The 72,089-nt window shown below is 28.3% G+C and overlaps 3 protein-coding genes across 5 annotated transcripts; 2 read left to right on the top strand and 1 right to left on the bottom strand.

The window, feature by feature from the left end:
• Positions 1–21,528: 21,528 nt before the first annotated feature.
• On the bottom strand, positions 21,529–43,414 carry LOC136091446 (uncharacterized). Of its 3 annotated transcripts, none has more exons than XM_065819041.1 (4): positions 43,342–43,414; positions 22,687–24,449; positions 22,315–22,533; positions 21,529–22,081 (listed from the first exon to the last, which is right to left on the bottom strand). In XM_065819041.1, the coding sequence occupies exons 1-4, from the start codon at positions 43,351–43,353 to the stop codon at positions 21,613–21,615; spliced, it is 2,463 nt and encodes an 820-aa protein (XP_065675113.1). In that variant the 5' UTR covers positions 43,354–43,414; the 3' UTR covers positions 21,529–21,612. The 3 variants fall into 3 exon arrangements, 2 of the variants coding, with proteins under 2 accessions (XP_065675113.1, XP_065675114.1); XM_065819042.1 differs by having other exon boundaries at positions 21,720–21,776; positions 43,342–43,379; XR_010643986.1 differs by lacking the exons at positions 21,529–22,081; positions 22,315–22,533; positions 22,687–24,449 and adding exons at positions 38,888–39,078; positions 39,166–39,263 and having other exon boundaries at positions 43,342–43,390.
• A 2,233-nt stretch (positions 43,415–45,647) lies between these two features.
• On the top strand, positions 45,648–46,079 carry LOC136092075 (uncharacterized). The gene has a single exon (XM_065819794.1). It carries the CDS (start codon positions 45,648–45,650, stop codon positions 46,077–46,079), a length of 432 nt encoding a protein of 143 aa, XP_065675866.1.
• A 20,480-nt stretch (positions 46,080–66,559) lies between these two features.
• On the top strand, positions 66,560–68,355 carry LOC136092076 (uncharacterized). Its single transcript, XM_065819795.1, has 3 exons — positions 66,560–66,674; positions 67,667–67,951; positions 67,997–68,355. The coding sequence occupies exons 1-3, from the start codon at positions 66,560–66,562 to the stop codon at positions 68,353–68,355; spliced, it is 759 nt and encodes a 252-aa protein (XP_065675867.1).
• The last annotated feature ends 3,734 nt before the right edge of the window (positions 68,356–72,089 follow it).

Genomic DNA, 72,089 nt, shown 5'->3' on the forward strand with positions numbered 1-72,089 from the left:
AGTGTTCGTTTTATAGGAAAAGAGAAATTTCCAAAAAAATTATTAATGTGGATAGCCATATCTGACCGTGGTATGTCCGAGCCATTGTTTCGTACTTCCAAGGCTGTAGCGATCAATTCATCAATCTATATTAATGAATGTTTAGAAAAACGACTTCTTCCATTTATTCACAAGTATCATGGAGACTTTAACTATTTATTTTGGCCAGATTTAGCAAGTTCTTATTATTCTAAAGGTTCTCTAAATTGGATGGACCAATATGTCTATTATATTGATAAAGAATCCAATCCCCCAAATGTGCCTCAAGCACAACCAATTGAAAATTTTTGGGGACATTTGGCACAGAAGGTTTACGAGGGAGATTTGCAAGCTTCAACATAGCAAGTTTTGATTGATCGCATCAAACTAAAACTACAAGAAATTGATTTAAACTTTTTACAGTCGCATATGAAAGGCGTCAGAGCAAAATTGAGATCAATTGCAGATGGTGGTGTTTTTTCATATAAAAAATAATATATTTTTATTAAAAGATAAATGCTTTATTTAAAAAAAAATATAATAGTAGTTTGTTTTTTTATTTATAAATAAGTTATCACCCGTTAGTCTTATTGCTAAGCCCCTAAACATCCGTACATAATTAAGTCATTAAAAACTTTAAAAATTAAAAAGTGATAATCCTGAGTTTTTCTGAAATTTGAGTTTAATAAGTTTATATTAGTTGACAATCATAGTTTTGTATTTTTTAGGAATATATCTAAAAAATTAATATATGTGTCGCTGAAAGTCTTTGTATGTTATTTTAGAAAACGAGAAATTATTTTCTAAAAAAACATACTAAAACAGAAGAAATATTGCATAAATAACAGAAGTTTTGAATAATTTTATTATTTTAACATATAAATAAAATAGTTTAAAAAATATTATCCATAAAAATATAAATTAAACAAAATACAAGATATTATTTTAAGTTGATTTAAATACAAGTATTGCGTGATATTATACCACGTGAAAAGTAAAGTAATAAGGTTTCATAATTTGAAAATGCAGCGAATCCTTTCATCACCAAACCAATTAGATTTACTTAATCAACAGCATCTTTAACTAATTGTATTATTAATAGTTGCAAATGAGGTCTTTTAATGTGTTGTTAAAAAAACCATATTAAACTCATTTAAAGACTTTATGGTAACCAATAATATAATGGTGTCTAATTGAGTAAATTTTGAGATGTAATATTATTATAATTAGAAAAACCAATGATTTTGGTAATAAATATACTTTATATAATCATGACCTTTGAGTTTTGAATTTTAAAACCTATTGACTTAATTTTAGCGTAAGAAAATAAAAAATAAAAGTTACTAATTTGTTGCCCTCACATTTGGGTAGGGAAATTAAATGTTAGAGTATTTTTTTTCCAGGCTCCATTCACTGGATGCGTAGATTAAGACTATTTATTAATCTACGTATAAATAATTGCTTAGCGACAGCTACAGCTAGGGTTACACATATATTACACAGTAATACAATATTTTTGGCCAGTAGACATACGTGGGCAAGCTGCCCAATTTCTGTTTCTCTGGAAGAACATTTTTTTTAAAAAAAAAAGTCTATAAATATATCATAGGGCTTCCAAACCTTTCGGCTCTTGCTTTAGTTGATTGTGGGACCGTAATTTTGCTTAAACTGGCTTCGCGGCTTATAGGCCACTAATACTACACGCAGATAAAGAAATTTGAAAAGTTCTAAATTTTTCTTGCCCATATAACAGTACCGTATTTGCTTAAACTAAGACTAATAGAGTCAAATGATATTCTTGAGCAGGTGGACTTTTTTTGTATCAAAGTGGCAAAAAATCTTAACAAAAATATTGCGTTCTCTTAAAAAGTTCGGGGCTTATTAATCTTCAAGGCATGGTGTTATAGTCCCCATAATTAAGGACAGGTTTAAACTTTCTCTCCTTAGTTTTTAAATAATCGATAAATTTACGCAAAAAAATTGTCAAAAACAATTAACAATTATGCCAATTATTTTCCTTTCAAATAAACGACCCTTTCTGAGTCTCCCATGGGTATATGCCTTTTGCTAACTGCCTTGTTTCAGCTTTGTCTAAATTCCTGACCTTTCGAATGGCGAGAGTGAATATTTTCGAGACGGTTTAATTCAGAGAAAGGTGATTATAGCTAAAACTATCATGAACCGGAACTAGAAAGGGTTTTAACCATAGTCAGAAACCTATTATTGATATTTTCAAACTCTACAGGGGAAGAAATACCTAAAACCACGCAAATTAAATATTACGGCAAACTAAACGTTAGTGACATAAAGTTTTACTTTTTTGCATTACTTTTGTACAAGATCCTGTCAATGTTATTGTAAAATATAAGTAAATTTATTTACTTACTTTATATAAATTACTTTTAATTTACTTTACAAATTACATAAAATTGTAAATCAAAATTTAAAATTAATGCTTACGTAATTTAAACTTTATTTTATATAATTTATTTTCAATATAAATTTGTTATTACTTTTAAAATAAAACATTCTGCTTATAAAACATCATTTTATTTATAAATTTAATTTACATTTGGTAGCTTATTACTCTTATGTAATTTACTTTCATATGCAAGTTACTTTTTAATATAATTTTTTTTAATTAGTTACTTTAATAGGTAAATGTAATTTTCAAAAGTAATTATCTTTTAAATGTAAAAGTAAACAGCTTTTTCATGTGACTTACTTTTACATATAAAAGTAAATTACTTTTTGATGTAATCTTCTTTTACATAACTTACTTCTGAAAGTAAAAAAAACTTCCATTATAAAGTAAAAGTCGTTTCAAAATAAGTAATTACTTATGAGGATATGTAAATTTACATAAAAACGTTTAAAATTACTTATGTAATTTACTTTTTGTAAGCAAAACAAAGTAGATAAAAGAGCCATCCCTAGTGGGCTAAGGAGTCGGCCGTGATGTAACGGAAAAATTAGTAGATTCTATTCATAGACGCTGCATAGCTGTCATTCAAGCAAAGGCAGGACCGGAAAAATACTAATTTAAATAATAATTAATTTTTATAATAAATTTTTCTCTTCTGGACGGATAATTTTTTTGCATTGATCTTTATTTGTTTCAATAAAATGTTGCATAATTAATATAATATCTATTTTTTGTTTTTTTATTTATTTTAGATTATTTATTTTTTTGTTTTTTCGTTTTATTTTGAATATTAAGTTTTTTATTAAATTTTTTCTTTTGATTTGATGTGTGGACGGATAATTTTTTTGCTCACTGAATATATATATATATATATATATATATATATATATATATATATATATATATATATATATATATATATATATATATATATATATATATATATATATATATATATATACATACATGATGATTTCGTCATTTGCATATGAATATTTTTTTTTAAACATTTTTGCTTTAAAAGTTCCCATTTAGTTTTGTAATAAATGATAAAAGTCGAACTTTTTTTAGCTTGGATGTGAACTATATTAAAAAATTAACAATATTAACTTTGTTATAGGCACGTGGTAAGGGGTGTTTTATAACAAGTACATGATAAAATCTCTAAGCTGCAGTCAAGGTAGCACTGTGGAAACTCACCTACCCCCTCTAATAATTATTTCGCAAAAAGATGATTTCAAAAAAAAGAAAAGTTTTTATTTAAATATATCAAGTCTACTTAAAAAAAGTGATTTTGATATTTTTTATTTGTTTTTGTATTCCTAATCTATGTTTTTGATTTACATAATCATACACTGTATGATTGTATCATATCACTGTATGATATGTGCACTGTCATGTATTACAGGACTGTTGCAATAAGGCATGGATTAGGTGGGCAATAAAGTTTTCTATGTGCTCTAAGACAAAGCTCTGTATAGATTAAATAAAATTCTCTCTGTTGAAACCATACCAAGTATAATTAGAAGAATTTGGGAACAATTTTTTACAAAAATATCCATGTTTTTTTGTTTGTAGCACTTTATATTAAATAGTTATTTTTAGACATTTTTGAATTATTGTTAATTATTTTTTGGTTTTTAGAGAATATTAAACCATAATTAAAAAGTTGAATAAAATTTTATTTATGTTTCCTACTAAAGATTTATGTTAGCCTACAAAAAGTTCGTTTTAAAAGTAAAATAATTTTTTATTAATTAGCTCTCAGTTTCTTAAACAGAAAGGACACAGTACAAGGTACCCAGTGACATAACTCATTTTGGAGTTAATACATAGTTTAAACACTAGGAGAATAAAATCTCCAATTTAGTGCGATAAAGAAGATTGTGATTTCTTGAAATGTGTCACAATCAAATTACACAGTTTTAATATTTAATATTTGCAAAAATCAAAGAAAATAGAGTTATGAGAAAATGTGTAATATTTATTATAGAAAATGTGTCCATATGAGTGAAGAGGCATAAGCATAGTAATTTAATAAAAAAATGAAATTAGTGTTTAGTAAAATGAAATTAAGTGTAATTAAGTGTTTAGTAGATACAAGCTTTTTAAATTTTATTCTAGCGTGTTTTAATTAAATTTAATAAATTACTCAGCAACCATCATTTAAAAAATCACCAGCTACAATTTACCAATTAAACAAAATCATTGTCTGTTGGCAACGTTTAGATGCAATGAGAAAAGCATCGCGAAAACTAGTTAACGGAGCTGACTAACGGAGGAATTTTAACTGAAAAAATTATCGGAGCGGTCAATACACGGAGTCAAAACGGAACTATCAGAACCCAATATACTTTCCTGCGTTTTAAAATCCGCCATTTAGAGTTTTTTTCTTAACGGACACTCAAACTCTCCATTAATTTAAACGAGAGATTTGAATACGGCTGCAGGATGAATCAAAACTGGATACGAAAATTTATACAACATCAGGATACAATGCCTAAAATACGTTTCAGAGCGTACGAAATAATAACGAATATTGAAAGAAAGAGAGAAATTGAATTATAAATTAATGCTGATAATGCATTAAATACAACCAACGTTACAGAATTGATGCCTGAAAAACATAAATGCTCGAGAACTATAATTAAAAGAGAACTAATTTAAATATGTTATACTTGTAAAAGTTTTAAATTGGTCGTTGTTGCGAGAAACTCATCTCAAGTAATAGCAACAAAGTTCACGTTTTGCACTCATTTTCTTTTCTGCAAAATTCTGATCTGGTTTATATCGATAAAACCGGTTTTAATTTGCACGATTCACGACATTACTGATGTACATTGTTGGGAAGCACCCACTTTATATTCCCACACAGAGAGGAAGAAAATTCAACTTAATAAAGTTACAGTATAGTATTAGTATAAGTATTAGTTTAAAAGTAATGGATGGGGCTCTTAATGCTGCTAGCATGAAAGAGTGGATCAATTCCATCATTCATCAATTGTAAAAATCGCATTATGAGACAGTAATAGTACTGTCCAGTTTTTACCACTTTATTGCGCTTAACTTAATCCTATCGAGGAGTTTATTGGTACTGTCAACAACTTATGCAAAAAGATTCAACCACAACCTAATAATCCACAAGAAATGATTAGTATTATTACTGAGATTTTACAGAATACTCTTTTAGTGCAACATCTGTCCGCTTTCTCTATGCTATCTTTCTAACTTGACTTCTTCTGACTTTTACTCTACTATCCTTCATTCTTCATAAACTCACATACTCTTGATCTGAAAAGCGGCTTATGATGCTCCTTATAGAGCTGAAGTTGTCTTCCCTGGCCCGGGTATCTGTCCTTCTATATGGCAATTAGCAGGAGGAGGTTAAACCACGCAACAAAACTATGGTGGACAAAACTGTATTAAATTTACATTTAAGTGTAAAAAATTTACATTATATATTATGACTATAAAGTTTATTACATTATACAAAATTTAAAACAAAAAAGTGCTACGAATGACGGATTATTATTAAAAAGTAATATTTGGTAACTTTTCGTAACCGCTTGATTGTTGTTTGCCTCTACTTGATGCTATAGATTTTCGTTTATACAACCGGTAAAACACCATTGATATATTTGTTCTGAATTGCTTACTCTGAAAACAGAATAGCAAAGGGTTTATAAATGAATTTGATAATCGCATTAAAACAAAGATTTGGGAGATCCAACTATTCCATTTCACTTTTTCTTCTTTTAAAGAACTCAGTACTAAAAGTATTCTGTTTGGTAAAATACAAATGCAAAAAGCAACTGCTAATATTTTGATTGTCTTAGTTGTTTTGACTTTACGAATATGTATAATATCATTTTTATTGACTTTCATAGAATTTCCTAAAAAAATTCCAATTTTTTTAAGAGACAAAGAGATTTTGTAAAAACAAAATGAAACAATAACAACTGGTACTGCTGTGTCTAAAATAAAAATAACGAGCGTAAGAATAATTTTATCGGATGTTTTGTCTAAAAAATATTTACAAAAGTTTCCAAATTGCTTATTGTTCGGATCATATACTAAAAACGCTGCACATAATGATTCTGTGATTAAAGCAAGGAAGTAAATTAAAACCATTGTAGCTATTTTAAACTTTGCAGATTTTTGTTGAAACAATAAACATTTTTTATACAATATTGCGTTCCACCTTTCAATTGAAATAAACACGAGTAAAAAAACTGAAGCATCAATAAACCAATAAGGTAAAGAATAACCGGTAATAAATTTACACATCAAATCACCACTAATGTTTTGAGGATGATATTTTTGAAAGGTATCAGTTGACATAATATAAGTTGGTAAGCTTAATAAAGATACCATAAAGTCAGCAAATGCTAATGAAAATATGGCAATATGAAACGATGACGTGCGATTAATATTTTTAGATAAAAGTATAACAATCATTACAACGCTATTTCCAATTATTCCTAAAACTGCAATCAATGAATACCAAGTTAGCTTCCAGTATTCTAATGAAAAGCTCTGTATATTCTAAAATAGAATGAAACATGTACTTTAAATCTTAAAAGAGAAAAATACAATTTAAATAATATCTACAGTATTTTAGTTTTATTTACATGTTAACAAAACTTTTTATATAATAAAATATGTAGCATATCGTCGCATGAGAATTATAGGGTTCTATCTGCATTTTTTTAGTTGTAAGAACTTAACTTTCGATATTTAATTTTAAAATGTTTTAATGCTATTATTCTTTGTAGTTATAAATTACAAGTCGTTTATGTTATTATGGTTTCATTATTGAAAATATATTATTATTCATAATATTTTTAAAGTTGTTTGTTTTTATTATTAATTATTAATTAAAACTTTAATTGTTAGATTCTTTTAACATAAAAAAATGCAGATAGAACCTATAGTTCTCATGCGACGATATGATTCTGTAAAATATACAATTGTAATCAATAAATATATTAGTTAAACAATAGATAAAAACTAAAAAAAAGTAAATTATAAATAAAAAATAATGTGCAAAGTATATTAACAACCAAAAGTGGTTTGGTTACGCCTTCATTGAGTGGACTGCTAAATTAGTTAACTTTTCCCAAACTTGAGGGTCCTGATTAATGAAGATTTATTGTCATACACGTTCATAAACACATCCCAGGGGCAAATCTAGGGTTCGGCACTTTAGGCGACCGCATAAGGAGAATTATTATTTTACTATTAAGATATAATTTACTTTACATTTTGAAACTCCATCTGGAATTTTTTATTATTTACAACTACGGCGTTGCTGACGAGAAGCTTAACTACGATATGCACGGGAGTGTTATAAACAATGATTTGGCATAGTGGTTTTTTCATGAATTAGGCGAAATAAGTCTTGTCTAATCTAATCTAGATGCGAGGTGAGTATTTTAATCACTTTACCTAACGAAAGTTAAATTATGCCTAAAAAGGTATGGAACTAAGAGGTCAATCCGCTTTTTCTGATCTGGATCTAAATAGAAAAAGTCTGTGCGTTAGTTGTGCAACTTGAAAAAAATTGATAAACAAGCCGATAAATTGTTTAAGGATTTTGCAATTAGCATTGTAAAGTTCTTTAAGTGCCTTATTCATGATGTCTGACATTTGTTATAATGCACGAACAGCTTTAGAGCAAAACGATTTAGTTCTATTGAATTAAATTTGCAATAAGTTAGCCCATGAAGTTTATATTTTCTGTATAAACTAAAGCTGCATTCATTTTAAGCAAAATTTCTGTTCAGAAACCTCAAAAGCTCGAAATTGGATAAACTTGTACCCATTCAGAAAGCTATCAACAGTTTTCAATGCATTATTTACTTTATACTATCATGCAATAAAGCAGCAAATTATCTTCAGCGAAGATAATTTGTTGCTTTATCTGCAATTTTATGAATTTGCAAAAAGTAAACAATTTTTTTTTTTTTCTCTTTTTGCTACATTATAAAAACATATACTTGGTATGTATATATTTTTATAATGTATATATATACATATATTTGTATGTTTATATATACATACAAATATGTATGTATATATATATATATATATATATATATATATATATATATATATATATATATATATATATATATATATATATATATATATATATATATATATATATATATATATATATATATATATAAGTATCATATATATCTTATATCATTTTCTGAAAAATATAATCTGCGTTCAAATACCAGGAACGATTATCAACTAGGAAAAATTAAATCACAGCAGTCAAGTTTTCTAATTACAAACCGAGGTCCATCAATTTGAAATCGTTTCCAAAATAAAAATTTTAAAGACCTAAAAAGCATTTCATCGTTTAAACAACAAACTAAAATGCATCTCCTTAATTCCTGACATATATATTATAGTTTACAGTATTTGTTTTCAGATTTTTTTGTATTTTTTCTTTTTATTTATTTTTTATTTTTTTCTTCTTATGTGTTTTAATTTTATTAAATTTTTTATTTTTCTTTAAAAATTAAATTGTTTTTTTATTTTTATTTCAATAGTGACTAAAGGGGCTCTATGAAAAGGTTGTGATGATAAACGCATCATCCTTACCTTCTTTGAGTCCCTGACTGATTATAACAGTATATATATATTATAAATTAAAAAGATTAAAAACGTTTTTTATAAAGGTTTTTTATGTTTACGATGTTATTTATTTTATATGAAAAATTGTAATATTGTTTAATCAGCGAAATAAAAGTTAAAAATAAATAAATATATATATATATATATATATATATATATATATATATATATATATATATATATATATATATATGTATGTATATATATATATATATATATGTATGTATGAATATATATGTTTACATATATATGTATATATATATATATGTATGTATATATATATATATATATGTATGTATGAATATATATGTATACATATATATGTATAAATATTATATATATATATATATATGTATGTATATATATATATATATATGTATGTATGAATATATATGTATACATATATATGTATACATATATATGTATATATATATATATATATATATATATATATATATATATATATATATATTTAATATAGATATAGATAAAGATATATAGATTCTATATAAAAAAGATATACATAAATTACGACAAAACTATGCTAGCAGTATGTAATTTAATAAGACAAGCATACGTTTTTATAGTATTATTATAAAAACATATGCCTGTCTTAGTAAAGTACAAACTGCTAGCTTAATTTTGTAATATTGCTGTCGTGATGTTCGTATATGTAAACATATATTTTTTTAAATATAGACTTTTCATGATGTCAGTTATAAAATAAGCAACACAATCAAAAAAAATACAACTGATTAATGTTGCCTAGAGCTTGATGCCAAGCAATAACTGTCAGTTAAATATTTTGTTTATTAATCAGTCTTATTTTATTTAAGTTATACAGTTGATGGTTATTGCCAAAATTTAAAAGTTTTAAGCGCCATCTAAGATCTGTTTCTTTATTGGTTTCTTTATTGTAATCTGTTTTTTTATTGGTTTAGTTATTCATAATGTGTTACCTGCAAGTTACCTTTATTTATGAAAAAAGAAAAAAAAATTCTAAAGGATTGTAAGGGTTGTTTGTAAAAGTTTTGTTTGAATTATTTGAATTTATTTTAGATCAAATCTTGTAACTGCCTCTGTAGTTTAGTATTGTTAGCTATTGTTTAAAACTATTTGTTAGTTCGTGTTTTACAGGGTCTCACCACAATAGAATTGTTTTTTTATTTGGCGTTTTTACAGTATTTTTTTAATTGATGTTTTTTTAATTGGTGTTTTACGGGTTCTTACCTCAATAGAATTGAATAGATTAAATGTTAATGCGACATTTTATTACAACATCCAAAATTTAATGGTACAATTAGCATTGGTAAGTAAAAAATAGCCCTGGGCCCCAAAAAATCTTGATTCACTACTGCACATTGCCATAATAAGTTCTATTTTATATGTTTTCCAGGAATAAAAATGACTAGGGAAAAGCTCTCGTGTGTAAAGTAAACATGGAGGGAGGTAATAATAAATAAGGTAAAGTTAGAATTTATTGAGAATATGAATTCGCGTGGTTGGGAAAAAATTCACAACTGATAAATTGGTAGGGGGCGTTTCTTTGGCATCTGACAGTACTTGTGCATGAAAGGGGATGAGTTTGTGAGATTGGTAGGGATGGGGGGGGGGGGGAGAAAAGGAGAGATAAATCCTAGATCTGCCCTTGTATACATACATACAGTAGTCTCTCGCTTAATTGCGCAAATTGAAACAGGCACTGTGGTGCGCAAGTAACTAGGAGTGCGCAAATAAGAAAAAGATAAGAAAAAATTTAGCAGACTAAATTATTAACTATATAAACAAATCTTTATTAAGAAACATATTATGCATGACGGAAAAAGTCATGAATTGTAGGCTGATAAGCATTCTGTAGCTTTTCTCGTTTAGTTTTCATAACTACTGACCGTATGTTTGATGATAGTTGTTTGTAGCTTTTCATTAATTTATCATTGTCAACTTTTAAAATTGCTTTAGCTTTTTGACATTTTAATTGCTTGCCAATATCGATCAGAGATAAATGTATAAATTCAATACCTAAGAAGTCTGTACCATCGTCTATCTCATCATTATTAGCTTCTTCTTCATCCATAGCAACTGCATTATCATTACTTTCTTCGATATTTAAAATGAAGTTTTTTTATTAAAGTTTTTTCAATGAGACTTGACTGATAAATGGTTAAAACTTATTATTATCTGTTCAAAACAAGATTTATCATTTACTTCGATTCGAATACGAATTCGAAATATTTATCTATTTACATTCTGATAAAATCATTATCTCAAAATATTTATGATAAAAACTAGTTTTTAACTTAACACAGGAAAATAATTGTTACGTTTTCTGATCTGATTACACTTTCAACAAAAACTCAATAAAAAATTGAAACCCAAATATTTTGGGCCTAAACGCGCAATTAACTGGGATGCGCAACTAACTGGGTGCGCAATTAGGCGAGAAACTACTGTACATACATACATACATACATACATGCATACATGCATTCATGTATACATGCATACATGCATACATGCATACATGCATACATGCATACATGCATACATGCATACATGCATACATGCTGTATGCATGTATGCGCAACTAACTGGGTGCGCAATTAGGCGAGAAACTACTGTACATACATACATACATACATGCATACATGCATTCATGCATACATGCATACATGCATACATGCATACATGCATACATGCATACATGCATACATGCATACATGCATACATGCATACATGCATACATGCATACATGCATACATGCATACATGCATACATGCATACATGCATACATGCATACATGCATACATGCATACATGCATACATGCATACATGCATACATGCATACATGCATACATGCATACATGCATACATGCATACATGCATACATGCATACATGCATACATGCATACATGCATACATGCATACATGCATGTATGCATGTATGCATGTATTTGTACTTATGCATGTATATGTACTTACAGAAAATTTTGCTTTGAGAAAACGCAAAAATGAAAGCAAAAATAATCAATAAGTCACAAAAAACTCAAATTCCTTTTTGAATGGGGGAGTCTTCTTCTTCAGTTGATTTTATTCAAATAAGCCTTTCTTGTCTGCTTTTAGGATATTCCCCTATTTTAAACTTTGAGTAAAAACTTTGCTTGAGCTATATTTGTTTACAGACATCAAAAATAGTTTAAGATGCATCATTGAATTCAATGAAATAAGATAAAACTGCAGAAGCTCTAACTTTGTTGTTGTAATAATGTAATGTAAACTTTGCAAACTAATCCATGAAGTAAAATCAATTATTTAAGTGATAATCAATATTGTTATCTGCATTCCACAATTTTATACGATTCACAGTTCTCTGACAATACGTAAATACCATTTTATTACTGTTATGAAGTTTTACAATCCTATTCAATGATGAATGGCCTTTTTTCCAATTTTTTTCTTTTTCTTTAAGCAGCGCATGCCATAAATAATACTGCAACATATGCTAAATACTGCTTCATATGGTATTAGAAGTATTTATTTGGTGGCACGAGATCAACATAGAACATACTTGTGCTGTATGTAAAAGCCCTTTAAAGACTTTAAAGCCTTTTACTTTCGGCAGACGATGCCCTTCTGAAAAGGGCATCGTCTGCCGAAAGATAAAAGAACTTTTCTTGACTCCAAAATCAGTTAATGTTGAAAGTAAGTGTGGTGGTCAAAACTATTACTTCGGTCTTAAGACTGGTATACTAAAAGTTGTTTCTGCAAATAACAGAAGGCTTCTGCTATCAGTATAGCTAACAGCTCGTTTACACATTCGAATGAACAGCAGTGCTCTACTGCCCATTTTGCCAGTTTATGATTAGGTGAAATATCTTTTTTTAAATTTCTTCTGAAAAAATACAATGCCATTGTCACTTTGAGACAAATAACCATAAAGAAATTTTTCACTTTCATAATCGCTTTCCGAATTTTTGTCTTCTTCTACTTAACTGATATTTTGTGTAAATTTTAAATTGTCATTATTTCTCTCGAGTTTCTCTTCTTCACTACAGGAAGATGATTCTGCAAGCGCGAGAACATTAGAGTGGCATTTTCGCCAGTTTCTTAAATAAGCCATTAATTTCTTTTATCGTAAGAACGAGCAGAAATTTGAATACTAAATAAAACGTTTATGAAAATTAAAAATTAAAAGTTTCACTCATAAACACCTCTGTGTTGCACATTATACTAAAATATTATTTTAATTACTTTTTACGCTATAACTAATTTTACTTTAAGCACCAACTTAAAGTACGGTTTTTTTATAATTGAGTTTTTTTGTCAACGTTGATTTAACGTTGAAACAACGTTAAATAAACAACGTTTGAACCGTAAAGTTGTTTTAACGTTGTGACATAGTTAAACAACGTTGAAACAACGCTTCAACCAAATTTCAACATCGAAACAGCGTAGATATGCCGGCTGTGTTATGTCTTATATTATAAATACCAAATTTTTTTGTATTGAGAAAATTTCATACCAGCTGTATTATATATTTATAGATTATTTACATCTATTTATATATTTATATATTATTTATACAATATGTGTTGAGGCTATTATAATTATGAAAATAATTGAACTTTAAACATTGCAATTTTATAGCAACGTGTCGCTTATCGTAGCTTTATGTAGAATTTAATTCTCTTTCTCATGATATAATTAATTTTTTTTGTTCAATCTAAAACTCAATATTAAATAACTTGTTTTCTAAACACTATCAAACAAGGTAATTAACCTTAGCAACTAAGTAAATTGTAAAGAATTTGAACACAAATACATTACAAACAAGCAAAACCGCTAACTTTAGAGAATATGTGATTTTAAAGGCAATCAACACTCGAACAAAAAAGTTGTAGAAGATTCAAATGATAACAATTTTACTATAAACTAAAGTACTATAAAGTCATGTTTACCTTTAGGCAAAAGTCTAAAAAGTTTATACTTGCCTTTAGCCTAAAGGTAAACATAAACTTTTTAACAATTTGAAGTTTATAGTACTTTAGTTTATAATAAAATTGTAATCATTTGAATCTTCTACAACTTTTTTGTACGAGTGTTGATTGCATTTAAAAGCACAGATTCTCTAAAGCTTGTAGTTTTGCTTGTTTGTATTGTACGAAATCTTTTTACTTTCAAGGACTTTTACTTTAAAGGGCTTTTACATATAGAACAAATATGTTCTATGTTGATCTCGTGCCACCAAATAAATACTTCTAAAAGCATATGTTGCAGTATTATTTATGGCATGCGCTGCTTAAAGAAAAAGAAAAAAATTGGAAAAAAAGCCATTCATCATTGAATAGGATTGTAAAACTTCATAACAGTAATAAAATGGTATTTACGTATTGCCAGAGAACTGTGAATCGTATAAAATTGTGGAATGCAGATAACAATATTGATTATCACTTAAATAATTGATTTTTCTTCATGGATTAGTTTGCAAAGTTTACATTACATTGTTACAACAACAAAGTTAGAGCTTCTGCAGTTTTATCTTATTTCATTGAATTCAATGATGCATCTTAAATAATTTCTGATATCTGTAAACAAGTAGGGGAGACCGGGGCTCGTTGGCTCGGTTTTTATTCTATGAGCTCTGTAGCCCTAACAATACATTTTTTTAAAAATATTAAAGTGTAGTCTTAAAGAGTATGGATTAGGGTATCTTAAAAATTTGCATTCATTTACAAAAAAAATTCTTGGGGCCTTTCCATGCCCTCAAAAAAAAAAAAAATTTGCGCCAACTTACCCCACCACGGGGTAAGTTGGCGCAAACTATAAAAATGATTATTAATGCACTATTAAATGCAAAACTAATAGAAATTTTTTTTAAATTAATTTTTGCAACAATTTTATCCCAAAATTTAATATTACTTTTAGCTGGTACCAAATATTAGTCCGTATAAAAGCCAAACAGTAGCCCACCATTTATCTGTGGAAAAAAAAACTAAAAAATTTTTTTTAATTTTTTTGTAAGAATAAATATTTTCAATATTATTAAAAATTAAAAAAAAAATAAATAATAATTTTATAAAAATAAATATTTTTTTCCATAGTAAATGCTATGAGCCAACTTACCCCGTGAAAAATACGTCAACTTACCCCGAAAGCTTTTTTTTTAATAAACAGTCTATAGATCTTGAAAAACGGCAGCTTTGAAAAAAAAGTCTGACTGGATATAGTAAACCAATTGTGACTGGAACTTTTACAATAATTTTTTTTTCATACGACTAAATATTTTCTTTGTAAAGTAAAAAGTAAGCAATGTTCTAAAAGTTACGTTTTCGTCCAAAAAATGCATAAATCTCAATATCTCCCATGCGCATGCGCGAATCCTGACAATACTACAGTGAATGATGAAATGGTCAATAAGGAAGTTTCTGAGTAATTTTTGTCACTTTCTGTTGAAAGGCTCTAAAGATAAACGCAGTTCGTCAACTTACCCCTGCGGCCAACTAGCCCCGGTCTCCCCTACAGCTCAAGCAAAGTTTTTACTCAAAGTTTAAAATGGGGGAATATCCTAAAAGCAGACAAGAAAGGCTTATTTGAATAAAATCAACTGAAGAAGAAGATTCTCCCATTCAAAAAGGAATTTGAGTTTTTTGTGACTTATTGGTTATTTTTGCTTTCATTTTTGCGTTTTCTCAAAGCAAAGTTTTTAGTAAGTACATCTTAAAAATATGCTCAAATTTACACAAAAATGAGCATATTTAAGTAAATATGATCAACTTTTTTAGGATTATTTCATTGCGTATAGTATACAGTGGCGTAGCTTGGTAACCAAGGGTCCGGGGGCAAATTAAAAAATGGGGCTCCACTGCTATGTAAACTACTTAAGTTTTATCAAATAAAAATATGAAATTTACAAATACTTTAAAAATGCTAAGCTACTTAAGCTCTTGTGTACAGCAGGGCAGGTAATAAATATATTAAACAGTAACAACATAAATTGTAATTAATACTTGGTGTAGGTTTGGCTAACAAAATGAAATAGAGAAGATTAAAGGGTTTATTATGTAAAGGGTGGGCCTACCAACTGTCTAAATAACAATTTTATTTTAAAATTTTTCCTAGCTTTAGTTTTCGCAAAAGTATCAATGACTTCGTTTAAATCCAGGCTTGATGCGGTTTGTTTTCAATTGCTATTAGCGATAAATGTCGGAGTCGAGTTTGGGTCATCTTGTTTCTTAAATAATATTTTATTATTTTTAATTTGCTAAATAACCTTTGAGCTGACGCAGAAGTGACAGGAATTGTAAAGAATAAAACATTGCTGTAATACTTCCGTTAGGTTGCATTCTAGTACTCCATATTTGCACATTATTTCCTTACATAATTGGTGAGCAGTCCATGCTTGAGTTAGTTGAGGTAAAACTAGATGATAAATATTAATAAATTGAATTGAAAGACTAGGGCCTATTATATCTAAATATTTGCTTTGGAATTCGTCACACTTTTGTAATAAAGTTGCTTCATCAACATTTAATAAAAATATTGGTGTTAGAAAATTGAATATATGACAGACTGCACTGATACCAATAAAAATTGATGTCGTTCAATACACTGTGCATGAATTCGCAAAGCAACACGAACTCGAAATTTAGCATTTTTGTTTTAATACTCTCTGTTTCACTACGCTCATCTTTATTAGGACTATTTAGAACTATTTCTGATAATGCTTTGATAATATCAAAGTTTAATTGCAGATATTGTATTGACCCTACTGGACCATCTAGTCGGATTTAGTTTTTTTAGAGTGGTGTCTGATTCGCCAATAAATTTTAACAGTAGATCCCAACGTTCGATGCTGTTAGGGGTTGTCCATAAAGTACATACGCCAAAAATTTTGAAATTTGACCCCCTCCCCCTAGTTGCCATGCGTACTTTTATGTCCCCACCCACCCTTAAAAGTACGTACGTTTCTCAAATACCCCCCCTCAAACACCCCTTCCCCCCCATCCCTCCTTTATTTTTTTTCCTCAATAAAAAAGTTTATTAAAAAAAAAAGATGGTGGAGGGTACCTTAGATACTTTATACGACCCCAAAGCCCTTTGTTTGCACATTCATTAAACTTCTTTAAATATATATGCAAATTTAAATTTTAATAAATTAAAATTACCTCGGTGTGATGTGTGTGTTAAGTCGAGAGGGTATCGCGGAGGGAACGGTCGGCGGTGACCCAAGTTCAATTCCCGCAGTAGTTCTACCGAAATATATTTTTGTTTTAATAACAAATCCAATAAAAATAAACTATACTTAAGGCGGACGTTTTTTTCAGGCACCCCTCTTTAGTAAGTAAAAAACGAGTCTTACGCGAGATCAGTAATATTAAAAACAATGGCTAAAACCCAGTGCCGAGGGTAGGCTACCTATACCCCTTAATTGGAGGGGGAGGGGGAAACAGCAAATTTTGTGCTCTTTTGCTAATTTAAGAAGCTTTTTAATTTAGCAAAACCTAGCGGTCAAATTTGGAAGATTTTGAGACGCTAATGACACGTTTTTTTTTGGGGGGATTTCGACCCATCAACCACGGCCCTGCTAAAACCTGTTTTTTGTCGACTCAAAAAATAGGACTTACTCTGGGCCAGTATATAAGGGGTGGCATGTGTGCATGGGCCCCAGCAGGATTTTTTGATGTTCCAGATAGAACACCTTCACACATCGTGCAAACTCTAAATTTAAGTTTGTTTATATGCCAAATGAGGTGGCATTGCAAAAATTTAGAATGGTGGAGGCCTAGGAACAAAAAGCCCTAAAACGTTTGCCTCCCCCCTTAGTGCCCTCACGTATGGGCAGAAGAGGGCAAGCGTTTTAGGGCTTTTTGTTCACAGGCCTTCACCATCCCGATATTTTGCAAAGCCTTCTCATTTGGCATAGGTATAAACAAATTTAAGTTAGGAGTTTGCACGATGTGTGAAAGTGTCCTATCTGGAACATCAAAAAATTCTGAGGGCGCCCATACATGTGTGGGCATAGGGGGAAACTATACCCTCTACTCCATATACCAAACATCTTTTTATGTTGGCAAACTAGAACCTTTAGTCAGAATTTAACTTTTCTACTGATTAGCTGGTTAATTGTGATAAATTAGAAAATCGAAGTACGTACTTTTAAATTGAATCCTCCCCCCCCCCCCCATACGCTTTCGTACGCTTTTTGAAGACCTCCCCCTCCCTCCTATGAGCGTACGTACTTTATAGACGACCCCTTACTGAAAAAGTTATACAAATCTCGCAACGTTGCGAAAATAATCTGTATTTCCACACAACTTCTAACGGCATTATTCATCACTAAATTTAAATTATGAGTGGCACAATGTACGTAATCTGTGTTAGGCTGGATATCTTTACCCAGCCGGCAAACAACGTTGAAATAACGTTGAACTTACGTTTAAACCTAACGTTGAGTTTACGTTGATTTAACATTTAGAATGAAAGTTTTTTTAAACGTTGATTTATCAACGTTAAATCAACGTTAGGTTCAAACGTTATATCAACGTTGATTCGACGCAAAAAAACGTTACAATAACGTTGAATTTATGTTGAAACAACGTTTAGAATGACAGTTTTTTTAATGTTAATTTATCAACGTTAAACAGGCTGTTAAAAAACGTTTTGTAATCACAGAAACCGTTGATAAAAACTGAGATCACCATCAAAACGTAGTGTGCATGTCCAATAGTACTGTTGCACTTCTCTATTACATTATTAAGGTATATTATGGATATTAAATCTACTCATAGTCTATACATAGACTATTTAAAACATTTTCAGTTTAGTTTAGTTAAAATAGTGTTATTAAAGCAAAAGATTAAAATTGTTTTATTGAAAAATATATTTAAATATTACATATATTTACATATAATTGAATAAGATCTACAAATAATTAAATAAAATCTACATATAATTGAATAAAATCTATACAAATATCTTCTCTTTTCCATCACCTTTTTAAAATGGAGCGTATTTTAGAAGATCAAACAATATTTCACTAACCAAGGTTTCTTTTTCTCCATTGAATACAATAGAAGAAGCTGTAAATAAAAAAAATATATTTAAAAAAATCAAAAAAGGCAAACTTTGAAAAAAAATTTAATGAATGGAAAGGTGTTACAACTTATAAAGATATTCCATTTACAAATTTATAAATTAGTGTTTGTAAGTATATTTTTCCACTTTTGCCCTTCATATCCGTGGAGGCCATAAAACTTTTTCGAAAAAACTCTAAATTTTTAAAAGGTAATTTAACTGTTAGACAGGGCCGTCCCGAAATGGTCTCTCATGGGTAAGGGGGGGGGGGATTAGTAGAAAATCACTCAACAAAATTTTTTTTCATTTTACACTGAGTTCCATTATTAAAGACTCATCAGAAATTATGAGTCTTTATTGATTACAAAAACATTTTTGTTTTTAGGTATAAAAATTGAAATATATAAAATCCAAGAACATAAAACTAATACCTACTTGGGAAATAATCAGGAAATTCTCTTTGTTTTGTTTTCTTTTTCGTAAATAGACATTCTCATTATAACATTTTTCTTTTGTAGTTGTTAATTCAAATTTTTCACTATCCTGTTTGCTTTCTGTGGAATTGAAATAGTTATATGAATAGTTATATATTTTGTATCAACAAAATAACTCTTCCTAACAAAATTATTTAAATAATAATAATTGTAATATATAGATGTAATACCTGAAAAGAATTTAGTTTTGATTAAGCCAATACTTCTCAGCATTTTAGTACAGTCAATGCTTTGAAACCTGGAGGCCAAAAAACAGTTTTATCACTAATCCAATTAGGTGGAAGTACACCTTCTTCTCCTTGTAAATCTTAATTCCAAAGAGCTCCTTTCCACATATTTGATTTTGAAAATATTATATGAACTAATAAAAAAACGAAGAAACCATAATATAAGTGTACTAACAGGCCTAGTTAAACTAGCTAAATCTTGACATTTTATAACCATGATACTTGCTAAACAATAATATTAGTAGACATTATTAGCAAAGATAAGATTTTCTTTATTTTATAAATTTATTATATTTTAAATTCGATTTTATGAATTTATTATTCTAATAATCTAAATAGTTCTGAATATATTATGTCTAAATAATTCAAGGCATCAAAGGAAAATAATGAAAGAGTCTCAGGTTGCTAAAAAATAATTAACTACATAAGAGTATTACGGAATATTGAATAAAAATAGATAATATTTATTATTAATACAAATATAATAAAAAGTTTATTATAAAAAATCACTTTGAGTTTGATTGATAATATAAAAGCAGCAAAAATTAAAAAGGAAAACATCTCAATAAATAATAAATTATCATTCAAACAATTTTAAAGACCAAATAATAACTTGTAACTTATTTTTTACACATCTTCATCTAATAAACATTAATATTAATACCAATTTTTAATACCACATCATTAGTATTTTTGTTTTTATTAAAAATAAAAATGTTATATCAGTTAAGCTTTTCTTATTTTACTTGAAACATCAACTCATTCCTGGGTCAAATCATTATATTTCAACCAATGGCTTGTGGGGTACCATCTCTGATTTTCCTGATTTTTACATATCATTATCTAAATGATGTAAATAGGTTAAATGTGCAATTTCAGAGTTCCAAGTGCAACGGTTTAGAAATTATAGCCTTACAAACACTCTCAGGCAGCCCCCCTCGGTTCCTCGAATGGTAAAAATAGACAACTTAAAGGCCTTATAACTTTTTTCTAACTTTCAGCAAGTCGCTCATTTTTTCTAGAACTATTTTCTAGATATTACTGTCTTAAAATTTGTGATTTTCATTAGCTTGTATCATGTTAGAAAAAAACTACAGCCTCCTAAACTTTGGAAAAATTCTGAAAAATGCTAAATAAAGGCAAAATGAAGTTAACCGTAGTATTTTTCTAATCATCAACAAGTCCTTACATGTTAGTTTTCTAATTAGCTACAATGGTCTACAACAAATTGGCAAAATATAAGCAGCTTGTTACATTTTAGAAATCAGTTTTATCTAAAAATATATAGTCCACTTTACTAAAAAGTCCCATTTTCAGCCATTTGGGGATGGCTCATAAATTTTTCTAACACTTTGTATTGATCTGATATTAACAGCAAATAAGGCCATTAGATCTAACTATATAAAAATGTAAACATCACAAACTTGTCATGTTCACAACAAAAATGGCAGCATTTTTTATTAACCCTATTTTTCAATTATCAGGGCTGAATAGTGTTATTGGAAACCAGTGCCCCTCCAACCTGCTCTCTGGCCCATGTGAGGGATGTAACCCACTATCTGTAATTTGTTTTACAAAATTTTATATAATTGCTATAAAAACCATTTCTAGCCCAGCATTGTTGTTTATGTGAAAAGCATAGTTATCTTTTTTACAAAATTCTTGTATTCTCCCTTAATAATGGCAATACATAATCATGTAGTTGAAAACAATTATATATGATAATTCATTTCATCCTTTTTTTAATAAGATAAGAGTAAAATCCTCTAGTGTTTTTGAGCTCAGGGTCATGTAACGTGACAATAATGTCACTAATTGGATACCAATGGATATCTGTGATTGTTGGATACTTGAAATAATTGCCTGCTTTTTGTAAACAGCTAATACAAACTGTGTCACCTTTAAGATCAGTTATCTTTCCAGGAAAGAATTCACCAAAATAATTCACTAATACCCAATCATTAATATTGATATCAGTATTCATCGATTTTTGTGTATTAATGCAAGTATCTTCCAGCATGTGAAAAGAGTCAAATGTACTGCTCATTGATGTTACATAAGCTTTTAAACAGCACGATTGAGGTGAGAAATAATGGTATGAGCGAGTACCTTTGATGGCAGGAACATTCTCAAATCGTTTAGCAAGCACTTCATGTGTAATAGCAGCTGTTTCGGTTTCAGAAATGTAGATAAATCTGAAAAAGAGTTAACATAAATCATAATTTTATTTCCAAATATGTATTTAGTAAGGTCTTGTTTTAAGGAATCCTTTTCTATACTATTTGATTTTTTATAACTAAACATTCATACGTTATTTTTATTATTTTTGTTTAAATGCCTATTATGATATAGGATACTAGACATCAATTATTTGAAAAAATATCATAACCTAAATGTACATACACTTTGACAATAGCATGATATATACCTGATGTTTTTAATTTTTTCTTTAGCAACTAAGAACATGTCCCTCGGTGTCAAAATTTGATTGCCAATTGGCCTTTGAAGGGATAGGTTATGAATAACTCTTTTCACTGTACCACCTATTCCATCACATGCACTTTTTCCATGTGCAGTCCCAAAAAAATGCCAGTCTGCTTTTAGTCCATAGTCTTTTTCATGAAAACACAGGTTTTTCAAATTAAACCTAAAATACAATAAGAAAAAAACCTATTCAGTTAAAGATTATCAATTTTGTATCCAATTTCAAAAACATCATTTCAAGGGCTGAAAATAGTTTGTCTAGAATAGGTAATTGTTATCAAAATTTTTAAAAAATATTGTGATATGAAAATTTAACCTATTTTTATACTGGCTGCTTGCACCATCAGTGAAATAATTGATCTTCTGAACTTGTGGATATTCCTCTTTCAGAATTGGTATGATTTTGGAAACATAACTGAAAACTGCCTCAGTATTGTGAATTAGATTGTCAGATATAACACAATAACATTTGCTTTCTGGTGATTGGTTTCCATTTAAAGATTGCACATATATGACAAATGGATGGAGAGTTGCTTGATTTTTGGAAAAATAGGATGACTGAACTTCATCTTGTATAATAAATGAAAAATTTTTAGCAAAATCCATTTGCATAATACATTCATTTGGCTTCATGTTTTCTTTGAGCTGGTTTAAAAAGAATGTCTGTGATTTGCTGACATAATGATGTTTTGTGAGGTTATATAACTTGTCTGTTAACTCTTCTAGAAACTCATCAGGACTTCTAACTATAGTTTCCAAGGAGCATCTATCAGTCTTCAACCATTGCTTATAAGTTATTTCATTTGCTGAATCCCCTAACAGTTCATTTAACTTTTTTTCAATTCTCTTTTTTCCAGGACACTTCTCACACTCATGAAACATACATGGTTTATTTTCTATTGAACATACAGCTAAGGCCATCAGATCTTTTGACTTTATTTCATTTTTTAATGATTTAACCATAAGATTTGGATTTTGATGGTCAATACAAACACAGACTGTGTGCGTGCCAGATTTTCCTGCAACAATACAATGTTGTGGCCTTAAAAGAGCAAATGATGTCAGTCCCACCTTTACTACACCATTAGATTTTGATTCTTCTAACCATTTCTGGTAAAGTTCTGAAAGATTGCATAGTATGAGTCGTTTCTGAATGTGCTGTCTACCATCAACTGTCTTTATGCTAATGTAATCCTTTGCTCCTGGCAATAACCTGATGTTACTATCATCCTCATAAAAGTTGACAATTTGATTTACAACTTCAGTAGTCAATTTTTTAGGATTTCTTATGTCTGTTGATCTCTCACCAAGGATTCCTTTAACATCCCGCAAAGCTCTAGCTTGCTTCACCATATATTGTGTTGCTTTAAATTCATTTATTGTTTCCTGAATAGTCCAATGGACTGGAGCTAAAGTGAGCAATTTTATTTTTTGTGAAATATTGATCTCATTACGAAACTTTTGTTTAAGCTGTTCTACAATAAAATCTAAAGAGGAACTTTTGAGCATACTAATTTGAAGCTCATCTCGTTCAGATGCATTCAATGATTCATTTAGCAACTTAACTTTCTTTTTTATTTTATTGTCTATTTGTAGCATACTCATGCTGGATGATCTTTTAATAGGAGACACACCAAATTTAACAAGACAAGGATTTATAGTATCAATTTGTGTGACAGAGTTATCAGGTGATATGTAATCTGGATCATGTCTCTTGTCAACTTCTTCAACATTCTTGATTTTTCTTACACAACCAAAACATATTTTTTTCCCAGGAATTAAATTAGAGTCCAGTTGATTATGCTCCAGAGTGACAGTTGTCAGGTTTCCTTTAACAATCTTTGAATGAATTGAGAACGGGTCACAACATGATTTATGGTATGTTGAATAGTAATTAATAAATTGTAACCTATGGTGAGTGCAAATTGTATGCAAATGAATATTTCTTATTCCAGTTCTTAAGGTCAGCAGGTATTTATCTTCATTTACTATTTCTGAAATTTCAGACTGACTGCAGTATGTATTTTTATGACAATCTAACTTTAGTTCAATACCAATAGAACAAGTATTCATGTTTATCTAATAAATTTAATTAAGATGAAATATTATTGAACCTTCTAATGTATAATTTTCTATGAAGTTATATAGGAGAAGTAAGTTCAATAATGATTTGATTACATATATATATATATATATATATATATATATATATATATATATATATATATATATATATATATATATATATATATATATATATGTATATATATATATATATATACATATATATATATATACATATACATATACATATATATATATATATATATATATATATATATATATATATATATATATATATATATATATATATATATGTATGTATGTATGTATGCATGTATGTATATATGCATGTATGCATGTATGTATGTATGTATGTATGTATGTATGTATGTATGTATGTATGTATGTATGTATGTATGTATGTATGTATGTATGTATGTATGTATGTATGTGTGTATGTATGTATGTATGTATGTATGTATGTATGTATGTATGTATGTATGTATGTATGTATGTATGTATGTATGTATGTATGTATGTATGTATGTATGTATGTATGTATGTATGTATGTATGTATGTATGTATGTATGTATGTATGTATGTATGTATGTATGTATGTATGTATGTATGTATGTATGTATGTATGTATGTATGTATGTATGTATGTATGTATGTATGTATGTATGTATGTATGTATGTATGTATGTATGTATGTATGTATGTATGTATGTATGTATGTATGTATGTATGTATGTATGTATGTATGTATGTATGTATGTATGTATGTATGTATGTATGTATGTATGTATGTATTTATGTATTTATGTATGTATGTATTTATGTATACATACATACATACATACATACATACATACATACATACATACATACATACATACATACATACATACATACATACATACATACATACATACATACATACATACATACATACATACATACATACATACATACATACATACATACATACATACATACATACATAAGATCCAACAATTAAAAACACATACAAATAATGTAATGAAAAAAATGGAAACAAACTGCAATAGCAAAGTTTATTGAACAGAAAAATATCAAGGTAAGTTATTTTGAGTTATAAATGCTAATATATTTACATTTGCAAAAGGGTATATTATATAAAATCATTGCATTTTTAGATAAATAGTTAAAATTAACTAATAAAATAGAAACTCATACTTTGTTAAAAAACTTATTTAATTAAAACATTAAATCAATATTGTAATGGCTTGATTAGTCTTGTTATACTTCATATTGCCAGTAATGTATGAACCCACTGTCCTACTATTGCCTTGAATTATTAGCAATTCAATCAACTATAAAAAAATCATCATAAAAAAGATTAAATCGCAATTTTATGATTAACTTAATTTTTTTTTGAGTGTCACCTTTTAAAAATAATGCAGGCTCTATATAGTTATTACCCCTTTAGTTGTGCTCCTATCCGGTATAAAGTCCAGATCAGGGAGAAAGTAACCAACCATATCTCTTTTTTTTTAAGAAATGACTTATGATAGGCTACATCCCTCACATGGGCCAGAAAGCAGGTTGGAGGGGCACTGGTTTCCAATAACACTATTCAGCCCTGATAATTGAAAAATAGGGTTAATAAAAAATGCTGCCATTTTTGTTGTGAACATGACAAGTTTGTGATGTTTACATTTTTATATAGTTAGATCTAATGGCCTTATTTGCTGTTAATATCAGATCAATACAAAGTGTTAGAAAAATTTACGAGCCATCCCCAAATGGCTGAAAATGGGACTTTTTAGTAAAGTGGACTATATATTTTTAGATAAAACTGATTTCTAAAATGTAACAAGCTGCTTATATTTTGCCAATTTGTTGTAGACCATTGTAGCTAATTAGAAAACTAACATGTAAGGACTTGTTGATGATTAGAAAAATACTACGGTTAACTTCATTTTGCCTTTATTTAGCATTTTTCAGAATTATTCCAAAGTTTAGGAGGCTGTAGTTTTTTTCTAACATGATACAAGCTAATGAAAACCACAAATTTTAAGACAGAAATATCTAGAAAATAGTTCTAGAAAAAATGAGCCACTTGCTGAAAGTTAGAAAAAAGTTATAAGGCCTTAAAGTTGTCTATTTTTACCATTCGAGGAACTGAGGGGGGCTACCTGAGAGTGTTTGTAAGGCTATAATTTCTAAACCGTTGCACTTGGAACTCTGAAATTGCACATTTAACCTATTTACATCATTTAGATAATGATATGTAAAAATCAGGAAAATCAGAGATGGTACCCCACAAAGTTTTCTTGAAATTGGTTGAAATATAATGATCTGACCCTCCTACGTTTTTTCATAACTGAAATTTTTTTTTGGTTATGTTGAACTAACACTGAAAACAAAATATTAGTAGACAACAAGAAAATATTTCTTTATTGAAATATATGTAAACATTTATAACAACTAATCAAATTTCCTTTCTTTTTCGCCACCTTTTCGAAATGGAGCGTATTTTAAGAAGTCAGATAAAATGCCATTAATTAAAGTTTCAGTCGCTTCATCGTATTCAATAGAAGAAGCTGTTAATAAAAATAAAAAAGCTTTATATATCTTATAAAGGTATATCTTTCATAACACCATGTAGTCTGGTAAACTTCTGTTAGTATAACAAGAAAAAAATAATCAGTCCTGATCTGAATAACAAGTTAAGACCAGGAATAGCATCTGGTTGTAAAAATTGCCTAACTTTGCTCATAATGTATTATAATCATAATAATGAAAATGCAATTGTAGACATTTAACATTAATTACCCTTAAACCATTGAAATTATACTACCAAATAAGAAGCCATTGTTCTAATATATACAGTTATAAGTTTTAATAAGTTTTGACATAAAGCTGTAGACATAAAATTAAAAAAAGTTCTGAAACTAAATGATATAACTTTTTAATAAAATACTTATTAAAACTCACTCAGGAGTGAGTTTGTCATCTGGACTGATGATTGTGTTTTTTTTCTCATCTTATATCTTGTCCACTTCAACAAATGTAACTACCAACAAAATAAAACTTATTTGGCTTATAAATTCACTATTATAATCAGGCTTTGTCACTGTGTTTTGGGATTTCTTATATCAGTAAGAAAATATAACACTCTCTTTTGAAACTCTATAATTTAAAATAGTTTCACAAAAAAACTTTTGGTGAATTTTTTTACAAACCTAATAAAATTAAACAAAAATTCACTAAAAAATAATTAATAACATACTGCCTTCAGCCATCGAGAACTTATCAACGTTATCTAATTTTGGTACTTCGTATCCTTTTTTCTTATCCTCACTGAAAGATAAGAGGACTTTGCTTCAGGCTCCAAAATCAGTTACTGTTGAAAGCAAGTGTGATGGTCAATACTGTTATTTTGGTCTTGAGACTGGTGTATAAAAAGCTGTTTCTGCAGATAGCATAAGGCTTCTGCTATCAGTATAGCTAACAGCTTGTTTACTTATTCACGTAAACAGCAGTGCTCTACTGCCGTTTCGCTAGTTTATGATTAAAAGAGGCATTGTTTTTTTCAATTTCTTCTGAGAAAAACACAGTGTCATTGTCACTTTGAGACAAATAATCATAAAGAAATTCTTCACTTTCATAGTCGTTTTCCAAAATTTTGTCTTCTTCAACTTAACTGATATTTTATGTATATTTTGAATTGTCATTATTTTTTTCGACTTTATCTTCTTCTCTACTAGAAGATTTTTCTGCCAGAGCTAGAACATTAGAGTGGCATTTTTGCCAGTTTCTTAAATAAGCTATTAATTTCTTTTGTCGTAAGAACAAAAAGAAATTTAATACTAAATAAAACGTTTTTGGAACTTCAAAATTCAAAATTTCACACATAAACACCCTCTATTTTGCACATTATGCCGGCTGGGTAATATGTTTTTGTTCACCATTATATAACCACTCACCACACTGGCTTCATCATAGCCTTGCCCCACACATTTTTTAAATCAATATTTTTGTCGATAAATAATGTTGTCATTTGGTTGACTAAATCTACTGCACCATGTTTGATGGCTGCATAAAAGCCTCGAAACACTTCTTTTACTTCTATATCAATTGACTGTCCATATTCCGATCTGGTTATTACTGCATACCTTACAACAATGCTTAGCTGATCTATCTTCGATATGTCCTGTGTCGTATCCATTTTGATGGCAAAAACGGTGACTCTCTAATTTGTTCTAGTAGATGGGTTTCGAGTTTGGTTCCCAAGCTCTCAATCATTTCATTTTAAATTGCTGCACTCAGATATCTTGTAGATCCTAAAAATATATAAAAACACAATTTCAAAAAGTCCTGATTTTAAACAGTTAATAATTATAAACAAAATAAAACGATAAAAAAACTTAGAAATTATTATTACCTTTAGGCATATCCAAAACTTGTCACAAAATGTGATCATATCGGGCGACAAGCTCTACAAAGGACAGGAAATTTCCTGACTGAAGACTTTTTGATGTTCTCTCAAAGCCAAAGAACTCTTTGCTAGGGTAAGTATGATATCGAATAAACTTTGAAGAACCATTTTCCAAAATGATGATTCTTTGCGAATTTCATTTTCAAGTTCCTTTTCGATAGTATAAGTATCGTTTTTTTTCCAAAATTTTTACACAGCACATGCTTCCAAATGGCCACTTGAACAACTGTGTTGTTTAATTCTTTCTGATAAATGCTTCCAATCTCGAATTCCCGTACACCAAACATTGTTCCTTTGTGAAGATAAATAACCAGCAGGGTTGACATTAGGCAGCGTCTAGCATTTTGGGATAAAACAACCAAAAACAATTACCTGGCCCATGTTTAGAACACGATACGTAGCACAATTTTGAAAAACACCTATTCTTCTGGTTGATGTCTGTTGGAAAAGGTCCCATATCAAGAATTTGACGTCTTTTGTAATCACTTAATAATGTTTAAGTTTTGTTATCACTTAAATAGTGCGTGAAGTTTCCCAAGTCATAAGAAGATTTTTCGTACACATTTTCAAAACATGTAGAGGTCTGAGGTTCCTCCAAACCCTCCGCTCTTGTGTGTGTCATGCAAACATCATCCACGTACACATGATCAGCGGCAGAGGTTTCTTTAACTGCAAAAATTGTAGAGTCTTCTTTAGTAGGCTTCTCAACGAACACTGCAGTTACCACATTATTTGAGTCACTATTAATAGAAATATTTTGGCCAGATGTACTTGCAGAAGACAGACTAAAAAACTTGTCAATTTTGGGCAATTTTTGCTTTCTTGGAGTTGTTTGCGTTTAAATGCTATATACTGAGTTTCTTCTTTTTATCCATAATTTTACTTTTCTAATTTATTTAAACAATACAATGTTAGATAATCTAATAGTGTATTGTTTATACGATATATAATATAATAATATAATATAATTAGTGCTGGGCAACGATTAAAATTTTTAATCGCGACTATACGCACGGTGGTTTACTAGCATCAAGAGTGTGTGCTGTTTTAAGTAATACTTCAAAATTGAAGCATTACGATGATAAGAAAATTCAGCTTTGCAGTTGTTACAAATAGCTTTATTTCTATCAACTCCACCGTCTGGAAATACTTTAAAATAAAAATCCCCATTTAAGAGTTATGTACCTTTTCCCATTTTTTATGTTTACTCAAGATATTTTTTGCTTCAAATTAATCTACATTAAAAAAAAAAAACTTTCACTTGAATCAAATAAACAAATAAAAAAATACATGTCTTTACACTGTTTTTTGACTAAAGTTGCAAACAATTTACTAAAATTATTCGCTTGATTGTTAAAAAAATAACTACGTGCAAGTTTAGAACGTTTTTGAATGTTTTTGACTGAATAAGAATGTTTTTATCATAAAAACATACTTATTCAGTCAAAAACATTCAAAAACGTTCTAAAAATTTTATGAATGTTTTCACTTTTAATAATACAAGAAATATACAACTATACTAACTTTTCCGATTATGTTTAGTATAATTATGCACATATTTATTTAGAAAGCTTATTTTGTCCATAGTTATTGATTTTTTTATTTATATAAATGAAATTTTTATAAATAAACTTGACATAAATATATGAAATAACATATCTTGTGACAATTTAATAATCACATAAACTAAAATAATTTTAAATATTTTAAACAAATTTGTTTTAGAATTGACGCGCTGCAGCTCTCAAAAGCTCACAACAAATGCTTTTATTGGTTAAAATGCATAGTTAGACCAACCCCAAGCAGCCAGTAGCTTACTGATTAACATCCCACCCTCTGCTGTGACCCAGCCTGGATCACCCAGGGTTTTGTGTGTGTATTCAGAAGCAATGAGAAACGGACTTTCAAAATAATAATAACAAGAAATTAAAAGTGCGTTAACGCGCTATAAAATAATTGTCGGCTTGAATTTATTAATATTATTAATATATTCTTTGACGACGTCAAAAGTAAAATTAAAGGAAAGAGAAACACACAAATACGCTACAAGTATCGTTGGGGAATGACGCACATATCACTATCCGTCAAAATAACACCACTGCCAACCTACAGAAAGAATTTAAGGGAATTCCCTTGGCATAACTTTTGAATTTCTCTCAAATGAGTTGTCTTGATTAAAGTGGGGTTGCAAGTTGAAACCTGTCATATTTATTTTGAAAATAGGAGAAATTTCCAAAAGTTTAGTTCGATTGAGATTTCTGGCAAAAATTTGAGGGCCCCTAAGCTTGAGGGCCACGGGGCACTGCATCACTAGCCCCTTGGTTGCTACGCTGCTGACAGTATATTTTCGTTATTAATTAAAAAAATCTGTTTCTTAAACTCAACAAAAGTGTAGTTTTTTTTCGTTCGATAGCAAATCCTTAACATTACAATAATAATAAGTCTATAAGATATGAAGATTAGAAACGACAAACCCCAAAAACATAATTTAGTAGTAAATTTCCATGAAATTCCCCACAATAAAGGATCTTCAACAAGTCATAGAATTTTTATTTCCAAATCCATAACATTATATTTATACTTATTATTTTAACCATAGGTGTTTAGCTTTATATATTGTTGTGAAAATGAAGGAATATGCTCAAACATTACAGGATGCTGCTGCAATTCGGTATGTTGCAAAATTACAGTTTGTTTTGGGGTAGACCCGTATATTTGAAACTTAATTAATTGAACACAAATCATAAATCACTTCTTTCTGTGGAGGACTTTCGTAAAGTGAACACATATGCTAAGCAAATATTATATGCCTACAAACAGTTTATTTATGGATAAGTCTAAATATATGTATTGTTGAAGCATGCAAGAAAATTAATAAGTAATGTTAATATTACAGAAATTTGTTTTAACCTTATTATGTTCCCTACAAACTAAACTAAAAAAAAAAAGAATAAAAAAGTTACTGCCTAAAATGACTTAAAAGTCCTGCTACATATATATATATATATATATATATATATATATATATATATATATATATATATATATATATATATATATATATATATATATATATATATATATATACATACATATATATCATTTATTATTAAGGTGAAACACTTTTAGAATAAAAAGATACTTTTATTTGGTTGGAGGATTTGGTTGTTTCCTTTTTTGCCTATTAACTGCTGCAATCCACTTGCAGCGCCTCTTAGATAATAACTCTAGCATTTAACTGTCTTAATGCTTAATATTAGCGGGGAAGCTATGGAAAGACATCTTGTCATGGTGTGCTCTACTTGAGCAACCGTTGACAAAACAAGTTCTTGGCATAGTTTTGCTGAAAAGGATAAAGTAACTTATAGTTTCTATGAAAAAAAAAACAATATTTTTACACACGCTTTAAAACAATCATTTTTAAATGTATTATAAAAATAAACAAAAGCAACTTTCTATAATTAAAAAATCTCTTAACTCAAACTATTATTTCCCCGTGGCCTACTTAAATTTTATGGCCTACTTAAAGTATACGGCCTTATATTCCGCATATTTGCCGAAAATATAGAAGGCCATTAAAAAAGAATTTCTGCGCTATAGAAAGCAAAGCAAATAAACAAACAAAATGCGTTTGTTCTTAAAAATACTTTCTATTCAACAACAACAAAATTCCATTTCAAGAATTTTTTTTAATTTCTTACAATTTTCTAGAAAAAAAAAAGAAATATCGCCCATTAAAAACTTGTTAATTTTATTTATGTTTAATCTTACTTTTTTCGTTGCCTTTTTTTAAAACTATTTTTAAACCTATATTGTCCATAATATTTCCATCAGTAATTATTTTTCTTTTATTATTGAAGAATATATTACTGATTGTTTTGTTTATGAGATTTATCCCAAATTTTTGGTGATCGGAACAAAGGACATTTTCTTTGAATAAAAATGTTTTTAAAATAAACTGAGCAGTTGTTCTTAATGGCAAATCGGTGTTGTTCCTTACATCAAAAGTAAAGTCTCAAATTGCAAAAGCATCACAGCTATAATTACCCAGATTGGTAGATGGTATAGTCAATCCTCCCCTTGATAAAATGTCAATATATTATTTATCTGGAGAATCATATCCATCTACTCCACTCATTAGTTCATTACAGCATTTACCAAACCTTTTTGAAATTTTCTTTGCGATATAACCTGCAATACAAAAGGCAACTTCTCTGCTATCTTCTGACAAAGACAAATTATTTAAGGAAGTGCACTGAATTTTTTCTAAAACATTGTTTAAAATAATTTTTGATCGTTATTGTTTTTGAAATCACATTGCAGATGTCAATGTCTTCTTTAACTAAACTTTTAAATTTGATAATTCGCTCCCAACACAAACATCTTTTAAGCTCACCAAAAACCTGCCACCACTCATCTGTTTGTACTGTCCAAACCTTCTCTTTATTGGATCACTTTGAAATCTTGCAGTCAATACAAATTTATAACCATCGTTTAAGAGATCTTTAATTAAAGAAGCATGACAATTAAGTGTTTGTTTAAATGCTGAACTAGTTTGAGTAGACATAACAAATTTCTCACAGTTCAAGATTTTTTGTTTTTCCCAATTATCAATCCATAATGCCATTGCTTATAAAAATTCTGATTTTCTATCATGCAAGATAGCAGCATTTCCTAAATAGTTATTGGAGCAAAACTTGTTTTTACTATTAGCAATAATCTACCATTTATTAAACAATCGTAAAAAGCTAACAGCATCCTCATGTAAAAGAAAGTATGATTTCGAATCAGCTATTGTACTTTCAGTAAACAAGACAAGAGCTACTTGAACGTTTTGTTTATATTTTTCTGGGTGTAGCATTTTATTTGTTAGTTTTGAAAAGTAAATTGTAAACTATTTATTGTGGGATTATTTTATAGAAAATCTAAACCATTTAATATTGATGATTTAATTTTTGATTTTTTAAACAAATACAGACAACTTTAGTTAGATGGGATCAAATTAAAACGGATACAATGCTTGTGAAAGATGTACAGTAAAGGAGCTTTTAGTATACCATGAGGGTAAAAAAGTAACGAAACTAAGAAATGAAACTAACTACCAAAATTAGATAACTTTAATAAGTTCCCGATGGCTGAAGCCAGTATGTTATTATTTATTTTTTAGTGAATATTTATTTAAATTTATTAAGTTTGTAAAAATATTTAACAAAAGTTGTTTTTTGAAACTATTTTAATTTATAGAGTTTCAAAAGAGAGTCTTATATTTACTTACTGATATAAGAATTTGATGAAGTGGACAAAATATTAGATGACGAAAAAAACACAATCATTGTGGGTGAGTTTTAGTAAGTATTAAATAGTTGTACCTTTAGTTTCAGAACTTTTTTAATTTTATGTCTGCAGCTTTATATCAAAACTAATAACAACTTATAACTGTATATATTGGAACAATTGCTTCTTATTTGGTAGTATAATTTCAATTGTATAAGGGCAATTAATGTTAAATGTCCACAGTTTTATTTTCATTAATATGATTATATTACCTTATGAGCGAGGTTAGGCAAAGTTTACAATCATTCCTGGTGTTAACTTGTTATTCAGATCAGAACTGATTTTTTTCTTGTTATGCTACCAGAAGATTACCAGACCAGGTTTACCAGCTCCTCCTACGATGAAATTGAGAGTTTTATATCAAAGCTTTCCTTCTCTAAGATATGTCTTAAGCTTTTTTAAAAAAAATTCCTGTTCTAATATAGGACCAATTTAATATCATGACCAGAACAATATAAAAACAAATAACATTTTTGTATTGTTTTATAGCGGAATTAAAGTTATTAATAAATTTTAGCAGAACAAAAAAATTGGTTTTAATTTAATTTAATGTTTATCAGTCACTTAAAAATATATGATTATTTGTATAAAGTTAATTAAAATTTCAAACAATAATATTAGGTTTACATGTTTTTTGTTTTGTTTTAGTTGAATCAATTACAGTTAATTGGTGTACTTATCTTTAAAAGACAGAATTCACAAAATAATGCTGAGGTAATCATAATAATTTTTAATTATTTATGAAATTTAAGGATTAATTTATTTAAAAAAAATTTGATTGATAAGGAGTTCAATTTAAATATTTGAAAAAAAGAGTTAGCATTAGTTCTCACATAATTAATATTAGTTTTCTTATCTATTAAAATTTAGAATATTTTCCAACAATTTTATGGCCTCTATAAATATGAAGGAAAAAGGTGGAAAAATATTCTTTAAGGAGCACAAATTTATATGGTATTGTGAAAGGTATACCTTTAAGAAAATGTAAAACTTTTCATTTTCTTAAAGGTAAAAATTTTCATTTACAGCTTCTTTTATTAATACGATGTAGCGACTGAAACAATAATTGAGGCATTTTGTCTGACTTCTTAAAAAACGCTCCATTTTGAAAAGGTGGCAGAAAAGAAAAGAACTTAGATTGATTGTTATAAATATTTACATATATTTCAATAAAAAAACATTTTCTTGTTGTCTACGAATATTTTGTTTTCAGTGTAAATTCAACATTACAAAAAAAAAATTAATTATGAAAAAAACCTAGGATTGAGTTGATGTTTTAAGTAAAAATAAGAAAAGCCGAAAAAGTAACTGATATAATATTTTTAATTTTTAATAAAAACAAAACTACTAATAATGTGATATTAAAAATTTGTTTTAATATTAATGTTTATTAGATTAAGATGATTTAAAAAATAAGTTACAAGTCATTTTTTGGTCTTTAAAATTGTTTTAATGATAATTTATTATTTATTGAGATGTTTTCTTTTTTAATTTTTGTTCCTTTAATATTATCAATCGAACTTAGATATTGTTGTGTGATATTTTATAATAAACTTTATATCATATTTTTTATTAATTATGAATATTATCTATTTTTGTTTAACATTCCGTATTACTCCTATGTAGTTAATTACGATTTAGCAACCTGAAATTCTTTCATTGTTTTCCTTTGATGCCTTGAGTTATTTGAACATAATATGTTTAGAACTCAGCAGAATGATAGAATAATAAATATATTAATAAAAATGAATTTAAAATATTATAAATTTATAAAATAAAGAAAATCTTATCTTTGCTAAAAATGTCTACTAATATTATTGTTTAGCAAGTGTCATGGTTATAGAATGTTAAGATTTAGCTAGTTTAACTAGGCCTGTTAGTACACTTACTTTTTCAAAATCAAATATGTGGAAAGAAGCTGTTTGGAATGAAGATCTACAAGGAGATAAATGTGTAATTCCACCTAATTGGATTAGTGATAAAACTGTTTTTTGGCCTCCAGGTACCAAAGCGATGGCTGCACTTAAGTGGCGAAAAGAATTGACTTAAATTTCCTCAAATAAAAACTAAATTCTCTTCAGTTACTAAATGTATGTATTAAAATTATTATTTCTTAAATAATGTGGTAGGAAGAGTTATTTTGTTGATACAAAATATATAACTATTCATATAACTATTTCAATTCCACAGAAAGCAAACAGAATTGTGAAAAATTTGAATTCACAATTACAAAAAAAAAATGATAATGAGAATGTCGATTTACGAATAAGAAAACATAAACAAAGAGAATTTCCTGATTATTTCCCAAGTAGGTATTACTTTCATGTGCTTGGATTATATAAATTTCAATTTTTATACCTAAAAATAAAAATGTTTTTATAGTTTATACTATGAATTAGTAATTATATTTTACAGGTTCAGTTATCAAAGATTTAGATAAAGTATCAATGCACCTGACCTCCAGTTGTTCATTGATCAAATCTATAGATAAATATATATATATTTCCTTTTTTTTTTAATTTTGCATCCAGGTTTCCACTTGTGTGATTTTTTCCACAATATAATATATCTCCACAAACATAATATTAGAATTACTTCATGTTTTTTACAGACAAATCAATTACAATTAGTTGGTGGAACGTCAATAAAAGATAGAATACACAAATAGATGCTGAGGTAATCAAGAACAGTATTAGTCTATTACCTCATTTATAATCAAGGTTAACCACAGCTCCTCTAAAATCCTCTAAAGTCCTCTTTTTTCAAAAACCATGTCTAAAATCCTCTATTATCCTCTAAAATTTGATTAAAGCTCCTCCTTAACTCCTCTTTTTTATTTCTTGATGGAAATATAATGTTCGAAATACCCATTCTTGGTCTGCGACACTGGTTAACGCCTGAAAGTGCAAGGGGTTGTAAAAAATTGCTTTAGCAAATGCATGCTATTTAACATAAAAAATGACATTATTGACCCCTGTCCAAGCCCCACAAGTGTAAAAAATTGGGCGTTAAACCTAAATAAAAACGAAAAAAAATCCTCTAAATTAGATGCAAAATCTCCTCACAAATCCTATTTTTCTTATGAAAATTTTTTGTGGTTACCCCGATAATTGTATTTCAATGTTAGAAAAGCCTAATATTTTGATTATTAATTTACTCTGAAAAAAGGTTGTTTCATTTAAATTAGATATTTGAAAAAATTGTTAATAATCATCTAATAGCAAGGCCGTCCCGAGCGGGGAGTGTAGAGGTGTCAGCCTCCCCAAAGCTGTCATAAACATTTGACTTGGCACATTTAGCAAGTTTTAAACTATGGTTGGCAAATTGCAAATGTTGAGAGACCTTTTTTTTTTTTCTTTTTTTTTTTTTGTGTGATTCTAGCTGGAAAAAAATACATACATTACCAACCCCCCTCCTCCCTCCCTCCATGAGAGATCACTTCGGGACGATCCTGTCTAACAGTTACATTATCCTTTAAAAATTCAGAATATTTTCGTAAAATTTTATGGCCTCTATGGATATAAAGGCCAAAGGTGGAAAAATATATTTAAGAACACTAATTTATATGGCGTTGTAAAAGGTATACCTTTATAAGTTGTAACACTTTTCCATTCATTATATTTTTGCAAATCTTCCCTTTTTGATTTTTTAAATATATATTTTTTTATTTACAACTTCTTCTATTGTATTCAATGGAGGAAAAGAAACCTCGGTTAATGGAATATTGTTTGACATTCTAAAATTCGCTCCATTTCAAAAAAGAAATGGAAAAGAGAAGAAATTTGTATAGATTTTATTCAATTATATGTAAATATATACAATATTTAATATATTTACATATAATTGAATAAAATATATTTTTCAATAAAACAAGTTTTATCTCTTTCATTAATCGTACTATTTTAACTGAACTAAACTGAAAAAGTTATAAATAGTCTAAGTATAGACTTTGAGTAAATTTAGTATACATAATATACCTTGATAATGTAATAGAGATGTACAACAACACTATTGGACATGTATAGTACGTTTTGATTGTGATCACAGTTTTTATCAACGGTTTTTGTGATTACAAATCGTTTTTTAACAGTCGGTTTAACGTTAAAAAAACTGTTTCCGCTAAGACCCACCTTAACACACTAGTTACCTTATTCTTAGAGACAGACTTATTTTTTGAAAATATATTCAATATAACAAAATGATAATGTGAAATATAATAAAATGAACACGTGCCCTATCTCCCGCCATCCCAGCCGACGTCGGCCCTGTATTAGGTGGTAAAATTTATATACAATACATTAAACAGGAAATGAATTTAATTAAGGTAGTGCTAAAAGCAAGATCTATCTTTTTCTTTTTTTTTTTTAATTTTGTGTAATGCAATAAATATTTTAGGTGATAATATATAATGTGAATTTTTTTTAGATTTAATTGTAAATTTAACAAAAGTATCTTCTTTTTTTTTTATCAAAAAATGTGTAATTCAAAGACAAATATTTGGATTATTTACTAATTTAGAAGCCATTATGATAGGTTATAAAAATATAAAATGATCCTATCAATGTGTTATCTTCAATTTATAAAATTTTTAGTTTGATAGCATGAATACTTTTTACGCAATACTTGTTTTACATAATTCTATTTTTGTGTGTGTTTTTATGCTAATTCAACATTTTAAAATTACTTTTTTTTGAAATTGTTTCTTTTTACAATTACATAAAGACTTTTGTTAAATAATAAAGACTTTAGTTTTTTTCCATGAATCCACCATTTTGTATCACAATGAATCCGCCATTTTGAATTACCATGAATCCACCATTTTGCTGCAAAATCAAGATAATTATCCATTTACATTTTTATTAGTTTTATTAGATTTTATTAGTTCAGTATAAAAAAGTAAAGTTACATACCTTGAAAAAAAATCAGTTATTTGCCTGGAAGTTCCTGAGTGTGGTTTTAAAGTCATCTTTTCAATTCAAGTACATTTGTGTGAACGGAATTCTTAGGGCTAAATGTTACAACTTTTTTTTTAAAACATACATTTTATTTCTTTTATCTATTTTCAAAAATTCAGGAAAGCGATCTGACTCGTCTAACTACTGTCCCATTAGACTTCATCTTATCGTTAGCAAGGTTTTTGAATTTTTGATTAATAAACACTTAATCTCTCATCTTGAATCTAATAACTTACTTTTTGATCATCAATATTTTTGTCGATCTTCTCGTTCAACTTTGTTCAATTTTGTTAGTTTCTTGGTTTGTTTACAATTCTTTATACTGCCTTCAAGTTCAACTTGATTAAAACTTTGTTTTATTTTGTTAGTTTTGTTACGTTTTATTTAAAACAAAGATTCAAAAAAAGATCCGAATGCAAGAGTTATCACTCCAAAAACCATAAAAAGTTCACAAGTTCTTACTTCAACTAGTTAAGAACTAGAACTAAGTAAGAAGTTCAACACAATTAGTTAGTTGAACTTCTTACTAAGTTCAACTAACTAATTGTGTGACTGAACCAGACCCAGTGGACACAAATACGTTTTGCAAACGTTTAGTAAACATTTAATGGTCGCTTGAACAACAATTTTTAAGTAAAATGTTCAAAAAACGTTCAAAAAACGTTTTAATAGCAGTTTTTTTATCATTTGATGTAAAATTTTACGGGTACTTTGAAAATCGTTTTTTAAAGCCGTTTTCTAAGCTAACGTTTTATAAAAAACGTTTTCTAAGGTAAAAACGACGCACTGCGCATGTGCAACTTTAATTAATTATGGAATATTTTCATAGTCATAATAACAGATTGTATTTCATCACTATGGTACAGATGGTACAGATTGTATTATGACTTTGCTATTTTCAATTTCTCTACGAACTTATACGACTGTAAAGAATCTTTTTATATAAATATATATATATATATATATATATATATATATATATATATATATATATATATATATATATATATATATATATATATATATATATATATATATATATATATATATATATGTATGTATTTATATAAATTAGTAAAAATACTTATCTAATTTTTATTTGTATTCAACAGCATCTTTCACCACCATGCTGTTGGAGACAAATAAAAATTAGAATAGTGTTTTCATTAAATTATTATTGTTATTAAAGAACATTGAGCACTCTATTTGTAGAATACACTAACATAATTTATATATATATATATATATATATATATATATATATATATATATATATATATATATATATATATATATATATATATATATATATATATATATATATATATATATATATATTTATATATATATATATATATATATATATATATATATATATATATATATATATATATATATATATATATATATATATATATATATATATATATATATATATATATATATACTCATCAGAAATGATATGTTTCTGATGTGTCTTTATTGATGAAACAGTGTAAAATAAAAAAAAATTTTGTCAAGTGATTTTTTACTAATTTATAATTGCTCTGTTCTTTTAAGAACATTGAGCACTCTATTTTGTAGAATACATTTTAAAGTTGTTTAAATTAAACTACCATTCTCAATTATGAGTAACAAAGATGCAAGTATAGTTTCAATGAAATGAGCATGACCTAAAACAAAGTAAGTTTAGGTTAGAATCATTTCATGTATAAATCTTTTAACAAATGTATAAAGCTATTTCTATCTAGATTATTTCTACTCCAGCTAGAAATTGCTCTACGTTATTTTTACAACTAGAACTTCTAGTAGAAATAACTTTGTATACATAATATTAAGCAATGATTTTTTTTTAGCTTAACTGGAAGATTTTATTCAGTAGTAACAATCATTGATTATAATAAAAATTAAGAAAGCGATTGTACGTTAACTAAAAAAACACAAAAACATTAATTTTATAATGGAAATCATAAATATTGACAAACCTAAATCTTGACTAAAGAACTAAGGAGATAAAGCGATTCAGAGCCTTCAAGTTCTAAAATCATGCTCATATATGCAGGCTTTTTAATAATTTTTCAAAATGGTGTTTTATTTAATACTTTTAACTAAATACTTCAATGTAAGTCTATATAAAAGATTGGAGTGTGCAATCTTTTATTTTTTAATACCAGCTTTAGAAGGATAAATGCAATATACCACAGTTGTTTGCACATTAAAGAAGCAAGTCCTGATATTACTGTCCAAAAAATGTCCTAATGTTAGTTCATCTTTTAATTTAAATTTTAGTTTAAAAATGTGTATGTATTTTTAACAAGTTAATAAATAATACACAAAACATTTTTTCAACAAGTTAAAAAAGACTTACAGAGAAGCATCGCTACGGTTTATTGTTATGATGAACTGGCATCAAGCTTTGAACCTATTAGTGGAACGCGTGAGTTTATAATTTTTGTCTTTTCATTTTTCAAAAGATGTTATGGTATTTAATTCAATTTTCAGTTTTCCTTAACAGTTTTTCATTATTATTTTACTCTGTTCTAATTTTTTTATATATATATAATAGGTTTTCAATGTTTTTTTGGAACTACCATGCCTAAAGTCTGAAATCAAAAACTCTTTATCTGCAGTGGATATCCTGGGGAAAAAGACTGCGTTTGAAGATTCATTATTTTTTTATGATAAAATAAATGGTATAACAACGTTTAATGAAAGTGAAATAATTTTAAATAATAAAGTTTAGTTGGTTATTATATTCTTGCTTACATTTATGTATAAAAATTTTCTAAATAAAGTCACATGCGATCAAACTAAATATATTCTATGATTTTTTGAGGTCTTTTTCAGCTTCTGCTAAAAATATTTTGGATAAAATTATATCAAAATGCATTATAGTATTGTTTAAGAAAGCTGGAACTTATGGAAATAAATCATTTTAAAATAACTTAATTGCGTAGAGTAATTGTAAGTAATTTTTAAATAAATGGTGTGTGCGTGTCATTTATGTTGTTCCTTTTATAAGAAGTGTGAAATTATACATTTCTTTTTTTTTATTATTTTTTACATTTTGTCGCATATTTTTACATGCAATGGATGAAAGATTTATATGGTATTTTTCTTCTAAGAAACATCAGTGTCACATACAGCAAAATACGATTTGGTCAATAAGTTGATAGGCGATCTATAAAGAGAGCTTTAATAGAATAACATAAAAATTATTTTATGATGTTTTTGTATGCTTAAATTTTAAATAAACTCAAAAATTTCAGTTATTTATCCGGATTTAGGCTGTTAGACCTAAGTTTTCATTTGTAAAAAGTTTTTTTTTTCTGTATAACATAAGTTATTTACTTGAAAAACTTAAACGTAAAAAAAAGTTTTTAGGAACAACGTTATAAACGATGAAACGTTTCATTTAGACTTAATAAAAACCAATAAAAAACGTTTTTAAAAAAATGTCCGGTCACCGTTTCATATGAAAGTTTAAAAAACCAATAAAAAATGTTTTTACGGGACAATTAAAGAACGTTTGCAAAACGTTCTTGTGCCCACTGGGGAGTTGGCAAAAATCTGGGTTTTTGAGAAAAAGATCAACCCTACTGGGTTTTTGAGTAGTTATTTGGGTTTTTGCTATAGTTTGGTACAAATCTTTATTTACAAAGTTTGTAATTTAATTTATAGCTATTTTTTATTTTTTCACCGGTATATTGTCTTCTACAAAAACTTAATTAATAATTAGATTGCATTTTAAAATTTTAATTATATATAAAATGTAAGTAGACTATACATTTTTCAATAAGCCAAAGTTTCATTCAAGGGTATGAAACAAGGCTAGTCAGTGGATTTAGGTAATTTGTAATTACTATAAAAAGAGCAAAATTTGCACAGTTTAAAGACGCCTTCCCAAGTAATTTAATCTTTGATTGTATTGTGCTGCATTAAAGTCACTCTTGTCTTAAAAATAATGGGCTCGTCAATAACTAGCAAATGCAGTCCGATTCCTATCAAGAGGTTTTTAAGCTTATTATTTTGCATTCTACATTAATAATAAGTTCATCAATTACTGTGTAAATAATAAATGCATAATATAAATATTATATTTTATAATCACAATATAAAATATTAACTTACTGATGAATTCATACTTTTTTGTTCTATTTCGAGACAATCTGTGTTGTGACTTATCTAGTAAAAATTTTATATTAAGTTAAAATTATAATATCATTTTAACCAATCAAATTTAAAAACAAGTTTTTTAACCAATCAAGTTAACTAAAATAAATTTTATTAAATTAAAGCGAATGAAAATCTTGGCATTTTGATTCGTTGTTTTTACAACTCTTTTTGTTTCAACTTCACATTATAATGGAGTATAAACTTTAAGTAACGCATATCTAAAAGTAAAATTTTAAAGAGTTTTTTTTTGTTATTTTCTTTATTAACGGTTTGTAAAATTTAAGCAAATAATTTTTTTAGTAGTTATTTTAAAAGAAACTAAAATATTACTTATTGTAAAATACCATAGTTTTTATATAAATATATATTGAAGAAATAATGATTACTTTGAACTAATCATTTTTTTATTTCCGCCTTTTATTTAAAAAAAAAAAAGTTAAAACAAATGGCTTTTTGTTTTAACTTTGTTTTTAAGCACTTTTGCTCTTCATTTGCGAGTTTTTCAATTAAGTAAAATTAAATTAAAGTAAAACCCTTTGAAATTGAAACTATTTTAATTCGTCTAAACTAAAATTGCGTGTTCTTGATGTTAGTAAATTTTTTTATGGAATATTAAGTTTATATATGTTTTGTATCAAAACTTAAACTATAATTGTTTCATACACTTCATATGATTTTTATTAAAATTATTAAAACTTTCTATATTAGGATCATCGTAAAATAAAATTAATAATGTAAAATTTAATAACTTTTCCCATGGTGCAATGTGTCACAAAAGTAATGTAAGCTGAGCAAAATATTTTACGGTTAACAAACTTTTCATGAATTTTACACATTTAAAAAACTCAATGAATAAGTTACCCCGAAGTGCTAACTTATTCATTAAGTTTTTTACTAAGATGATTTTACTAAACTTGGGGTAGCATGCCAGAAGCAAACTTGAGTGAAGTTCGACCTAAACTTTGAAGTCTGACTTAGTCAATTTTGACTTCAAAAAAATGCTTGAGCAAATGCGGAAATGAAACTTGAAAGTTTCAAGATCGTACTTGAGAAAGTCAAACCTGAAAAACTTAAAAGGCGTTAAATTGAAGGGGAACTGGAAAAAAAAACTTTGCAACCAATAGTGGCAAAGATGGGAAAGGAGCCCTTTTTAAATAAAGCTAATTAACAGTATATTTTTAAATAATGTATATAAGTTTTATACTTTTAAATATTAACTTACAAAAATTAAAACGTGAACAAAAATAAAATTTTTACTTTTGTATTTTCTTTTTATCAAAACTTGATCATTTAACTAAAAACACTGTATTTAATTGAACATGTTCAAGTTACCTTCTATTTAGTCAAAAACACTAACTACGACGTAACAGTTGCTTAACATTCAAATGACATAAATGCTATGCGGTTATCAGCAAAGCATAAATGTCAAACACAAGTCTGTTATTATTCATTTTTCTTGTTGAAATTGTTGTTAAAAAGAAAAACTTTACTCAAACATTTACGCATGACTGCACTAAATACGTTAATAGCTGGTAGAAAATTAATAAAGAATTATGACAACACTTTTCAATACCAGGAAGAATATGATATATATATATAGGGGTAGAGAACAAAATCAGTAGTAAAAAAAATGCTTAAAACGAGTTCGATTTCATCTAACTTTTTATTCTTTAGTTATATTTAAAAAACCTAAAAACTTCTGTTAAAACAAGTTTTGAGTAGAAAATATTTGAACTGAGGGAAGTGTTTTTTTTTTTGTCATCTAATATCTTGTCCTCTTCATCAAATTCAGCTACTGACAAAATAAACCTTATTTAGCTTATAAATTCACTATTGGAAACAGGCTTGGTCACTGTGTTTTGGCATTTCTTATATCAGTCAGTAAATATAACACTCTCTTTTGAAACTCTATAAATTAAAATAGTTTCACAAAGCAACTTTTATTGAATATTTTTACAAACTTAATAAATATTTTTTTTGTCATAATAATATCAAAATATCTTATCTAACTGAAATTATCTGTATTCATTTAAAAAATCAAAAATTAAATCACCAATATTAGGTGGTTTAGATTTTCCATAATATAACCAGTTAAAACAAATGAATATTAAATATAGAAAACGTGAAAAGACTCCAAAATACACTATAGAACAACAAATAAAGGCAAAAAAAAGAAGCAGGAAACTAGTTAACCACTCTATAACACAAAATCGCTTCTAGTCATCGATGACGAAAAATACTTTTGTGTTGCAAGGGACAACATGCCTGGAAATTCTGGATACTACACAAACAACAAAAAGACATGCCCAGAAAGTGTTCGTTTTATAGGAAAAGAGAAATTTCCAAAAAAATTATTAATGTGGATAGCCATATCTGACCGTGGTATGTCCGAGCCATTGTTTCGTACTTCCAAGGCTGTAGCGATCAATTCATCAATCTATATTAATGAATGTTTAGAAAAACGACTTCTTCCATTTATTCACAAGTATCATGGAGACTTTAACTATTTATTTTGGCCAGATTTAGCAAGTTCTTATTATTCTAAAGGTTCTCTAAATTGGATGGACCAATATGTCTATTATATTGATAAAGAATCCAATCCCCCAAATGTGCCTCAAGCACAACCAATTGAAAATTTTTGGGGACATTTGGCACAGAAGGTTTACGAGGGAGATTTGCAAGCTTCAACATAGCAAGTTTTGATTGATCGCATCAAACTAAAACTACAAGAAATTGATTTAAACTTTTTACAGTCGCATATGAAAGGCGTCAGAGCAAAATTGAGATCAACTGCAGATGGTGGTGTTTTTTCATATAAAAAATAATATATTTTTATTAAAAGATAAATGCTTTATTTAAAAAAAAATATAATTGTAGTTTGTTTTTTTATTTATAAATAAGTTATTGACGTTTTTATTTTGTCCGATAACTTCCGCATCACCCGTTATTAGCTTTTTTTTGCAGCGATGCGAGGAAAAAGAGGTTTAAGGAATTGGAGTTACAGTTAAACAATCCGTGAACTAAGAACTAAATCTTGTCAACGCAAGATCAAATCAGCTTCAGATTCTGAGTCAGCATTATAAGATATGCAAGTATTTGTGAAACATATGTCAGAAAGCGATATAGTAAAGTGAAGAGATAAACTTCGATACAGTTTAATTTTAAGTCTAGAAAAATCAAAGATATATCAAAATCTCATTATTTTTATGTTGAGAATAGTAACATTGTTCCAATGCCATTTTCACCTTTACTTTAAAATTTATCACAAACTTTTATGAAATGCGATTTTAATTATATTGCTTGTTTCGTCACTGAACTGATCGTTTTATTTCTGTAAAATAATTAATTATGAAAACTTAGTTGTTTCTAGCTTTTTGAAGGATTTTCTGATTTGAATTGAATAAATTACAACAAAAATAAGCCTGAAACGAAATTTCAGAGAAATTTGCAATCAAAAATTAGCTAGTGAAAAAACACTTTTTTTCCACATTCCATCACTGAACTTTTATTTTAATATTTACATTGTTTCAGCATTGAGATGTAAAAGTTGTATTTAACTTGCATTATAGCATTTTAGTTCAGGATTTTTTTAGAGAGCAGCAATTTTTGAGTTATAAAAAGATAAAGTCAGTGAACAATGGCAATAGCCATACACACAAACACACACACAAATATATATATATATATATATATATATATATATATATATATATATATATATATATATATATATATATATATATATATATATATATATATATATATATATATATATATATATATATATATATATATATATATATATATATATATATATAGATTGTGGTAACACATGAAACTCAGAGTTGCAATATTAAATTATATTATAAACATTAGCATTTAGCTAATTCCTGGTACTGCGGGTAGCAGTAAAATATATGCTATATATATATATATATATATATATATATATATATATATATATATATATGAATATATATATATATATATATATATATATAAATATATATATATATATATATATATATATATATATATATATATATATATATATATATATATATATATATATATATATATATATATATATATATATATATATACAGGGTGTTACCCAGGAATAAAATTTATATAGCGTTTTCATATTATTGGGAGTTTAGGTTGCTGTCGGCTGTTGAGTAAAAAAAAAAAAAAAAAGCTTACTTGTTTCTGTTTCTTGCTTCGCAATCTTCTTTATCTTTTTCATACTTAAATGGTGTCTTTTCTTGGGTAGCAAGAAAGCAAGTACGATATTTTATTATTTGCAAATAAATAAGTAACAATGTGATACTTGGATCTGCTTTTCGATCATTATCAAATTTTATCATTGTTCGAAAGCAAATTATTTGCGTAATTCGCCATGTAATATAAAAATCCACTTTAATTACGTAACTCGCTTTTAAATAATTAATAATTAAAATAAATATTATTTTAAGTATTACTTAATACGATAAAAATATTTTCAACGATTATTTACAACAACTGCGTATGGCTGTAAATATAGAATTCCTTCTTATTCATTTTTATTATAAGTGTAAAATTTAAATTTTTTCAACAGAACTTTTTTAAGAATTGTAACCTTCCTCTAGAGTCCTTTTTAATTTGAAGACATTTTGTTGTCACTTTTATTTTATTGAATAGACAGATCCCGAATTCCAATGATGTAATGATACGGCTACCTGGAATCGAGGCGAACCATGACAAGAATTTTAGATTTTAAAAAATCAAAATTTAAAAAAAGATGTCAACTGTTACTATAATTGATATTTTAAATACTGAAGAAGCTATTCCTCTTGTTTTGTCAGAAGAATTATCTGAAAGTGATTATTTAGAAGAAAGTAATGTTTTTATACCATAAAAAGTTACAAAGATGAATCAAAAGTATCTGTTACAAACAAATGGGGTAAAAGCTTGAAAGAAATGCCCTTATTTACCTTAAAGGAAATTCAAAATTATCGTAAATTAAGTGGTAAATCAAAAAGATTATCAATTAAAAAAACACTGTTCAGAGGTAGAAAATTCCAAGAGGAGCGTTATGTTTCATCAGACACAATATTTACATATTCTGCAAAAAATGTATTTCAAGTTAAAAGATTGTGTAAAGTGAGTATGAAAAAGGAAAAAAGAGAAGTTATTGTACACCTATCAAAAGTTTCGTCCCATGTTGTGTATGCTTACTGTTCTTGTCCAGCAGGATTGAGTGGGTATTGTAACCATGTAATGGCTTTGTTGTTAGAATTAGCTGATTACTCTATGAAATTTCTTAAAAAAGTCCCAACTGAAATTTCTTGTACAAGTAAACAACGACAATGGGGCATACCCGGTGAAAAAAATATAAGTAAAGCTCCTATAATGAGTTCAACTATTAAGAGAGAAAATAATAAGCGTGGTATATACTCTACATTGTATGTAGAGTATATACCTACTTTTTTTTAATGAACATCACATGAACTTAAAAGTGTTAGAGTTGCAAAAAAAACTTATTGATGTCGACTACAAAATTGGTTTTGTCCATGTTGTGCCACCCATTTACACTAACAAATACATAAATACAAGGTTCGGTCAATTTCCAACAGGCTCACCTCTTAGTATGCATTTGCAAGTTGTGGAACCACATTTTGAAATAATATCAAATATACAAAAATTAGCTAAAGATGAATCTGCTATTCAAGAACCAGAAATTGAATTTGAGTATTTACCCTTAAAAAAAATAAATGATGACTATAATGACATCATTCCAAATTGTACATTTTCTTTTGAAAAGAAAAACTATTTAGAAAGAATAAAAGTTACATATATAAAGGCAAAAGATATTAAAAAAAAAAATTTTTACAAAATTTGTCAGATAAATGGCTTGCAATACGACAAAACAAAATTACTTCTAGCAATGCTCATAAAGTATATATTAAAGTCAAAAACTTTGACAGTCTAATACCTGTCTTTACACAAAAATATAATTTATCTAATTCTAAACTTTTTAAAAAAGCTGTACAACATGGTAAAGAGTTTAAACCTATTGCTAGAGATATTTATAAAGACATTATGAAACACAAACTTAATCATTCTATAAAATGCAGAGAAACAGGGATTGTTATACAACCTAAATTACCATGTCTTGCAGCATCACCTGATGGTATGTTAATTTATGGAGAGTTGAATAATGATTTTGGGTTAATAGAAATGAAATTTCCTTGGTCAAAGAGAAACTATACACCCAAAAAATTAGTACTCGACAATTCTTTTTATGTGAAAATAAAAAATGACAAACCAGTCTTGCGAAAAAAACACGAAAATGGATATTACACTCAAATACAAATGGCTCTTGGCATATCACAAGTAACATTTTGTGATTTCATTGTTTATACATTCAAAGGATGCATTATTATTCGAATTCCTTTTGATATAACGTACTTTAAAGATGTTGTAAATAAACTAAACTTATTTTATATCAAATATCTTTTACCTGCTATCATTGAACTTGAGACTAATGAAATTGAACAATAAATTATATGACGAATAAAATATTATTATTTAAAAGCAGTTTTTTTATTACATTATTAGAAAAATAAATTCTTTTAGTTTAAAAAAATATTATGTTTTTTCTGTATCTTTTATTAATGGTGATTGAAAGTTTGCAAGGAGACAAATAATAGTCCAAATTTGATTTACTGAACCATGCAAAGATATAGATATTTCATTACGAATTATTTTATATTGCTTTATTCTTTGAATAGCACGCTCTATATGTATTCGTACAGATGCAATAGTTTGGCTTTCTTTAACCTCAGCTAATGTAAATTGGTTTCGACCTTTCAAAAATGAAGGGATGTTTAGACTTACATTTATATTTGCTAATTACTCTTCAATTGTAAACCCTCTATCTGCAATTACAGAATCATCTTTATCCCATAAATTTTTATTTAAAAATCCGCTTCTTCTTACTATTTCCTTATCTGATACTGATCCTGGATACAACTGACTTACAAATATTATAGCACCAGAAGGAGATATTCCTAATAATCCCTTGTAAGTAACATGACTTTTGTAACTTGAATACATAGAACTCTGAATATTTAAAGATGATGGTATTTGACAAAACAACTCAGTGCAATTAATGATGCATCTTGTTTTTGGGTAAGATTTTTTAAAACATTCAGGCATTGTCAAATCAATTTGTTCTCTAGAAGGCCAAATAGGTATCCTACCAAGTGTAAAGTACAAATAATTAATCCAGGATATTATCTGTTATGATATTGTTGTTTTTGGTAACTTAAACAACCATCCAATATGAGAAAGTGCAAATCCATTTTTAAAATAAACAAGAATCATAAAAAACTGACCAAGTGCACTTAATTTTGGTTTCGGACCTTTTTTTAGCATTGATTCTATGTTGTTGTTGTTTTTTTTTTTTTTTTCAACACTTGACTGAGAAACATAAAGTTTTAAAAATTTACAGTTTTCACCTGGGTCCACTAAAAAAAATATATCATTGAACCTGTCTACTTTTAAACCAGTTAAATATTTGAACAAATTTGGTTCAGTGGAAATATTTTCATAATTAAACTCGTTTTTATTTTTTATCTTAATTTCATCATTTATATCGGAGTTTACTTTAGTTAATTTTAAGTTTTCATTTTTAAGAAAATCGTTTTCATTTTTAAGGAAATCGTTTTCTTTTTTAAGGAAATCGTTTTCTTTTTTAAGTTTCTCTAATTGCTCTTTTAGAGTTTGACAATTTTCACAAACAACAACTTCCTTGGGCCAATCGATATGAAAATTTATATCAATTTCTATACTATTGCAAGTTTCACTTTCTAAAGCTTCTGTTGATATATTGCAACTAAGTCGTTTTTTTAAAGTTTTTCTTTCTTTTTTAATAATGTTTTCTTTAAATACAAAAATAGACGGGATAGCATCTTGATGAAGTGTTTTTCTGCCGGAACAAGGTTTTAAGATTATATCACTTATGTTAAAATGAAACTCACATACTAAGGTATACTTCTTTTCAACATTAAAATTGTCCACTCCTCCTTGTCGTCGAATGTTATTGAATACACTAATCCACTTTTTTAACAATTGAGGGTTGTTTTTAGGAAAAGTAAATAAACCGATGTTCGTCTTATTTTTATGTTTGTCATACCTAGCATTTTTACACATTGGTACACAGCAGTATTGACCCCTACCACCACTTTCCAGCTGTTTAGGACGAGTTTTAGTTGAACCAATATAAACCTCCTCTTCTGCAACTCTAAGACTTACATCCATATTTTTTAAATTCTTTTTTTCAATAAAGAAAAAAAGATATTATTAAGATTAACAACAATAAATAAAAAAACATAAAAAACATCATGTTCATAAGCAAAAAACATTTTTGTAGGAAATAAAAAACAAAAAATGTTAAAATGTTTTATTTTGAAAATTTATATTTTGTCATGGTTCGCCTCGATTTCAGATAGCCGTAACATTACATCATTGAAATTCGGGATGTGTCTATTGAATCTAACTAACTAATAGAACGTCAAATTCTTTCAAGAATATCTTTGAAGAAAAACGTTTTTCAATAGGAATAGAATTTTATTCGATAGAATGTTAAAAGTTAAAAAAGTTTTCGTAGTTGAAAAAAGCTTTTGTTGCTTTAGTCAAATAAAATATCAGTCTTTTGAATGAATTTTTTTTAATCGAAAAGAATTTCAGTCAAATAAAATGTTAGTAATAAGAACTTTCACTGCTATATGGTATTTTAGAATTAAATTCAATAAACAACTGAATCGATGTATACAAAAACGTTCTAAGTCATAAAAACTATTTTTAAGTCAGACAACTTTAACTATGTATAACACATATAAATATCACAAATTTTGATATATATTTTAACAAATGTAATATTTAAAGATGTCATAAAACACTCAAAATTTTTTTTTGAAATTATTAAAGTAATAATTTTGGATTTAATAAGTTTTTTCTCGTTCCCCGAAAAAACAGTTTTTATGACTTAAAACGTTTTTATATACATCGGATTCAACTATGGCCGGGGGAGATTTGACCGCGCAAGTAAATATTAGCGACAAATTCCACTAAGTTGAAACTTTAGTATGTGTAAATTGAAAAAAAAATTGATTTTTGTATTTGTAAATTTTTTTTTAAGAAATTAAACTTTTTTATTTGTTTATTAAAACTTTTAATTTGTAAATTTTAAAAAATTGTAAAAATTTATGTAAATATAGTATTCTTTTTTTATACTTTACGCAAATAATTTGGTTAACACATTGGTATATACATATATATACATATATACATATATACATATATATATATATATATATATATATATATATATATATATATATATATATATATATATATATATATATATATATATATCAAGTCATTTTGTCAGGCCATGCTGCATAATGACCTTAAATGACATTGTGGAGAACCATCCAAACCTGTAAAACATATATGTATATATATATATATATGTATATATATATATATATATATATGTATATATATATATATAATATATATATATATATATATATATATATATATATATATGTATATATGTATATATGTATGTATATGTATATATATATATATATATATATATATATATATATATATATATATGTATATATATCTGATGAATCTGTGGATAACATTTGTTGATCTAGAAAAGCTTTTGACAGAGTATCAAGAAAGTGGGGTAGGCTTTGAGGTATTTAGGTGTTGAAGAGTGGCTGGTGATATAAAAATGTATGAAAATATCACAACTTCAACAATTAACAATCAAAACAAAAGATTACCCTTGATGTTTCTTTTTCTGCACCTGCTGAGCCTATTGTATCTCCAAGATAAAAAATTTACCAACTCACTTTATCTTTTCTCCGCTATTTATTTCAGTCTCTATTTAGACCTCTTCTCTTTAATCACCAAAAGTTTTTTGCACAACAAGCTTAAGCTTAAGAGAACCTTGTATACAACTACATCTCTTAAAAACCCGTTGCTTACAAACTGTGCAAACAACAAAGTTTGCTCCAACTCCTTTCTACACGCTCCACATGGCCGCTTCCTAGTTTTTTCTACTCGCTCATTATTGAGTTTACAATACATAACTTTTTTCTTATTTATATTTATCCTAAGCCAGTTTGCTTCCATTCCATCTTTCTAACACTGAACACCTAGTGTTAAATCTTTAATAAGAACGCATGCAGTGTATAATAATTATACACTGCATGCGTGTATAAGTTATAGAGCATAAAGATGCAGATAATTGGGTTTCGGCATAAAGAAAGTCATTAGTTCTATTAAAAAAAGGGCGGAAAGTGATTATGAAGTAGGTTTTATCTTGGAGAGACTGCATCACAGCATTATGATTATGATGATGATCATATTCATTTTCGATGATCGTCAACCTTTATTTGTTCTGTTTATTACCATTACTGTTAATTTGATTAAATTTAATGTAAGTTAATGTTAATTTTGTCGTTTGTTGAGGTAATTATTGTACTATAACGTAACATTTTGCCCTTAAAAGCATTTCATACTTTTGAACTTTAAGGCAATGTTTATTTTTTAATAGAAATATTTGTTGTTTACTTTAAAGAAGCATCTTCTATAAGTTATAGTTATAGTTTATCTTTATAAGTTTTTTATTGTTGTTCATAATGTGATTGGATCTATGGATATATATTGGATCTTGGATACTTCTATGGATCTTCCAGTTGCTCAACCTTATCTAAATACAGAAAGATTCAAAATAAAATACAAAATATTCACAAATTTGGCTACTCAAAAAACGCCACATATGTCAAAAGAACAGCTATAAAAAAAAATCTTCTATAAGTTATACATTCTATATAAATTATATAGATGATATATTCTATATTATGGATTACTTTATTCATAATCTTCTTTTATAAGATATGATAACCTTTAACTTATGTTAGCCTATAAGGTACTTATACTATATGTTAGCCTATAAGTTATTGGCTTGTCTAGGAGCTAAAACAAGTTATATATGAATATTATAAATTAAACATATTTATTCCGTGGTTTAACAGATGCTTTTTCAAGTGTATATAAATAGTTTGTCATTACCTAGTCATTATTTATTCTAATCTATATAACTATTATAACAGTTCTATAGTAATTAAATTAAAAATTAAGTTAATTGATAAATATAAAATGAGGGTTTAATCAGGCTTTAACCAGGTAATAATAATTAAAATTATAATTAAAAGCAATTAATTATAAAATCAAACTTTTTAATAATAATAATAATTAAATTAATAATAATTAAAATTAATAATTAAAAGCAATTAATTATAAAATCAAACTTTTTTTTTCAACATCTTCGCTTCCAACAAGGCTGCAAGCAACCACTATTATAATTAGAAGTTCTGGAAGAGAAATTTCTAAAGTTTATAGAGCAAGATAATATTTGACAGACAACTTAAAAGGTTGCAAATTATATGAATCAGGTAACAGTCTTTAACAGGAAGACGTGCGATTGTACACAATTATATGACCACGCAAAAAGTAATTTTTTTTGACATCTTGACCACGGTTTTTAACATATTTTCAAAATTTAAAACGCGCTACAAAAACCTAATTAAAGTTATCTAAAAAAAACTTTAAAAAAGAAAAAAAAAATCTTAACAAAAGAGAAAATAAAATAAAAAAATTAACTCAAGCAATAACACAATATATATATATATATATATATATATATATATATATATATATATATATATATATATATATATATATATATATATATATATATATATATATATATATATATATATATATTAATCAAATCAATCAAAATTTATTGACAGGCTCAAGGCCCAATATAATAAATATACAATGGGTAAAATAAAGTGGATTATAATAACACAAAGACTATCACACTTGAATATAAACAAAACCCAAGAAAAAAAAATAATAATAAATAAATAAAATAAAGATAAGAAACTAAAGTGTTATAAATATAACTCAGCTCTCCATTTAAACATCAGTAGAGACAGCAAGAACCTGTCAGAGTTAACAAAAGTTTTTATGACGAGGTTCTCATTATTCTGCAGCAGTAACAGTGAGGAGTATTGTTGCTTGCGAATTACAACATTAAGTGAATGGGCACCATGTTTCACAAATAATTCACTTGCACTGTTCCATGGTGGCATGTTTAATATCAAGCGAAGTGCATTATTATATGCAACACATAGGCGATGGAATGAGTCTTTTCTCCAAAGATACCACAGCTGACATCCATAGATTGGACTGCAAAAGGCATTTAATAACATGATCTTTGTTTGTATCTGTGTAGAGCTGAACTTTCTACGGATGAGGTTAGCTTTAGCATAGATAGAACGCACGTGTTTTAAAATATCTTTGTCATCCTGCATATCGTTTGAGATCAAGTAACCCAGATATTTATAACGACTAGTGTATGTGAGAACCATGCCAGATAATGTGAAACTAGGGCTATTTATAAGGGGTTTATAAATTTCAAAAAACATTATTTGAAACTTAATATTGTTATAAACTATGTCATGTTTCACAGCATAACTGGAGCATAAATCAAGTAAGATCTGGAGACCTTTGGCTGAGGGTGCACATAGGACAATATCATCAGCATAAAGAAGATGGTTAACAAGAGAAGGACCCAAGCAACAGCCTACGGTAGTTTTATTGAGTAAAACACTAAGATCGTTAATATATATATTAAATAGAAGAGGAGACAGTACACCTCCTTGTTGCACTCCATTACTGATATTAAATATTTTGGAAAATATTCCACCCCAAAGGATCTGAGCTGTTTGACCAACATACCAGACAATAAGTAAGCGTAAAGTTACACCAGAGATAACTTTAGATTAGTTTCGTAAATAGTGTATCAAAGCGAACTTTATCAAAGGCTTCACTAATGTCAATAAATGCCACATGCATATTTGAGCCATGTGATAGGTAAAAATTTAAAATATCTTTTAAAATAAGAACTGGCATAAAAGTGCTATGGTTTTTCTTAAATCCGAATTGGTTTGGAGTCCCAGTGAAACTTTCATTAATGCGTGAGACAAAAATATGTTCCAAAATCTTGGAGAAAGTTGTCACCAAAACAGTTGGACGATAATTAGCAGAATCGGAAATGTCACCATTCTTATCTTTAACCACAGGAGAAATAACAGAGTGTGAAGCACTAATAGGCATGTATCCATGGCAAAGCATTGAGGAAAAACATAAAGATAAAATATTAAAGTAATTTGGGCTAGCATAGAGATAATGCTCTAACTGAAGTCCAAAATGGTCAGCTGCTTTTCCACAGGACATACGATTTATGATAGATTGGACTTCATCAGGAGTGACAAGAAAGGCATCATCTTTAAGAAGATTACAGTGTTTAACTATAAAGTTGTCATTTATATTGCATGCTGGCTTGACTGAGTTGAACAGGGTGGAATAGTTATTATAGCACATGTGGCATACATTATCAGGACCTGAAGCAGAGTCTATAGAAGGTGGAAGACTACATTTATCGCTGCGAATAGAAGTCACGATAGACCAGAAACTGGTATAGTTCTTATTCGCTAAACTGTTAGCCAGCTTTTCTGCTTTTATAGTATCTTCGTTTTTTTTGCAGAAACGAATGGCATATTTATATAAGGCTCTTGAATTTTTAAAAAGATTGAAGATTGGGCCAAATTTTGAATTATTTTAGCTGCGCCATAAGCAGAACGCATCTTTAGCAGCCTTATGAGCATCTTTAACAAAATCTGTCCAACCTGTCATAGGTTGTTTTCTATTTAAACTTGATTTAGAACAATTAAGTCACTGAGATGAAGATTGAGTAAGACATTCATTCAGGATATTGTACAGTTGTTTAATATGCTTAACATGCTCATGTGAGTTACAATGTACATTACTACAGTTAATTACTTCAAATTGACCCCCGTTAATTGAAGACACTAAGTTAGACACAGTGGAAGTATACTCCTTTATCATAATGGTCGACAAAGCATTAAAATTTATTTTAGGAGATCTTGTCGAAGTAAGTTGAGCAGTATAAGAATAAGATATATTAATTTTAAACGAGATATCAAACGCTAAAGGTAAATGATCAGATGAACTAGTTGAATGAATTATTTCAAAGTTATTAACATTGCATAGAGAACTATGGGAGACAAGGCAGTCATCAATCCAAGAAGAGGTGCCCCATGCTTCACTAACAAAGGTAAAGGAATCATGTGGAAGACAGATATCAGCTGTAACAAGATGTTCATCTGTACAAAAATCAACTAGGAGACTGCTACATGGAGACCGAAATCTTGGATCACAATTAAAGTCACCAGTAATAACAAATTTACCATTTAAATCTGAAATAAGAGCTGAAAGACTACCAAGGCATTCGAGATACTCATCAACATTCTCATATGAATCACAAGGCATGTAAACATTGATAATTGTGAACTTATCAGAGAAGTTATTTACAAGTTGGATAGCAACAGACCATGAATTATCGGTAGTAACAACTCGAGTTCTGCAGAAGACAGAATCACGACACAGGATAGCAACACCACCAAATGGTCTGCCGCGAATTAAACCTGCTGAAGAATCAGTTGGAGACACTCCAAAGCCAAAAAAACCAGGTACAATGTTGTTCAAGAAACTAAGTTCAGTATTGAGTAACCAAATCTCTTGGAGACAGATGATATCACATGTTACAGACAAGAGTACTAATTCGTGTGTAGAACTTTGCACACCACGACAATTAAAGCTACAAATCTTTACTGCCATTTTCAAAGAAACGACGCACTAGCGCTTTTTCTGGCCACTTGCTACAGTCGTAGAGCCTGACAGCGTCTCCAGCAGATACAGATACTTTAAAGGAAGAGTGATATTTACTTGTGACAATTTTTAAGCAAGTGGCTTTAGTTTTAAATGTTATGTTGATAAATTCAGCTAATTCTTCAGTAGAGGCAGTTGGCGATAAATGAGAGACAAATATAGAAGTAGTTTTAGAGCAATCATACGAAGAAAGTGGTTTTGGCATACATAAATTGTTTAGAATTTTTCCAGATCCAATAAGCACTTTTTGCTTTCGCTTGTTCTTTAGATAAGTAACAGTTTGGAAATCAACAGGGTCCAATACCGGTTGAGAGGTCTCATAAGATGCTTTGCTATTTACGAATTAAAAAAATCATTTCATTCTTTGTTTCAACATTTGTACTTTGTTTTTTGTTTTTTTATTAAGTTTCAAAAGATAAACATTTATCATAAAAAATATATAACTACATAAGTAAAAAAAAGACAACAGTTTATAAATACTTATTATAAAAATTCATTTTAAGTGTTTTGTTACTTCATTAAAAAGCATTTCGAAAATATAAAATCATTTTAGATCAAACTTATTTGATTGTAATGGCTTTCTAAAACATTTGTGTTTTTTTTCAACGAAATTTCGTTTACCTTTTCAAATGTATTAACTTTAATTATACTTATGTTAAGTTTGTTAAAGAGACTTTCGTTGTCGTAGAAAGTCATTGTTTATAAAAACAAAATAATTTTTTTCATTTTTTAATAACGCATTTTATAAAAAATGCACACTTAAACAATTTCTATATTATAAATTAAAAAAATATATACAACTGTGAATTATACTTTTAAAAAAATATCAGCGCGTTTTTACATTTAAATAGCTGAGGTGAAATCGTCAAAGCTAACTGTAATTTGCCTGGTCATATAAAGACTTGTGATCGCACGTCTTCCTTTGAAAGACTGGGAAAGCAAGATGAATGAAGCGAATTCCAAAGAACCGATGTTTGAGGAAAAAAACTAGACGAATAAGAGTTTTTGGAGCACTTAGGAACAATCACAGTTAAAGGATGAGACTTAATTGAATGACGAGTAACACCAGAATGAATTTTAGTTGATGGCACAAGAGACGCTAACTCTTAGCAGTGCCCATTATGGTATTTGTAGAAAAGAGAAAGAGAAGTAACATTTTTTTAATTTTTTTTTTATTGTTTTTTCTGTTTAACATAGTATAATAATTTCTACAATGCTCGTTTAAATATATATAAAATAAATTCTATTACAAGAGTATACACTAGTGTTACAATAAAATAAGGTTAAAGCAGATAGGAACTCAAAGAAGATAAGGATAACATTACGTTATCGCAAATATTTTCATAGAGGCCCTTTTAAAAGAATAATAAATCGCAGATTTATATAATAAAAAAGAAGAGTAATAAATCGTTTTAATAAATCGTAAATATACAGCATTAAAATCGAGTATAATATAAATATAAAACTCATCATAAATAAACTAAAGAGATCGCATTAAGAAGTATATAACACGTATAATATAAAGCTCGTATTAAGAAGCAAATAAGTAGCAAAGTTAACGGTAAAATAGTCAAACAAACAAAAAGTTAATTAGTTAAAACAAAAATAATTTTTTAATTATTAAGATCATTGAATAAACTTAAGGACTTTACTGTAAACTTAAAATACTTTTGACATTCATTCCATAATTTAGGTCCTCCATAAGATATACAATATTCTGAGAGTTTGTTACCATTCCGAGGCAATTTATATTAATGTTTCTATTTGATCTTAGATTATACTTATCATTTAGCTTTATTTCGAACTTGTCATTAAAATTTACTGGTAAAAAATTGTTGTAGTATCTATACATAAAAATTAGATGCTGATAGATATTTATTTCAAATATATCCATCATTTTCATATCTTTCATAAGAGGTTTTGGTTGTTCACGTTTAAATTTAGAGTATATGATTCGGCAAGCGTGTTTTTGTAGCTTATAAATTTTTTCAAGTTTTGTTTTATGCGTACTTGCCCATGATATATTACCATAGTTAATGAAACAGTGAATCAGCCCAAAATATATCAATTTGAGACTTGAAATATTCACGTATGGGCGGACTCGATACATTACGGCAATAGTTCTGGTGATTTTTGATGGTGAAATTAAAGTTCACCAGTCACTGTAAGCCCCATGCTGTAGCAGAATTGAGATCCTTCTCAAGCTCAAATTTTTTTTTAAACGTCTTCGCTTCCAACCACTGTGGACCAGAGATGAGTTTAGGTTTGATGAAGTGTCACCTGGGATTTTTTCACTGATAAGTTATTGTTATCATTATAGTAAAAAGATTTAATCATAGTTAAAACTAGTTTCACTTGCTAAGACAATAAAATTGTCAAATCAATTTTCAAATAAAATGTGCAAATGAGTAAGTAAAGTTAAACTGAGTACCGAGTTTTACGTAGAAGACCTCTTTAATTCGCCGTATAATCATTTAAACTAAATTTTAAACTTGCTTTAAAATGTCACTGTTGCGTATTTAGTATACTAGACTACAAATTTGACTTTTTCAATAAAAAAATCAAAGAGCGCTTCTCCGTTAATGAAAACAGTCTGGATGTTACTCTTAGCAATAAGTAATAATACTTATTAAATAAAAGTACCAAATATATTATGTCTGGAAACAGTTTCTTACGTGATTCGGTTTGTGCAGTGTGTTGGGTTGAAAAAAGTGCAAGATGTAAGTCGCTATCTGAAGTCACCAACCGAATACAAGATATTATCAAACTCTACATATATGATGGTTATGATAAAAATATTATGAGTTTTCCTTATGTCATTTGTGGCAGTTGTAAACGAAATTTATACCTTTTTAAGAGCGGCCATACTTCTAGGGGGTCATGGGGACTTCAAGTTGCTAAGGTATTTTTTTATGCTAATACTAATTATATTATAATACATATAATTTATATGTATACTATTTCAATTTTAAGTAAAAAAGTTATATTTGTGTGTGTGGATGTACTATATTGGTGGTCATTTATTTCTGTTTATGCAATTGTTAGCAATAAATTTCAACAATCCATTATTTATAATATATATTTAGACATATATTTTAATATATAAGATAACTAAAGCAAATTATTACAAACAAATCTCTTTGTATAATTTATTGTTAAGTTGGAGTAGAATTTTGTTAATTTATAGTCTGAAATGCTTTAGATTGATTGGGCCAACAAAAGGCGATCTTCTGATCCATGTTTGAGTGTCACTATTCCAACATTTATTGAACCGAAAGTAGCTTAAAACGTATGCATTATTTATTTTCTAGTTTCTGGACGAGGCATTTCTCATCAGTGTACCCAAGCTGCTGCTGTAGACAACTTAATTGGTCACTGTTTACAATTATGAGAATATGCAGAACAAATAGCCAGTGCTTTAATTAAAAAAAAGATGGAGAGCGAAGGTATAGAAAAAGGGACATTTTTTAAACTAAAAACACGAGGAACACCTATCTCTATTAGAGTTGGAGCTCCCAATTTAAAGAGTAACAGAAGCAGTAAACAACTTTCTCTTATAACAGTCATGGAACTGCAAGTCTCTCTTGAACTTTCTGATAATGAAACTAAAAAGCTTTGTTCTTCAACTAGAACTGGATTAAATAGAAGAGACTCTGTGGAATATAGTTCAAATATAATTGAAATATCGTTCAAAAACTAATATAGTTGAAATATAGTTCAAAAACTAGATAATCTTAAAGAACAACTAGATGAATTTTATAGCGTAGAACAAATTGAATTTGTTTCTAACCAGAATGAAGCTATCATAAGAGATTTAGTATATATTAAAAATCCCTCTGATTTAATCCTGCATATTATCAAAGAAAGAGGTTTAAATCCATGTGTAGGTTTTGTACGAGTTTTTTTAGATGGTGGAGGAGGCTTCCTTAAAGTTGTTGTGAATGTTTTTGAAGAACAAGAATCTGAAAATAAATTTATGAATAGTGGCGTTCAAAAAGTTTTTATTATAGGTATTGTTGAAGATATTCCTGACAAATATGAAAACCTTAAATTAGTGCTTGAGAAACTTAATCTTGAGGATGCAAACTATTATATTGCTTTTGATCTTAAATGTGCCAATGTATTATTCGGTCTTTCATCGCACGCAGGTAAAAAAGCTTGTTTGTGGTGCAGTGGCAAATGTACGCTTGATATAGGAACTCTTAGAACTATTGACAATCTTGATTCCTGTTATGAAGCATATATTAAAAATGGATTTATGAGATCGTCCATGAAGGAATTTGATAACATTGTGAACAAACGCCTAATATATCTTAACACTGATAAAAATACTTTTCTAGAAAATTTAGTTGCACCACCTAAGCTGCATCTTCTCATTGGAGCAGTAGATAAAATAGCAGGGTTTCTTTTAACTGAGTGGGATGGTTTTGAGTTGTGGTTGAAAAAACACTATATAATTAAAAGAGGATATCATGGAGTTGGTTGGGATGGTAATAATGCAAATAAAATTGTAAAATTGATTGATGAACTTCAACATGAACTGCAACTTAAAGTACCTTATCTACTTCCTGTAATCCAAAGCTTAAGAGCTTTTAAATCTGTAAAAGAAGCTTGTTTTGGAAGAAATCTCGATCCTGACTCAGAACACAAAATAGCGTTGTTTAAAAATGCTTTTTTATGCCTACAAGAGACAGCTTCTTCACTCAGAAAGACACTAACAGTGTCATGGAAAATCCATATTATATGCTGCCATGTTTTTCTTTTTGTAAAGCATGCAGGATGCGGCTTGTCAAAGTATGCAGAACAGTGTGGTGAGGCAATTCATACAAAGTTTAAGCCTACGTGGCAAAGATATAAACGTAATATAGATCATAAAGATAATGGAGATAGATTAAAAACTGCTGTTGTTGATTTTGGAATTAAAAGATTATAATATTGTATAGTTATAGAAATTATGCTTCGTAAAATTTTTCAATTTATTATATTGTAAAACAAAGCTGCCTTAGAAAATGTTGTGGGATTGGAGCAAAGGGACAAATATAACCCACAATTTTAGACATCCCATGCCCACCTGTGTTAAATAGGTTTTCAATAAAAACTTTTTTACTGACATAAACTAAATCAAAATTAATCAATAGATTTCAAATTTCATCAACAAATACTTTGGCATTCAAGAGATGTGGCCATGTAAAATTAACAAACCCCTCATTTTTGTTGTTTTCTGGGAGGGGGTTCATAGTTTTGTGATTTTTTCACTCTTAGCAAGTGAAACTAATTTTAAATGTGATTAAATCATGTTAGTATAATGAAAACATTACTTAATCAGTAAAAAAATCCCAGGTGACACTCCATCAAACCTAATATGCCTTCTGGTCCACAGTGCAACTAAAGGCTGCAGGCAGCCACTAGTTAAAGTTGGAAGTTACTGAAAGAAAAAATATGAAAATTGTAGAGCAAGATAACGATTGACGGACAACTAAAAGGATTGCAAATTATATTAGGAAAGCAAGATGAAGGAAGCGAATTCCAAAGAGCTGATGTTTGAGGAAAAAAACTTCCAAAGAGCTGATGTTTGAGGAAAAAAACTAGACGAATAAGCATTTTTGGAGCACTTAGGAACAGTCACAGAAAAAGGATGACACTTAATTGAGTAACGAGTAACACGAGAATGAATTTTAGTAGATGGCTCAAGAGACGCTAGCTCTTTAGAGCAGTGCCCATTATAATATTTGTAGAAAAGAGAAAGAGAAGCAACATTACGACGATGTGTGATGGTTGGAGGTTAGCTGCAAGAGCAGGTCCAACTATGTTAACAATGTGTTTTTGCACCTTGTCTAAAAGAGAAAGGGCATCATTAGAAGATCCGCCCCAGATATGGCAACAGTATTCCATAAAAGGCCGGATTTAAGATTTATAGAGATAGAGAAAAGAATCCGAAGTAAGAAAGTGACGAGCTCTATAAAGAGATGCAACCTTAGCAGATGCAAATTTTGCAACTGATTTGATATATGGTTTCCAAAAAAGATTGGAAGTAAAAGTTAAGCCTAGAAGATAAAGAGTAGATGACTCATCAAGTACATCACCGTTCACAAATATAGGAAAATCTAAATTATTGCGATAACAATTGGCTGAAAAAAATTGAGTTTTATCTGAATTAAAGTTCACCAGCCACTGTGAGCCCCATGCTGTAGCAAAAATGAGATCCTTTTTAAGCCAAATGCCCCCTCCAAGCAATCAGTGGGTGTTGGTTTCTTATCACGACAAGAATAAATGGTATAATCATCAGCAAATAATGCCTCCTTAGATGTGAGAATATCTGAAAGATCGTTTACGTAAATTAAAAAGAGTATAGGGCTAAGGATAGAACCTTGAGGAACCACTGAAGTTACAGAATAATAAGAAGAGTGCTGTCCATCAAGGACAACTTTTATACTACGATTGGAAAGGAAGGATTCAATGATCTTAAAGATGTTGCCGGATACACCATAAGAAGAAAGCTTATGGAGAAGACCAGCATGCCAAACTTTATCAAAAGCTTTTGAAATGTCAAGAGCCATGGCCTTAACCTCTCCACCTTTATCTAATGCACGATAAAACCTATTGTTATTACTGTTAGCAAATCAGCTGTAGAACAAGAAGATCGAAATCCATATTGACGGTCAGAAAGTAAGTTATTAGATTCAAGATGAGAAATTAGGTGTTTTATAATTAAAGACTCAAAAACTTTGATTATGACAGGAAGAAGACTAATGGGACAGTAGTTAGACGAATCAGATCGCTCTCCAGAACTTTTGAAGATAAGGATAACAGATGCCGCTATCCAGCAGGCTGGAAAACAAGACTCTGATAAGCACATGTTGAATAGTTTTGATAGTATAGACGACAGCTCCGGAGAACACTTTTGCAAGACAATAAAAGGTATGTTGTCCGGGCCACAAGTTGTAAAAGCCTAGACAGGAAATTACTTTAGATACAGAAGCTGGAGTGATATGAATGTCAAGCAATGGATCAACCTGTTTGTTGGCAATATCAGGTAGAACGCAACTAGTGGAATCAAGAATTGATATTGAAGAAAAGTTTTTAGCAAACAATTCAGCTTTGTCTTTAGGTGAGGTGACAAAGTCTGAACCATAAAAAAGAGGTCGAATTAAAGATTTGATCTTATTATTAATACTATTAAAGATTCTCCAGAAGTCACGAGAGCCTAACTTTTGAGATAAGATACGAGATTTCATGACTTAAGAAGAGCGGGTTTTGGCGTTAGACAAAATTTTTTTACAATTGTTTCTGGCAGTAATAAACAGACGTCTGTTTTCTGGAGAATTGTTTTGCTGATAAATATGGAAGTAACGGTTTCGATTGGCAATCGCCGCAGCACAGTGTGAGGAAAACCATGGAGGAGAGTGAGGCTTGACCTGGAATCGTCAAGAGGAAATAAAAGGTTCAATGCCAGCCTGAATGCACTAAGTTATGTAAGAAGCACATGGCCCCTACAAGCAATTAGGGAGTGTTGGCAAATGCCACCTACACAAATGCCCCCTACAAGCAATTAGAGAGTATTGGCTTCTGATCATGACAAGAATAAATGGTAGTAATATGAGCGAACAATGCCACCTTTGATGTGAGAATATCCGGAAGATCGTTAATGTGAATTAAAAAGAGTATAAGGCCAAGGATTGAACCTTGAGGAACCCCATAAGTTACCGGGTATGAAGAAGAGTGATGTCCATCAAGGACAACTTTTATACTACGATTGGAAAGGAAGGATTCAATAATTTTATAGATGTTACAGACCTAAAGCACTGTAAGAAGGAAGTCAAGAGCAATCATCTTAACCTCTCCACCTCTATCTAATGTATGATAAAACCTATTGGTTATTACTGTTAGCAAATTAGCTGTAGAATGAGAACATCGAAATCCATATTGATTATTAAAAGGTAAGTAACTAAATTGAAAATAAGAGATCAAGTGTTTGTTAACTAAAGATTCAAAAATCTTGCTTACAATAGGAAGAAGACTAATGGAACGGTAGTCGGACTAGTCAGATCTCTCTCGAGAATTTTTGAAAATAGGGATATCTAATGTCGCTTTCCGGCAGGCTGGAAAACAAGACTCTAATAAGCACTTGTTAAATAGTTTTGAAAGTATAGACGATAGCTCTGAGAACACTTCTGCAAGACTGAAACAATAATTTTGTCTTGACCACAGGCTGTAGAAAAGTCTAAGCAGTAAATTACTTTAGATGGAAAGCTGAGAGTGAAGCACAGAAGCTGGAGTGACGTGAATGTCAAGCAATGAATCAACCTGTTTGTTTGCTGTATCAGGTAAAACGCAACTAGTCGAATCAAAAGTTGGTTTTGATGAAAAGTTCCTAGCAAACAATTCAGCTTTATCTTTAGGTGAGATGACTATGTCTGAGCCATACAAGAGAGGTGGAATAACAGAGCTGCCCTTATTTTTTAATACAGATACTATAAAAGAAGTTCCCAGATGTCAAAGACATCTGGAAACTTCTTTATTAGTATCTTATATATATACATATATATATATATATATATATATATATATATATATATATATATATATATATATATAAATTAATAAAAACACTTATCTAACTTTCTTCAACAGTGTGTTTTGCCATCAGTAGGCTCATCAGGAAGAATAGGAGCCAGGAGGATTCTTCCTGATGAGCCTACTGATCGCGAAACAAATTGTTGAAGAAAATTGGTCAAGTGTTTTTACTAATTTGTTATTGCTCTATTCTATATGTATATATATATATATATATATATATATATATATATATATATATATATATATATATATATATATATATATATATATATATATATATATATATATATATATATATATATATATAAAGAAGCTAATTGTAAATATTTATAGATAGCGTAGAGTATAGTAGAGTAGGGTATAGATAGCGTAGAATTTTCAATTGTATTATTTATATAATAATTGGTAATTACTGTTGTCAATAGTTTGTAAATACTGTTGTTATTAGTTTGTAAAGACTTGTAAATACTGTAAATAGTTTGTAAATACTGTTGTTAATAGTTAATAGTCATTAGTAGAGCATCAAAAGGAAGTTTGTAAGATTTTATTTATTCTCAGTTCTTCACTAATTCCTTTTTTTTCTTTAGATTAACTCTTCGTCCTAATTAAGATGATAAACTTATCCTATAAGAAAAATGTCTTTGGGCAGGTGAGGTTCTTAAACGGTGGTGAAGGCCACTCACCTAGTAGATGCAAACCTCCAAAATCCCACTTTATTGTGGTAAGTGTAAGAGTGAATGAGAAGTGATTGTATTAAGATTAGTTATTTGAAGATCAGCGCCTAATATAGTATAAGTATATGCACTTCAAACAGGTAGGGCAAGAAAAGAAAAGGAAGAGTTTTACATTCTGGGTAATATTATGAAAAAGAATAGTGAGACTGAGAGATTGTTTGTATGTGGAGACTTTAATTGGCATGTAGGTGCAGCATCTTGTGGATTTAAGGAAGCGCTTGATGGAATGGGGTTTTACATACGGAACAGTGAAGGAGAAATGTTGGAATTTTACAAAAAAAAATTCAGCATAAAGCAACTTATGAGTCAGGTGGGTTTAAGACACAAATTGACTGTTCTTAATCAGAAAGCAAGACCAAAAATAGGTGAGTAACATAAGATTAATAAAAGTTGAAGCTTGTATTCCACAGCACCACTTAAATTGAGTATGTGCAGAATTTGTAAATTTAAAGAAGTTGAAGTGAGTAAATATTTTGAAAAGAAACTTGAAGCAAGAAAAGTAATCAGATTAAAAAGAGGTGTGGAAAGTGTGTGGAAAAACACCAAGAAATGCTTTCTTGAAGTAGCTGATGAAGTATGTGGAAGAACAATGGGTCCTCAGCAACACAAAGAATCATGGTGGTGGAAAAAAGAAGTGACTAAGGTTGTAGAAGAAAAGAGAAAACTTTATAATATGTGGAAAAAGTCTGGGAATGATGAAAACAGGTCTTGTATTGTGTCGCTAAGCACAAAGCCAAACAAGCTGTATATAAAGCTCAGTCAGAGATGAGATGAGCAGAAGTTACTGGGTGAAATGCTAGTTGGAGAGGATAAAGGAGGGTACAGAGTTGTAAAGCAAATGGTGAAGAAAAATAAAGATGTTTTGAGGAAGGTATTTTGGAAAGTATTAAAGGGCTAATGTAAAAACACTTACAAATAAAGTTAAGGTAAAAACAAGGTGGATGGTTAATTATGAAAAATTGCTAAATGAAAAGTTCGGATGGAATGTAGTAAACATGTAGTGAAGTAAAATTGGCTATTCAGAATGCTCAAGTAGACAAGACTGCTGGTACTTCTGGCATATTGGCAGAGATGTTGAAAGCTTCAGGGAATGTGGGTGTTCTGTTGGGGAAATTTTTTAAGACTAAAAAAATTGTTTGTTAACAAGAATTTCGAAAAAATAATTAGGATTTAAATTATTATATATTTTGATAAACTAAAATTAATTCCTAAATCTTTTGGTTTTAATAGAAAATTTAATTTTTCATTTTAAATTTAGTCAAATTACATAACAAAAATTTAAATTTAGTATACTTAGTTAAACATGAAAAGGTTTAAAATATATTTACCGGTTATGAGTAGGTAATAAATCTTGGAACAGAGCAATTAAAAGAAAGCCACTTTTCTTTAATTTTGTAGGTTTTGTAATACTCTCTGTTAAACAATTTACCAACTTAATATCTCAACATTGTTTTGTTTTAGTGTGCGTACTGTTTAAATATGGTTTTAATTTAGTAAATTTTCATTAATGGAATTTACTTTGTTGACCATTGGTAGACAGTTTATGAAAAACGAATTGTATTCAACTCAAATAAGGTAAGAATAATAGGTTGAAATAAAATTTATCGTTAATTGTTATGTTAATGTTGCTTTGCTTTTTTCTGCACTTTTTCTATTTAATTTCTATAAAAAAAGCCACATGAATGTAAACTCGACATGGTGTTTGAAAAGCAAAATAGGGTTGCCATGGCCTACTATATTACACGGCCGTGTATGTTACATTTTAGAGGCCGATTCTAAGAGGCCTATGTACGCAACAAAATATTGACAGTGCAAAATTAAAAAGACTTTAAATATAAATCTATATATATATATATATATATATATATATATATATTATATATATATATATATATTATATATGTATATATATGTATATATATATATATATATATATATATATATATATATATATATATATATATATATATATATATATATGTGTATATATATATGTACATATATATATATATATATATAATATATTTATAAATATATATATGTATATATATATATATACATATATATATATATATATATATATATATATATTACATATATATATATATATGTATAATATCATATATATATATATATATATATATATATATATTACATATATATATATATAATATATATGAATATCATGGTTAGCAAATGTGTTGCATTTGGTTGTAAAACTGAATTCAGCAGTTCTTTAGAAGATATAAAAGTTGCTTCTTTTCATTTTTCGTTGAAAAATCAACAGTTGCTAATTTATTGGGTTCGTTTTGTAAACCGTAGTGATTGGGTGCCTTCACCAAATTCTGTCTTATGGGAAAAGCATTTTAATGAAAGGTACATTATTCGAGGTATAAAATGCAAGTTAAATTGGAATTTAAACCCTATTCCTGAAGTTTTCTCAAGCGAATGCTTAAAACGGCCTTCCGCACTACCATCACCTATTGCTTGAAGAAGATCACATAAAACTTGTATTTATCAAAAAGATGAACTTAGTTTTTTTTCTGAAAATGATAAAGTAACTGAATTGAACAAGTTAAAAAGTAAACATTCACCAGAAGGTTTTCAATTTCAAAAACATCTCAATTGTGCTATTTATTACAATTTAATATTTGATCCTTTAACGCATTTTCCTTCTGTTCTTGAATTAATAAAAATTGATCATTGTTGATGTATAGGATTGCAATACAAAGGAAATAATGTTCCACTTCTACCATGGCTAACTATAGGTCATAATGGTTTGAGGATGCTAAAAAATCTTTCGTCGTACATAAAAAATATAGCTTCTTCTAATAGAAATATACTTCTTGAAGAAATAAACAGTAGAATATACTATAAAGCAAAGGGTCAACCACAATATTCTGCAGATATGATTAGACATGCTTTATAATTAAGATATACATCTAAACAAGCATATGAAATTTTACTTGAATCATTTCCATTACCTTTAATTTCTTTTTTAAATAAAATAAAACAAGGTGGAGTTGATGCAATATAGGCTGTTAAAACACTTCGTGAAAAGGGTTCAATACATGAAGACAGAATACTAATTGTAGATGGATTTTATCTTCAGAAACAAGCACAATATTGTAGTGGTGTCTATGTGGGTACAGATGACAATGGTATTCTGTACAAAGGAGTTGTTGCATTTACGATTGTAAGTTTAAAGAAATCTATTCCTTATGTTATAAAATCAGTACCCGAAGTTACCATTAGTGGTAAATGGCTTTCAGAGCAAATATCAGATTCTATTAGTTCTCTTTCTTTATCTGGTTTTAAAATTTGAAGAGTTGTTACTGACAATCATCAAGCAAGTATAAATGCATTTAGTTTACTTCATTATAAATTTGGTAATCAGTCAAATTTATTTATTTATTATCCTGTTAGTCTAAACATAAAAATATACTTATTCTATGATAGTGTTCATATTGTTAAAAATATCAGAAATAATTTATTACACTGCAAAAAATTTGTCTTTCCGTCATTTACTTATAATATAAAAGATGATGTCTACAATTGTCCAGCTGGTTATATAACTTTGGGAGATTTTCATCTTCTACATACTAAAGATGAACAATTTCAAGGTAATTTGAAGAAAGCTCCCAAAATTACATATCAAAGTCTTCACCCTGGTAATAAAAAGCAAAATGTTTCTCTTGCACTGTCAATTTTTGATGAAACAACAATTGCAAGTTTTGAAAGTTATTTTCCAGAACAAAATGGCAGTTAGGGTTTTTTAAGTATTTTTCAAAAATGGTTGACGGTTTTAAATTCAAAACAGCAATTTAGTCCTAATAAACATGGTAATGCAATTATTTTTGATGATGGTAAAACAACATTTTTAAGGCAACTAGCTGATTGGGTTGAACTTTGTCAGAAATCTCCATTTTTTACTTTTTCAAAACAAACATTGTCTGCTCTGATCACAACTCTGCATTCTCAAGCAATATTTATAGACGAGCTTATCAACGAAGGATATTTGTATGTGCTTACTTCACGACTTCAAAGTGACCCTATAGAGCGTAGATTTTCTCAATATTGGTGGTGGGAGATTTCTAGTAAGTTTACTAGAAGTTCAACATTCAGAAATTATTTTAGCATGTCGGACTTTAATTAAGGAAAATGTAAATTTTTGGAATGAAGATTTAAAAAACAGTTATGATAATCCAATTTATGATGAATTACTAATAACATTAGATTTAAACTCAAATGAGATATCAGAATTAATTCTCTCACCTGAAACAGAAGAAGTTGCAACAACAATTGCTGGTTACATAGCAAAGAAGTTAATAAAAAGGAGCAAATGTAGCAATTGCTAGTCTAGGCTTGCTACAGAGGCAAGCAATATAAATATTTGTCCATAACTACAAATACTTTCACGAGGTGGTCTTACTGTGCCTTCACTTTCATTTAAGGATTTCACATGTGGATGTTTTGCAGTCTTAGATAATCTTTCAAATTTAA

The sequence above is a fragment of the Hydra vulgaris genome, chromosome 15 (assembly GCF_038396675.1).
Source record: "Hydra vulgaris chromosome 15, alternate assembly HydraT2T_AEP".
Lineage (NCBI taxonomy): Eukaryota > Metazoa > Cnidaria > Hydrozoa > Anthoathecata > Hydridae > Hydra > Hydra vulgaris.

Coding starts and splice junctions, on each gene's coding strand:
- LOC136091446 (XM_065819041.1), bottom strand. Junction 22,534..22,686: donor AGCAGCCAGTATAAAAATAG/GTTAAATTTTCA, acceptor ATTGTATTTTAG/GTTTAATTTGAAAAACCTGT. Junction 22,082..22,314: donor GAAAAAATTAAAAACATCAG/GTATATATCATG, acceptor ACTCTTTTTCAG/ATTTATCTACATTTCTGAAA.
- LOC136092075 (XM_065819794.1), top strand. CDS start 45,648: ATGCCTGGAAATTCTGGATACTACACAAACAACAAAAAGACATGCCCA.
- LOC136092076 (XM_065819795.1), top strand. CDS start 66,560: ATGTCAAGCAATGAATCAACCTGTTTGTTTGCTGTATCAGGTAAAACG. Junction 66,675..67,666: donor CAATTCAGCTTTATCTTTAG/GTGAGATGACTA, acceptor CACTTCAAACAG/GTAGGGCAAGAAAAGAAAAG. Junction 67,952..67,996: donor GAAAGCAAGACCAAAAATAG/GTGAGTAACATA, acceptor TGTATTCCACAG/CACCACTTAAATTGAGTATG.